Source organism: Eschrichtius robustus, chromosome 12, assembly GCF_028021215.1.
Source record: "Eschrichtius robustus isolate mEscRob2 chromosome 12, mEscRob2.pri, whole genome shotgun sequence".
Taxonomy (NCBI): domain Eukaryota; kingdom Metazoa; phylum Chordata; class Mammalia; order Artiodactyla; family Eschrichtiidae; genus Eschrichtius; species Eschrichtius robustus.
The window spans coordinates 58,582,541-58,654,629 of NC_090835.1; positions in this window are offsets into that span (position 1 = coordinate 58,582,541).

Consider the following 72,089-nt stretch of genomic DNA (forward strand, 5'->3'; position numbering starts at 1 on the left):
CCCTTTTGAAAATAAGGTAACGCTTGAAGGGAAACTTTATTTTCCTCATTGGGGTTTAGAGAGCTTTGGGCCCAGTTCTACCTGAGAAACACTGTACTTACACATGTTCCCTTAAGAGCACCACTGCCTTTGTGATGACAAGTGAGTTTCTAGGAAAGAGGCTTGGAGGTTGCTCTTCCTTGGCAGATGATCATCCTTCGGTAATCATCAGTGAATTGGCGAACCCGTTTGAGCTCTAGCCTCAAGTTAACGTTCCTCTTGTATCCTCCCACAGATTGGCATACAGCAGAATCCATGTAGCGTTATTCAGTGTGGTTCTTGAACTCTTGGAAGCATTCCAGGTCTCTTAGGACTGGCGGATCTGCACTAGGATGAGACACGTACAAGAAGGATGGCCTGTGTGTTTGGGCCTTTGTGAGCAATGCAGCGTTGGGAACAGCTAGATGCCGAGTCATGGGCAGTGAAGGGCTTTTTTGGTTAAACGTCTAGATTGTTGCAAGTCGAGACAACTCAAGTATCTCCCTTCTAAAGCACCTTGGAGGTTCAAAACAGAAAAAGAAACCACAGGGTCAATGCTCTGCAGGCCCTTTTGAAAATAAGGCTTGAAGCGAAACTATATTTTCCTCATCGGGATTTAGAGAGTTGCCGGTTCAATTCTCCATGAGAAACACTGTAATTGCACATGTTCTCTTCATAGCACAAATGGCTTTGTGATGACAAGTGAGTTTCTAGGAAGGAAACTTGGAGGTTGCCATTCTTTTGTAGGTGCTCAACCTTCAGTCATCGTCAGTGAATTGGCGATCCCATTTGACCATTAACCTCAAGCTGACATTCCTCTTGTATCATGTCACAGGTTGTTATGCAGCAGAAACCATGTGGACTTATTCAGCTGTGGGAAGCATTCCAGGTCTCCTAGGACTCGGGGGTCTTCACTAGATCTGATACGTACAAAAAGGACAGGCTGTGTCTTCGGGGCGTTGTGAGCAATGCACCGTTGGGAACAGCTAGTTGCCGAATCATGGGCAGTGAAGGGTTTCGTTGGATAAACGCCTAGATTGCGACAGCTTGAAAACACCTAGCTATCAGCGTTCTGTTCATTCCTTCGTGCCAAACGTGTCTGCTTTTCTGCCTATCCCTGAGCACACGAAAAATATAATGATCCTACCCTTCCTTCTGGGAACCCACACGTGATGGAATCTACCCCAGGCAAGCCAGTGGACTTCAAGTGCAGCCTGAAAAATTACAGGTTTTCCTTTGAAAGCTAGGTGTTCCGGAGATACATTTTACACCCAATCCTCACTAACCTATGACTCTCTAATCCTTTCAGCACACTCACCACTCCCTGTATCGCAAAGTTTACTCACTAAAAGGTCTACTTGGTCACCTGAATGTCCAATAGGTACTCAGAAACGGCAGCATAAGATGCTGTGCCCTCCCCTTGGAGATTGAGGCTTGATGGGAAGTTGATTTTCCACATTGGAATGTCGACACTTGCGGCCTCAGTGTTACCTGATAAACAGTGTAGTTGCCCATCTTCTCTTCATTGCAGAATTGCCTTTTCAGGAGAAGTGATTTTCCATGAAACAAACGTTGCCTTTCAATTCCTGCTAGGTGCTCCTCACTCAGCAATTGTTAGTGAATATGCCGAGCGCATGGGACGACTGGCCTCAAGCTAACGTCCTGCTTTTCTCGTCACAATGGTAGGCAGGCAGCAGGTTCAATGCAGCTTTTGTCAAAGCAGTGCTTTTACTCTAGGAAGCATTTTTGGTGTCTTAGGACACGCGGGTGTGCACTAGGATCCAAGATGTACACGAGGGACTGCCAGTCTCTTCTGGGACTTGTGAGCAACATTCAGTTGGGGACAACTATATGCCAAAAAAGGGCAGTGAAAGGCTTCTTTTGTTAAACCTCTAGAATGTGGTGAGTTGAAACAACTCAAGTGTCTCCCTTCTAACGCACCATGGAGGTACAAAATAGAGAAAGAAAGAGCAGGTCAATGCTCGGTGGTCCCTTTGGAACATAAGGCATGAAGGGACACCTTCTTTCCCTCCTTGGGATTTAGAGAGTTGCAGGCTCAATTCTCCCTGAGACACAGTGTACTTGCACATCTTCCCTTCATAGCACATTTGCCATTGTGATGACGAGAGTTTCTAGGAAAGAAACTTGGAGGTTGCCATTCCTTGGTAGTGGCTCATCCCTCGGGAATCTTCAGGGAATGGGCCAACCACATGGGACATCTAGCCTCAAGTTAACGTTCAGCTTTTCTCATGACAGAGGTAGGCATTCAACAGATTCCCTGCAACCTCAGTGCCTGTGGTTCTTGAACTCTAGGAAGCATATCCGGTCTCTTTTGGCTCGCGGGTCTGCACTAGGTTTTGAAACGTACTAAAAGGACTGCCTGTGTCTTTGGGCAGTTGTGAGCAGTCTACCGTTGGGAAGAACTAGATGCCAAGTGATGGGCAGTGAAGGGCTTCGTTGGTTACACACCCAGATTGCGATAGCTTGAAAGCAACACCGTTATCAACGTTGCATGCCTTCCTTCATGCGAAGCGTGTCTGCATTCTTGAGGAAACCTGAGCTGCACTGAAAAGCACAATTAGCCTACCATTGCTTCTGGGAACAAATGCGTGCACTCTGTCCACCTCAATCAGCAACTACACTTCACGTCCAGCTTCAAAATTTACAGGGTTTCCCTTAACTCAGAGGTATTCCAGAGAAACATTGCCACCTAGGCCCCACTAAGCCATCAGCTTGATATCCTTACACCACAATCACGACTCCCAGCATGGCAATGGTTACCAATGTCATGGTCCATTGTGTCCACTGGATGTGCAATAAGAGAGTCAGAAACGCCAGGGGAATATTCTGCTTCGTCCCCATGCATACTGAGGCTTCCTGGGAAAGTTTATTTTCCTCATTGCCTAGCGGAGAGTTGCGGCCTCAGTGTTACCTGGTAAACACTGTTGTTGCCCATCTTCTCTTAATTGCACAATGGTCTATGTGAGGACAAGTGATTTTCCAAGAAAGAAACTTGGAGGCTGCCATTCCTTGGTAGGTGCTCATCCTTCGGTAATCTACAGTGAATTGGAGAACCCTTTTGACCACTAGCTTCAAGCTACCGTGCCTCTTGTATCATGCCACAGGTTGGCATGCAGCAGAATCCATGTAGCCTTATTCAGTGTGGTTCTTGAGCTCTAGGAAGGATTCCAGATCTCTCAGTACTAGCGGGTCTGCACCAGGAAGAGAAACGTACAAGAAGGACGGCCTGTGTGTTTGGGCCTTTGTGAGCAATGCAGCGTTGGGAACAGCTAGATGCCGAGTCATGGGCAGTGCAGGGCTTCTTTGGTTAAACCTGTAGACTGTGGCAAGTTGAAACAAGTCAAGTGTCTCCCTTCTAAAGCACCTTGGAGGTACAAAATAGGGAAAGAAACAGCAGGGTCAATGCTCATTGGGCCCTTTTGAAAATAAGGCTTGAAGGGAAACTTTATTTTCCTCATTGGGATTTAGAGAGTTGCGTGCTCAATTCTCCCTGAAAAACACTGTAGTTGCACATGTTCCATTCATAGCACAATTGCCTTTGTGATGACAAGTGAGTTTCTAGGAAAGAAACTTGGAGGTTACCATTCCTTGGTAGGTGCTCATCCTTCGGTAATCTTCAGTGAATTGGCGAACCCGTTTGACCACTAGCCTCAAGCTAACGTTCCTCTTGTATCCTCCCACAGATTGGCATACAGCAGAATCCATGTAGCGTTATTCAGTGTGGTTCTTGAACTCTTGGAAGCATTCCAGGTCTCTTAGGACTGGCGGGTCTGCACTAGGATGAGACACGTACAAGAAGGATGGCCTGTGTGTTTGGGCCTTTGTGAGCAATGCAGCGTTGGGAACAGCTAGATGCCGAGTCATGGGCAGTGAAGGGCTTTTTTGGTTAAACGTCTAGATAGTTGCAAGTCGAGACAACTCAAGTATCTCCCTTCTAAAACACCTTGGAGGTTCAAAACAGAGAAAGAAACCACAGGGTCAATGCTCTGCAGGCCCTTTTGAAAATAAGGCTTGAAGCGAAACTATATTTTCCTCATCGGGATTTAGAGAGTTGCCGGCTCAATTCTCCATGAGAAACACTGTAATTGCACATGTTCTCTTCATAGCACAAATGGCTTTGTGATGACAAGTGAGTTTCTAGGAAGGAAACTTGGAGGTTGCCATTCTTTTGTAGGTGCTCAACCTTCAGTCATCGTCAGTGAATTGGCGATCCCATTTGACCATTAACCTCAAGCTGACATTCCTCTTGTATCATGTCACAGGTTGTTATGCAGCAGAAACCATGTGGACTTATTCAGCTGTGGGAAGCATTCCAGGTCTCCTAGGACTCGGGGGTCTTCACTAGATCTGATACGTACAAAAAGGACAGGCTGTGTCTTCGGGGCGTTGTGAGCAATGCACCGTTGGGAACAGCTAGTTGCCGAATCATGGGCAGTGAAGGGTTTCGTTGGATAAACGCCTAGATTGCGACAGCTTGAAAACACCTAGCTATCAGCGTTCTGTTCATTCCTTCGTGCCAAACGTGTCTGCTTTTCTGCCTATCCCTGAGCACACGAAAAATATAATGATCCTACCCTTCCTTCTGGGAACCCACACGTGATGGAATCTACCCCAGGCAAGCCAGTGGACTTCAAGTGCAGCCTGAAAAATTACAGGTTTTCCTTTGAAAGCTAGGTGTTCCGGAGATACATTTTACACCCAATCCTCACTAACCTATGACTCTCTAATCCTTTCAGCACACTCACCACTCCCTGTATCGCAAAGTTTACTCACTAAAAGGTCTACTTGGTCACCTGAATGTCCAATAGGTACTCAGAAACGGCAGCATAAGATGCTGTGCCCTCCCCTTGGAGATTGAGGCTTGATGGGAAGTTGATTTTCCACATTGGAATGTCGACACTTGCGGCCTCAGTGTTACCTGATAAACAGTGTAGTTGCCCATCTTCTCTTCATTGCAGAATTGCCTTTTCAGGAGAAGTGATTTTCCATGAAACAAACGTTGCCTTTCAATTCCTGCTAGGTGCTCCTCACTCAGCAATTGTTAGTGAATATGCCGAGCGCATGGGAGGACTGGCCTCAAGCTAACGTCCTGCTTTTCTCGTCACAATGGTAGGCAGGCAGCAGGTTCAATGCAGCTTTTGTCAAAGCAGTGCTTTTACTCTAGGAAGCATTTTTGGTGTCTTAGGACACGCGGGTGTGCACTAGGATCCAAGATGTACACGAGGGACTGCCAGTCTCTTCTGGGACTTGTGAGCAACGTTCAGTTGGGGACAACTATATGCCAAAAAAGGGCAGTGAAAGGCTTCTTTTGTTAAACCTCTAGAATGTGGTGAGTAGAAACAACTCAAGTGTCTCCCTTCTAACGCACCATGGAGGTACAAAATAGAGAAAGAAAGAGCAGGTCAATGCTCGGTGGTCCCTTTGGAACATAAGGCATGAAGGGACACCTTCTTTCCCTCCTTGGGATTTAGAGAGTTGCAGGCTCAATTCTCCCTGAGACACAGTGTACTTGCACATCTTCCCTTCATAGCACATTTGCCATTGTGATGACGAGAGTTTCTAGGAAAGAAACTTGGAGGTTGCCATTCCTTGGTAGTGGCTCATCCCTCGGGAATCTTCAGGGAATGGGCCAATCACATGGGACATCTAGCCTCAAGTTAACGTTCAGCTTTTCTCATGACAGAGGTAGGCATTCAACAGATTCCCTGCAACCTCAGTGCCTGTGGTTCTTGAACTCTAGGAAGCATATCCGGTCTCTTTTGGCTCGCGGGTCTGCACTAGGTTTTGAAACGTACTAAAAGGACTGCCTGTGTCTTTGGGCAGTTGTGAGCAGTCTACCGTTGGGAACAACTAGATGCCAAGTGATGGGCAGTGAAGGGCTTCGTTGGTTACACACCCAGATTGCGATAGCTTGAAAGCAACACCGTTATCAACGTTGCATGCCTTCCTTCATGCGAAGCGTGTCTGCATTCTTGAGGAAACCTGAGCTGCACTGAAAAGCACAATTAGCCTACCATTGCTTCTGGGAACTAATGCGTGCACTCTGTCCACCTCAATCAGCAACTACACTTCACGTCCAGCTTCAAAATTTACAGGGTTTCCCTTAACTCAGAGGTATTCCAGAGAAACATTGCCACCTAGGCCCCACTAAGCCATCAGCTTGATATCCTTACACCACAATCACGACTCCCAGCATGGCAATGGTTACCAATGTCATGGTCCATTGTGTCCACTGGATGTGCAATAAGAGAGTCAGAAACGCCAGGGGAATATTCTGCTTCGTCCCCTTGCATACTGAGGCTTCCTGGGAAAGTTTATTTTCCTCATTGCCTAGCGGAGAGTTGCGGCCTCAGTGTTACCTGGTAAACACTGTTGTTGCCCATCTTCTCTTAATTGCACAATGGTCTATGTGAGGACAAGTGATTTTCTAAGAAAGAAACTTGGAGGCTGCCATTCCTTGGTAGGTGCTCATCCTTCGGTAATCTACAGTGAATTGGAGAACCCTTTTGACCACTAGCTTCAAGCTACCGTGCCTCTTGTATCATGCCACAGGTTGGCATGCAGCAGAATCCATGTAGCCTTATTCAGTGTGGTTCTTGAGCTCTAGGAAGGATTCCAGATCTCTCAGTACTAGCGGGTCTGCACCAGGAAGAGAAACGTACAAGAAGGACGGCCTGTGTGTTTGGGCCTTTGTGAGCAATGCAGCGTTGGGAACAGCTAGATGCCGAGTCATGGGCAGTGCAGGGCTTCTTTGGTTAAACCTGTAGACTGTGGCAAGTTGAAACAAGTCAAGTGTCTCCCTTCTAAAGCACCTTGGAGGTACAAAATAGGGAAAGAAACAGCAGGGTCAATGCTCATTGGGCCCTTTTGAAAATAAGGCTTGAAGGGAAACTTTATTTTCCTCATTGGGATTTAGAGAGTTGCGTGCTCAATTCTCCCTGAAAAACACTGTAGTTGCACATGTTCCATTCATAGCACAATTGCCTTTGTGATGACAAGTGAGTTTCTAGGAAAGAAACTTGGAGGTTACCATTCCTTGGTAGGTGCTCATCCTTCGGTAATCTTCAGTGAATTGGTGAACCCGTTTGACCACTAGCCTCAAGCTAACGTTCCTCTGCTATCATGCAACAGGTTGGCATGCAGCAGAAAACATGTAGCCTCATCCAGGTTGGTTCCTGAGCTCTGGGAAGCATTCCAGCTCTCTTAGTCCTGGCAGGTCTGCACTAGGATGAGAAATGTACCAGACGGGTGGCCTGTGTCTTTGGGGTGTTGTGAGCAGTGCAGCGTTGGGAACAGGAAGATGCCGAGTCCTGGGAGGTGCAGGGCTTCTTTCTTACACTCTAGAACGTAGTAAGCTGAAACAACTCAAGTATCTCCCTTCTAAAGCACCTTGGAAGTACAAAATAGAGAAAGAAACAGCAGGGTCAATGCTCTGTGGGCGCTTTTGAATATAAGGCTTGAAGGGAAACTTTATTTTCCTCATTGGTATTTAGAGAGTTGCGGGATCAATTCTCACTGAGAAACAATCTAGTTGCACATGGTCCCTTCATGGCACAATTCCCTTTTTGATGACAAGAGAATTTCTAAGAAAGAAATTTGGAGGTTGCCATTCTTTGGTAGGTGCTCATCCTTTAGTAATCTTTACTGAATTGGCGACCCCATTGAACACTAACCACAGCTAACGTTCCTCTTGTATCATGACACAGATTGGCATGCAGCAGAATCTTATTCAGTGTGGTTCTTGAGCTCTAGGAAGGATTGCAGGTCTCTTAGTACTGGCGGGTATTCACTAGGATGAGAAACGTACGAGAATGACGGCCTGTGTGTTTGGGCCATTGTGAGCAATGTAGCGTTGGGAACAGCTAGATGACGAGTCATGGGCAGTGAAGGGCTTCTTTCGTTAAACCTCTAGACTGTGGCAAGTTGAAACAACTGAAGTATAGCCCTTCTAAAGCACCCTTGTGGTACAAAAGAAGGAAAGAAATAGTAGGGTCAAGGCTCTGCGGACCCTTTTGAAAATAAGGTAACGCTTGAAGGGAAACTTTATTTTCCTCATTGGGGTTTAGAGAGCTTTGGGCCCAGTTCTACCTGAGAAACACTGTACTTACACATGTTCCCTTCAGAGCACCACTGCCTTTGTGATGACAAGTGAGTTTCTAGGAAAGAGGCTTGGAGGTTGCTCTTCCTTGGCAGATGATCATCCTTCGGTAATCATCAGTGAATTGGCGAACCCGTTTGAGCTCTAGCCTCAAGTTAACGTTCCTCTTGTATCCTCCCACAGATTGGCATACAGCAGAATCCATGTAGCGTTATTCAGTGTGGTTCTTGAACTCTTGGAAGCATTCCAGGTCTCTTAGGACTGGCGGATCTGCACTAGGATGAGACACGTACAAGAAGGATGGCCTGTGTGTTTGGGCCTTTGTGAGCAATGCAGCGTTGGGAACAGCTAGATGCCGAGTCATGGGCAGTGAAGGGCTTTTTTGGTTAAACGTCTAGATTGTTGCAAGTCGAGACAACTCAAGTATCTCCCTTCTAAAGCACCTTGGAGGTTCAAAACAGAGAAAGAAACCACAGGGTCAATGCTCTGCAGGCCCTTTTGAAAATAAGGCTTGAAGCGAAACTATATTTTCCTCATCGGGATTTAGAGAGTTGCCGGTTCAATTCTCCATGAGAAACACTGTAATTGCACATGTTCTCTTCATAGCACAAATGGCTTTGTGATGACAAGTGAGTTTCTAGGAAGGAAACTTGGAGGTTGCCATTCTTTTGTAGGTGCTCAACCTTCAGTCATCGTCAGTGAATTGGCGATCCCATTTGACCATTAACCTCAAGCTGACATTCCTCTTGTATCATGTCACAGGTTGTTATGCAGCAGAAACCATGTGGACTTATTCAGCTGTGGGAAGCATTCCAGGTCTCCTAGGACTCGGGGGTCTTCACTAGATCTGATACGTACAAAAAGGACAGGCTGTGTCTTCGGGGCGTTGTGAGCAATGCACCGTTGGGAACAGCTAGTTGCCGAATCATGGGCAGTGAAGGGTTTCGTTGGATAAACGCCTAGATTGCGACAGCTTGAAAACACCTAGCTATCAGCGTTCTGTTCATTCTTTCGTGCCAAACGTGTCTGCTTTTCTGCCTATCCCTGAGCACACGAAAAATATAATGATCCTACCCTTCCTTCTGGGAACCCACACGTGATGGAATCTACCCCAGGCAAGCCAGTGGAATTCAAGTGCAGCCTGAAAAATTACAGGTTTTCCTTTGAAAGCTAGGTGTTCCGGAGATACATTTTACACCCAATCCTCACTAACCTATGACTCTCTAATCCTTTCAGCACACTCACCACTCCCTGTATCGCAAAGTTTACTCACTAAAAGGTCTACTTGGTCACCTGAATGTCCAATAGGTACTCAGAAACGGCAGCATAAGATGCTGTGCCCTCCCCTTGGAGATTGAGGCTTGATGGGAAGTTGATTTTCCACATTGGAATGTCGACACTTGCGGCCTCAGTGTTACCTGATAAACAGTGTAGTTGCCCATCTTCTCTTCATTGCAGAATTGCCTTTTCAGGAGAAGTGATTTTCCATGAAACAAACGTTGCCTTTCAATTCCTGCTAGGTGCTCCTCACTCAGCAATTGTTAGTGAATATGCCGAGCGCATGGGACGACTGGCCTCAAGCTAACGTCCTGCTTTTCTCGTCACAATGGTAGGCAGGCAGCAGGTTCAATGCAGCTTTTGTCAAAGCAGTGCTTTTACTCTAGGAAGCATTTTTGGTGTCTTAGGACACGCGGGTGTGCACTAGGATCCAAGATGTACACGAGGGACTGCCAGTCTCTTCTGGGACTTGTGAGCAACATTCAGTTGGGGACAACTATATGCCAAAAAAGGGCAGTGAAAGGCTTCTTTTGTTAAACCTCTAGAATGTGGTGAGTTGAAACAACTCAAGTGTCTCCCTTCTAACGCACCATGGAGGTACAAAATAGAGAAAGAAAGAGCAGGTCAATGCTCGGTGGTCCCTTTGGAACATAAGGCATGAAGGGACACCTTCTTTCCCTCCTTGGGATTTAGAGAGTTGCAGGCTCAATTCTCCCTGAGACACAGTGTACTTGCACATCTTCCCTTCATAGCACATTTGCCATTGTGATGACGAGAGTTTCTAGGAAAGAAACTTGGAGGTTGCCATTCCTTGGTAGTGGCTCATCCCTCGGGAATCTTCAGGGAATGGGCCAACCACATGGGACATCTAGCCTCAAGTTAACGTTCAGCTTTTCTCATGACAGAGGTAGGCATTCAACAGATTCCCTGCAACCTCAGTGCCTGTGGTTCTTGAACTCTAGGAAGCATATCCGGTCTCTTTTGGCTCGCGGGTCTGCACTAGGTTTTGAAACGTACTAAAAGGACTGCCTGTGTCTTTGGGCAGTTGTGAGCAGTCTACCGTTGGGAAGAACTAGATGCCAAGTGATGGGCAGTGAAGGGCTTCGTTGGTTACACACCCAGATTGCGATAGCTTGAAAGCAACACCGTTATCAACGTTGCATGCCTTCCTTCATGTGAAGCGTGTCTGCATTCTTGAGGAAACGTGAGCTGCACTGAAAAGCACAATTAGCCTACCATTGCTTCTGGGAACTAATGCGTGCAGTCTGTCCACCTCAATCAGCAACTACACTTCACGTCCAGCTTCAAAATTTACAGGGTTTCCCTTAACTCAGAGGTATTCCAGAGAAACATTGCCACCTAGGCCCCACTAAGCCATCAGCTTGATATCCTTACACCACAATCACGACTCCCAGCATGGCAATGGTTACCAATGTCATGGTCCATTGTGTCCACTGGATGTGCAATAAGAGAGTCAGAAACGCCAGGGGAATATTCTGCTTCGTCCCCTTGCATACTGAGGCTTCCTGGGAAAGTTTATTTTCCTCATTGCCTAGCGGAGAGTTGCGGCCTCAGTGTTACCTGGTAAACACTGTTGTTGCCCATCTTCTCTTAATTGCACAATGGTCTATGTGAGGACAAGTGATTTTCCAAGAAAGAAACTTGGAGGCTGCCATTCCTTGGTAGGTGCTCATCCTTCGGTAATCTACAGTGAATTGGAGAACCCTTTTGACCACTAGCTTCAAGCTACCGTGCCTCTTGTATCATGCCACAGGTTGGCATGCAGCAGAATCCATGTAGCCTTATTCAGTGTGGTTCTTGAGCTCTAGGAAGGATTCCAGATCTCTCAGTACTAGCGGGTCTGCACCAGGAAGATAAACGTACAAGAAGGACGGCCTGTGTGTTTGGGCCTTTGTGAGCAATGCAGCGTTGGGAACAGCTAGATGCCGAGTCATGGGCAGTGCAGGGCTTCTTTGGTTAAACCTGTAGACTGTGGCAAGTTGAAACAAGTCAAGTGTCTCCCTTCTAAAGCACCTTGGAGGTACAAAATAGGGAAAGAAACAGCAGGGTCAATGCTCATTGGGCCCTTTTGAAAATAAGGCTTGAAGGGAAACTTTATTTTCCTCATTGGGATTTAGAGAGTTGCGTGCTCAATTCTCCCTGAGAAACACTGTAGTTGCACATGTTCCATTCATAGCACAATTGCCTTTGTGATGACAAGTGAGTTTCTAGGAAAGAAACTTGGAGGTTACCATTCCTTGGTAGGTGCTCATCCTTCGGTAATCTTCAGTGAATTGGCGAACCCGTTTGACCACTAGCCTCAAGCTAACGTTCCTCTGCTATCATGCAACAGGTTGGCATGCAGCAGAATACATGTAGCCTCATCCAGGTTGGTTCCTGAGCTCTGGGAAGCATTCCAGCTCTCTTAGTCCGGGCAGGTCTGCACTAGGATGAGAAATGTACCAGACGGGTGGCCTGTGTCTTTGGGGTGTTGTGAGCAGTGCAGCGTTGGGAACAGGAAGATGCCGAGTCCTGGGAGGTGCAGGGCTTCTTTCTTACACTCTAGAACGTAGTAAGCTGAAACAACTCAAGTATCTCCCTTCTAAAGCACCTTGGAAGTACAAAATAGAGAAAGAAACAGCAGGGTCAATGCTCTGTGGGCGCTTTTGAATATAAGGCTTGAAGGGAAACTTTATTTTCCTCATTGGGATTTAGAGAGTTGCGGGATCAATTCTCACTGAGAAAGAATCTAGTTGCACATGGTCCCTTCATGGCACAATTCCCTTTTTGATGACAAGAGAATTTCTAAGAAAGAAATTTGGAGGTTGCCATTCTTTGGTAGGTGCTCATCCTTTAGTAATCTTTACTGAATTGGCGACCCCATTGAACACTAACCACAGCTAACGTTCCTCTTGTATCATGACACAGATTGGCATGCAGCAGAATCTTATTCAGTGTGGTTCTTGAGCTCTAGGAAGGATTGCAGGTCTCTTAGTACTGGCGGGTATTCACTAGGATGAGAAACGTACGAGAATGACGGCCTGTGTGTTTGGGCCATTGTGAGCAATGTAGCGTTGGGAACAGCTAGATGACGAGTCATGGGCAGTGAAGGGCTTCTTTCGTTAAACCTCTAGACTGTGGCAAGTTGAAACAACTGAAGTATAGCCCTTCTAAAGCACCCTTGTGGTACAAAAGAAGGAAAGAAATAGGAGGGTCAAGGCTCTGCGGACCCTTTTGAAAATAAGGTAAGGCTTGAAGGGAAACTTTATTTTCCTCATTGGGGTTTAGAGAGCTTTGGGCCCAGTTCTACCTGAGAAACACTGTACTTACACATGTTCCCTTCAGAGCACCACTGCCTTTGTGATGACAAGTGAGTTTCTAGGAAAGAGGCTTGGAGGTTGCTCTTCCTTGGCAGATGATCATCCTTCGGTAATCATCAGTGAATTGGCGAACCCGTTTGAGCTCTAGCCTCAAGTTAACGTTCCTCTTGTATCCTCCCACAGATTGGCATACAGCAGAATCCATGTAGCGTTATTCAGTGTGGTTCTTGAACCCTTGGAAGCATTCCAGGTCTCTTAGGACTGGCGGATCTGCACTAGGATGAGACACGTACAAGAAGGATGGCCTGTGTGTTTGGGCCTTTGTGAGCAATGCAGCGTTGGGAACAGCTAGATGCCGAGTCATGGGCAGTGAAGGGCTTTTTTGGTTAAACGTCTAGATTGTTGCAAGTCGAGACAACTCAAGTATCTCCCTTCTAAAGCACCTTGGAGGTTCAAAACAGAGAAAGAAACCACAGGGTCAATGCTCTGCAGGCCCTTTTGAAAATAAGGCTTGAAGCGAAACTATATTTTCCTCATCGGGATTTAGAGAGTTGCCGGTTCAATTCTCCATGAGAAACACTGTAATTGCACATGTTCTCTTCATAGCACAAATGGCTTTGTGATGACAAGTGAGTTTCTAGGAAGGATACTTGGAGGTTGCCATTCTTTTGTAGGTGCTCAACCTTCAGTCATCGTCAGTGAATTGGCGATCCCATTTGACCATTAACCTCAAGCTGACATTCCTCTTGTATCATGTCACAGGTTGTTATGCAGCAGAAACCATGTGGACTTATTCAGCTGTGGGAAGCATTCCAGGTCTCCTAGGACTCGGGGGTCTTCACTAGATCTGATACGTACAAAAAGGACAGGCTGTGTCTTCGGGGCGTTGTGAGCAATGCACCGTTGGGAACAGCTAGTTGCCGAATCATGGGCAGTGAAGGGTTTCGTTGGATAAACGCCTAGATTGCGACAGCTTGAAAACACCTAGCTATCAGCGTTCTGTTCATTCCTTCGTGCCAAACGTGTCTGCTTTTCTGCCTATCCCTGAGCACACGAAAAATATAATGATCCTACCCTTCCTTCTGGGAACCCACACGTGATGGAATCTACCCCAGGCAAGCCAGTGGACTTCAAGTGCAGCCTGAAAAATTACAGGTTTTCCTTTGAAAGCTAGGTGTTCCGGAGATACATTTTACACCCAATCCTCACTAACCTATGACTCTCTAATCCTTTCAGCACACTCACCACTCCCTGTATCGCAAAGTTTACTCACTAAAAGGTCTACTTGGTCACCTGAATGTCCAATAGGTACTCAGAAACGGCAGCATAAGATGCTGTGCCCTCCCCTTGGAGATTGAGGCTTGATGGGAAGTTGATTTTCCACATTGGAATGTCGACACTTGCGGCCTCAGTGTTACCTGATAAACAGTGTAGTTGCCCATCTTCTCTTCATTGCAGAATTGCCTTTTCAGGAGAAGTGATTTTCCATGAAACAAACGTTGCCTTTCAATTCCTGCTAGGTGCTCCTCACTCAGCAATTGTTAGTGAATATGCCGAGCGCATGGGACGACTGGCCTCAAGCTAACGTCCTGCTTTTCTCGTCACAATGGTAGGCAGGCAGCAGGTTCAATGCAGCTTTTGTCAAAGCAGTGCTTTTACTCTAGGAAGCATTTTTGGTGTCTTAGGACACGCGGGTGTGCACTAGGATCCAAGATGTACACGAGGGACTGCCAGTCTCTTCTGGGACTTGTGAGCAACATTCAGTTGGGGACAACTATATGCCAAAAAAGGGCAGTGAAAGGCTTCTTTTGTTAAACCTCTAGAATGTGGTGAGTTGAAACAACTCAAGTGTCGCCCTTCTAACGCACCATGGAGGTACAAAATAGAGAAAGAAAGAGCAGGTCAATGCTCGGTGGTCCCTTTGGAACATAAGGCATGAAGGGACACCTTCTTTCCCTCCTTGGGATTTAGAGAGTTGCAGGCTCAATTCTCCCTGAGACACAGTGTACTTGCACATCTTCCCTTCATAGCACATTTGCCATTGTGATGACGAGAGTTTCTAGGAAAGAAACTTGGAGGTTGCCATTCCTTGGTAGTGGCTCATCCCTCGGGAATCTTCAGGGAATGGGCCAACCACATGGGACATCTAGCCTCAAGTTAACGTTCAGCTTTTCTCATGACAGAGCTAGGCATTCAACAGATTCCCTGCAACCTCAGTGCCTGTGGTTCTTGAACTCTAGGAAGCATATCCGGTCTCTTTTGGCTCGCGGGTCTGCACTAGGTTTTGAAACGTACTAAAAGGACTGCCTGTGTCTTTGGGCAGTTGTGAGCAGTCTACCGTTGGGAAGAACTAGATGCCAAGTGATGGGCAGTGAAGGGCTTCGTTGGTTACACACCCAGATTGCGATAGCTTGAAAGCAACACCGTTATCAACGTTGCATGCCTTCCTTCATGCGAAGCGTGTCTGCATTCTTGAGGAAACCTGAGCTGCACTGAAAAGCACAATTAGCCTACCATTGCTTCTGGGAACAAATGCGTGCACTCTGTCCACCTCAATCAGCAACTACACTTCACGTCCAGCTTCAAAATTTACAGGGTTTCCCTTAACTCAGAGGTATTCCAGAGAAACATTGCCACCTAGGCCCCACTAAGCCATCAGCTTGATATCCTTACACCACAATCACGACTCCCAGCATGGCAATGGTTACCAATGTCATGGTCCATTGTGTCCACTGGATGTGCAATAAGAGAGTCAGAAACGCCAGGGGAATATTCTGCTTCGTCCCCATGCATACTGAGGCTTCCTGGGAAAGTTTATTTTCCTCATTGCCTAGCGGAGAGTTGCGGCCTCAGTGTTACCTGGTAAACACTGTTGTTGCCCATCTTCTCTTAATTGCACAATGGTCTATGTGAGGACAAGTGATTTTCCAAGAAAGAAACTTAGAGGCTGCCATTCCTTGGTAGGTGCTCATCCTTCGGTAATCTACAGTGAATTGGAGAACCCTTTTGACCACTAGCTTCAAGCTACCGTGCCTCTTGTATCATGCCACAGGTTGGCATGCAGCAGAATCCATGTAGCCTTATTCAGTGTGGTTCTTGAGCTCTAGGAAGGATTCCAGATCTCTCAGTACTAGCGGGTCTGCACCAGGAAGAGAAACGTACAAGAAGGACGGCCTGTGTGTTTGGGCCTTTGTGAGCAATGCAGCGTTGGGAACAGCTAGATGCCGAGTCATGGGCAGTGCAGGGCTTCTTTGGTTAAACCTGTAGACTGTGGCCAGTTGAAACAAGTCAAGTGTCTCCCTTCTAAAGCACCTTGGAGGTACAAAATAGGGAAAGAAACAGCAGGGTCAATGCTCATTGGGCCCTTTTGAAAATAAGGCTTGAAGGGAAACTTTATTTTCCTCATTGGGATTTAGAGAGTTGCGTGCTCAATTCTCCCTGAAAAACACTGTAGTTGCACATGTTCCATTCATAGCACAATTGCCTTTGTGATGACAAGTGAGTTTCTAGGAAAGAAACTTGGAGGTTACCATTCCTTGGTAGGTGCTCATCCTTCGGTAATCTTCAGTGAATTGGCGAACCCGTTTGACCACTAGCCTCAAGCTAACGTTCCTCTGCTATCATGCAACAGGTTGGCATGCAGCAGAATACATGTAGCCTCATCCAGGTTGGTTCCTGAGCTCTGGGAAGCATTCCAGCTCTCTTAGTCCTGGCAGGTCTGCACTAGGATGAGAAATGTACCAGATGGGTGGCCTGTGTCTTTGGGGTGTTGTGAGCAGTGCAGCGTTGGGAACAGGAAGATGCCGAGTCCTGGGAGGTGCAGGGCTTCTTTCTTACACTCTAGAACGTAGTAAGCTGAAACAACTCAAGTATCTCCCTTCTAAAGCACCTTGGAAGTACAAAATAGAGAAAGAAACAGCAGGGTCAATGCTCTGTGGGCGCTTTTGAATATAAGGCTTGAAGGGAAACTTTATTTTCCTCATTGGGATTTAGAGAGTTGCGTGCTCAATTCTCCCTGAAAAACACTGTAGTTGCACATGTTCCATTCATAGCACAATTGCCTTTGTGATGACAAGTGAGTTTCTAGGAAAGAAACTTGGAGGTTACCATTCCTTGGTAGGTGCTCATCCTTCGGTAATCTTCAGTGAATTGGCGAACCCGTTTGACCACTAGCCTCAAGCTAACGTTCCTCTTGTATCCTCCCACAGATTGGCATACAGCAGAATCCATGTAGCGTTATTCAGTGTGGATCTTGAACTCTTGGAAGCATTCCAGGTCTCTTAGGACTGGCGGGTCTGCACTAGGATGAGACACGTACAAGAAGGATGGCCTGTGTGTTTGGGCCTTTGTGAGCAATGCAGCGTTGGGAACAGCTAGATGCCGAGTCATGGGCAGTGAAGGGCTTTTTTGGTTAAACGTCTAGATAGTTGCAAGTCGAGACAACTCAAGTATCTCCCTTCTAAAGCACCTTGGAGGTTCAAAACAGAGAAAGAAACCACAGGGTCAATGCTCTGCAGGCCCTTTTGAAAATAAGGCTTGAAGCGAAACTATATTTTCCTCATCGGGATTTAGAGAGTTGCCGGCTCAATTCTCCATGAGAAACACTGTAATTGCACATGTTCTCTTCATAGCACAAATGGCTTTGTGATGACAAGTGAGTTTCTAGGAAGGAAACTTGGAGGTTGCCATTCTTTTGTAGGTGCTCAACCTTCACTCATCGTCAGTGAATTGGCGATCCCATTTGACCATTAACCTCAAGCTGACATTCCTCTTGTATCATGTCACAGGTTGTTATACAGCAGAAACCATGTGGACTTATTCAGCTGTGGGAAGCATTCCTGGTCTCCTAGGACTCGGGGGTCTTCACTAGATCTGATACGTACAAAAAGGACAGGCTGTGTCTTCGGGGCGTTGTGAGCAATGCACAGTTGGGAACAGCTAGTTGCCGAATCATGGGCAGTGAAGGGTTTCGTTGGATAAACGCCTAGATTGCGACAGCTTGAAAACACCTAGCTATCAGCGTTCTGTTCATTCCTTCGTGCCAAACGTGTCTGCTTTTCTGCCTATCCCTGAGCACACGAAAAATATAATGATCCTACCCTTCCTTCTGGGAACCCACACGTGATGGAATCTACCCCAGGCAAGCCAGTGGACTTCAAGTGCAGCCTGAAAAATTACAGGTTTTCCCTTGAAAGCTAGGTGTTCCGGAGATACATTTTACACCCAATCCTCACTAACCTATGACTCTCTAATCCTTTCAGCACACTCACCACTCCCTGTATCGCAAAGTTTATTCACTAAAAGGTCTACTTGGTCACCTGAATATCCAATAGGTACTCAGAAACGGCAGCATAAGATGCTGTGCCCTCCCCTTGGAGATTGAGGCTTGATGGGAAGTTGATTTTCCACATTGGAATGTCGACACTTGCGGCCTCAGTGTTACCTGATAAACAGTGTAGTTGCCCATCTTCTCTTCATTGCAGAATTGCCTTTTCAGGAGAAGTGATTTTCCATGAAACAAACGTTGCCTTTCAATTCCTGCTAGGTGCTCCTCACTCAGCAATTGTTAGTGAATATGCCGAGCGCATGGGACGACTGGCCTCAAGCTAACGTCCTGCTTTTCTCGTCACAATGGTAGGCAGGCAGCAGGTTCAATGCAGCTTTTGTCAAAGCAGTGCTTTTACTCTAGGAAGCATTTTTGGTGTCTTAGGACACGCGGGTGTGCACTAGGATCCAAGATGTACACGAGGGACTGCCAGTCTCTTCTGGGACTTGTGAGCAACGTTCAGTTGGGGACAACTATATGCCAAAAAAGGGCAGTGAAAGGCTTCTTTTGTTAAACCTCTAGAATGTGGTGAGTTGAAACAACTCAAGTGTCTCCCTTCTAACGCACCATGGAGGTACAAAATAGAGAAAGAAAGAGCAGGTCAATGCTCGGTGGTCCCTTTGGAACATAAGGCATGAAGGGACACCTTCTTTCCCTCCTTGGGATTTAGAGAGTTGCAGGCTCAATTCTCCCTGAGACACAGTGTACTTGCACATCTTCCCTTCATAGCACATTTGCCATTGTGATGACGAGAGTTTCTAGGAAAGAAACTTGGAGGTTGCCATTCCTTGGTAGTGGCTCATCCCTCGGGAATCTTCAGGGAATGGGCCAACCACATGGGACATCTAGCCTCAAGTTAACGTTCAGCTTTTCTCATGACAGAGGTAGGCATTCAACAGATTCCCTGCAACCTCAGTGCCTGTGGTTCTTGAACTCTAGGAAGCATATCCGGTCTCTTTTGGCTCGTGGGTCTGCACTAGGTTTTGAAACGTACTAAAAGGACTGCCTGTGTCTTTGGGCAGTTGTGAGCAGTCTACCGTTGGGAAGAACTAGATGCCAAGTGATGGGCAGTGAAGGGCTTCGTTGGTTACACACCCAGATTGCGATAGCTTGAAAGTAACACCGTTATCAACGTTGCATGCCTTCCTTCATGCGAAGCGTGTCTGCATTCTTGAGGAAACCTGAGCTGCACTGAAAAGCACAATTAGCCTACCATTGCTTCTGGGAACTAATGCGTGCAGTCTGTCCACCTCAATCAGCAACTACACTTCACGTCCAGCTTCAAAATTTACAGGGTTTCCCTTAACTCAGAGGTATTCCAGAGAAACATTGCCACCTAGGCCCCACTAAGCCATCAGCTTGATATCCTTACACCACAATCACGACTCCCAGCATGGCAATGGTTACCAATGTCATGGTCCATTGTGTCCACTGGATGTGCAATAAGAGAGTTAGAAACGCCAGGGGAATATTCTGCTTCGTCCCCATGCATACTGAGGCTTCCTGGGAAAGTTTATTTTCCTCATTGCCTAGCGGAGAGTTGCGGCCTCAGTGTTACCTGGTAAACACTGTTGTTGCCCATCTTCTCTTAATTGCACAATGGTCTATGTGAGGACAAGTGATTTTCCAAGAAAGAAAATTGGAGGCTGCCATTCCTTGGTAGGTGCTCATCCTTCGGTAATCTACAGTGAATTGGAGAACCCTTTTGACCACTAGCTTCAAGCTACCGTGCCTCTTGTATCATGCCACAGGTTGGCATGCAGCAGAATCCATGTAGCCTTATTCAGTGTGGTTCTTGAGCTCTAGGAAGGATTCCAGATCTCTCAGTACTAGCGGGTCTGCACCAGGAAGAGAAACGTACAAGAAGGACGGCCTGTGTGTTTGGGCCTTTGTGAGCAATGCAGCGTTGGGAACAGCTAGATGCCGAGTCATGGGCAGTGCAGGGCTTCTTTGGTTAAACCTGTAGACTGTGGCAAGTTGAAACAAGTCAAGTGTCTCCCTTCTAAAGCACCTTGGAGGTACAAAATAGGGAAAGAAACAGCAGGGTCAATGCTCATTGGGCCCTTTTGAAAATAAGGCTTGAAGGGAAACTTTATTTTCCTCATTGGGATTTAGAGAGTTGCGTGCTCAATTCTCCCTGAAAAACACTGTAGTTGCACATGTTCCATTCATAGCACAATTGCCTTTGTGATGACAAGTGAGTTTCTAGGAAAGAAACTTGGAGGTTACCATTCCTTGGTAGGTGCTCATCCTTCGGTAATCTTCAGTGAATTGGTGAACCCGTTTGACCACTAGCCTCAAGCTAACGTTCCTCTGCTATCATGCAACAGGTTGGCATGCAGCAGAAAACATGTAGCCTCATCCAGGTTGGTTCCTGAGCTCTGGGAAGCATTCCAGCTCTCTTAGTCCTGGCAGGTCTGCACTAGGATGAGAAATGTACCAGACGGGTGGCCTGTGTCTTTGGGGTGTTGTGAGCAGTGCAGCGTTGGGAACAGGAAGATGCCGAGTCCTGGGAGGTGCAGGGCTTCTTTCTTACACTCTAGAACGTAGTAAGCTGAAACAACTCAAGTATCTCCCTTCTAAAGCACCTTGGAAGTACAAAATAGAGAAAGAAATAGCAGGGTCAATGCTCTGTGGGCGCTTTTGAATATAAGGCTTGAAGGGAAACTTTATTTTCCTCATTGGGATTTAGAGAGTTGCGGGATCAATTCTCACTGAGAAACAATCTAGTTGCACATGGTCCCTTCATGGCACAATTCCCTTTTTGATGACAAGAGAATTTCTAAGAAAGAAATTTGGAGGTTGCCATTCTTTGGTAGGTGCTCATCCTTTAGTAATCTTTACTGAATTGGCGACCCCATTGAACACTAACCACAGCTAACGTTCCTCTTGTATCATGACACAGATTGGCATGCAGCAGAATCTTATTCAGTGTGGTTCTTGAGCTCTAGGAAGGATTGCAGGTCTCTTAGTACTGGCGGGTATTCACTAGGATGAGAAACGTACGAGAATGACGGCCTGTGTGTTTGGGCCATTGTGAGCAATGTAGCGTTGGGAACAGCTAGATGACGAGTCATGGGCAGTGAAGGGCTTCTTTCGTTAAACCTCTAGACTGTGGCAAGTTGAAACAACTGAAGTATAGCCCTTCTAAAGCACCCTTGTGGTACAAAAGAAGGAAAGAAATAGGAGGGTCAAGGCTCTGCGGACCCTTTTGAAAATAAGGTAACGCTTGAAGGGAAACTTTATTTTCCTCATTGGGGTTTAGAGAGCTTTGGGCCCAGTTCTACCTGAGAAACACTGTACTTACACATGTTCCCTTCAGAGCACCACTGCCTTTGTGATGACAATGAGTTTCTAGGAAAGAGGCTTGGAGGTTGCTCTTCCTTGGCAGATGATCATCCTTCGGTAATCATCAGTGAATTGGCGAACCCGTTTGAGCTCTAGCCTCAAGTTAACGTTCCTCTTGTATCCTCCCACAGATTGGCATACAGCAGAATCCATGTAGCGTTATTCAGTGTGGTTCTTGAACTCTTGGAAGCATTCCAGGTCTCTTAGGACTGGCGGATCTGCACTAGGATGAGACACGTACAAGAAGGATGGCCTGTGTGTTTGGGCCTTTGTGAGCAATGCAGCGTTGGGAACAGCTAGATGCCGAGTCATGGGCAGTGAAGGGCTTTTTTGGTTAAACGTCTAGATTGTTGCAAGTCGAGACAACTCAAGTATCTCCCTTCTAAAGCACCTTGGAGGTTCAAAACAGAGAAAGAAACCACAGGGTCAATGCTCTGCAGGCCCTTTTGAAAATAAGGCTTGAAGCGAAACTATATTTTCCTCATCGGGATTTAGAGAGTTGCCGGTTCAATTCTCCATGAGAAACACTGTAATTGCACATGTTCTCTTCATAGCACAAATGGCTTTGTGATGACAAGTGAGTTTCTAGGAAGGAAACTTGGAGGTTGCCATTCTTTTGTAGGTGCTCAACCTTCAGTCATCGTCAGTGAATTGGCAATCCCATTTGACCATTAACCTCAAGCTGACATTCCTTTTGTATCATGTCACAGGTTGTTATGCAGCAGAAACCATGTGGACTTATTCAGCTGTGGGAAGCATTCCAGGTCTCCTAGGACTCGGGGGTCTTCACTAGATCTGATACGTACAAAAAGGACAGGCTGTGTCTTCGGGGCGTTGTGAGCAATGCACCGTTGGGAACAGCTAGTTGCCGAATCATGGGCAGTGAAGGGTTTCGTTGGATAAACGCCTAGATTGCGACAGCTTGAAAACACCTAGCTATCAGCGTTCTGTTCATTCCTTCGTGCCAAACGTGTCTGCTTTTCTGCCTATCCCTGAGCACACGAAAAATATAATGATCCTACCCTTCCTTCTGGGAACCCACACGTGATGGAATCTACCCCAGGCAAGCCAGTGGACTTCAAGTGCAGCCTGAAAAATTACAGGTTTTCCTTTGAAAGCTAGGTGTTCCGGAGATACATTTTACACCCAATCCTCACTAACCTATGACTCTCTAATCCTTTCAGCACACTCACCACTCCCTGTATCGCAAAGTTTACTCACTAAAAGGTCTACTTGGTCACCTGAATGTCCAATAGGTACTCAGAAACGGCAGCATAAGATGCTGTGCCCTCCCCTTGGAGATTGAGGCTTGATGGGAAGTTGATTTTCCACATTGGAATGTCGACACTTGCGGCCTCAGTGTTACCTGATAAACAGTGTAGTTGCCCATCTTCTCTTCATTGCAGAATTGCCTTTTCAGGAGAAGTGATTTTCCATGAAACAAACGTTGCCTTTCAATTCCTGCTAGGTGCTCCTCACTCAGCAATTGTTAGTGAATATGCCGAGCGCATGGGACGACTGGCCTCAAGCTAACGTCCTGCTTTTCTCGTCACAATGGTAGGCAGGCAGCAGGTTCAATGCAGCTTTTGTCAAAGCAGTGCTTTTACTCTAGGAAGCATTTTTGGTGTCTTAGGACACGCGGGTGTGCACTAGGATCCAAGATGTACACGAGGGACTGCCAGTCTCTTCTGGGACTTGTGAGCAACATTCAGTTGGGGACAACTATATGCCAAAAAAGGGCAGTGAAAGGCTTCTTTTGTTAAACCTCTAGAATGTGGTGAGTTGAAACAACTCAAGTGTCTCCCTTCTAACGCACCATGGAGGTACAAAATAGAGAAAGAAAGAGCAGGTCAATGCTCGGTGGTCCCTTTGGAACATAAGGCATGAAGGGACACCTTCTTTCCCTCCTTGGGATTTAGAGAGTTGCAGGCTCAATTCTCCCTGAGACACAGTGTACTTGCACATGTTCCCTTCATAGCACATTTGCCATTGTGATGACGAGAGTTTCTAGGAAAGAAACTTGGAGGTTGCCATTCCTTGGTAGTGGCTCATCCCTCGGGAATCTTCAGGGAATGGGCCAACCACATGGGACATCTAGCCTCAAGTTAACGTTCAGCTTTTCTCATGACAGAGCTAGGCATTCAACAGATTCCCTGCAACCTCAGTGCCTGTGGTTCTTGAACTCTAGGAAGCATATCCGGTCTCTTTTGGCTCGCGGGTCTGCACTAGGTTTTGAAACGTACTAAAAGGACTGCCTGTGTCTTTGGGCAGTTGTGAGCAGTCTACCGTTGGGAAGAACTAGATGCCAAGTGATGGGCAGTGAAGGGCTTCGTTGGTTACACACCCAGATTGCGATAGCTTGAAAGCAACACCGTTATCAACGTTGCATGCCTTCCTTCATGCGAAGCGTGTCTGCATTCTTGAGGAAACCTGAGCTGCACTGAAAAGCACAATTAGCCTACCATTGCTTCTGGGAACTAATGCGTGCACTCTGTCCACCTCAATCAGCAACTACACTTCACGTCCAGCTTCAAAATTTACAGGGTTTCCCTTAACTCAGAGGTATTCCAGAGAAACATTGCCACCTAGGCCCCACTAAGCCATCAGCTTGATATCCTTACACCACAATCACGACTCCCAGCATGGCAATGGTTACCAATGTCATGGTCCATTGTGTCCACTGGATGTGCAATAAGAGAGTCAGAAACGCCAGGGGAATATTCTGCTTCGTCCCCATGCATACTGAGGCTTCCTGGGAAAGTTTATTTTCCTCATTGCCTAGCGGAGAGTTGCGGCCTCAGTGTTACCTGGTAAACACTGTTGTTGCCCATCTTCTCTTAATTGCACAATGGTCTATGTGAGGACAAGTGATTTTCCAAGAAAGAAACTTGGAGGCTGCCATTCCTTGGTAGGTGCTCATCCTTCGGTAATCTACAGTGAATTGGAGAACCCTTTTGACCACTAGCTTCAAGCTACCGTGCCTCTTGTATCATGCCACAGGTTGGCATGCAGCAGAATCCATGTAGCCTTATTCAGTGTGGTTCTTGAGCTCTAGGAAGGATTCCAGATCTCTCAGTACTAGCGGGTCTGCACCAGGAAGAGAAACGTACAAGAAGGACGGCCTGTGTGTTTGGGCCTTTGTGAGCAATGCAGCGTTGGGAACAGCTAGATGCCGAGTCATTGGCAGTGCAGGGCTTCTTTGGTTAAACCTGTAGACTGTGGCAAGTTGAAACAAGTCAAGTGTCTCCCTTCTAAAGCACCTTGGAGGTACAAAATAGGGAAAGAAACAGCAGGGTCAGTGCTCATTGGGCCCTTTTGAAAATAAGGCTTGAAGGGAAACTTTATTTTCCTCATTGGGATTTAGAGAGTTGCGTGCTCAATTCTCCCTGAGAAACACTGTAGTTGCACATGTTCCATTCATAGCACAATTGCCTTTGTGATGACAAGTGAGTTTCTAGGAAAGAAACTTGGAGGTTACCATTCCTTGGTAGGTGCTCATCCTTCGGTAATCTTCAGTGAATTGGCGAACCCGTTTGACCACTAGCCTCAAGCTAACGTTCCTCTGCTATCATGCAACAGGTTGGCATGCAGCAGAATACATGTAGCCTCATCCAGGTTGGTTCCTGAGCTCTGGGAAGCATTCCAGCTCTCTTAGTCCGGGCAGGTCTGCACTAGGATGAGAAATGTACCAGACGGGTGGCCTGTGTCTTTGGGGTGTTGTGAGCAGTGCAGCGTTGGGAACAGGAAGATGCCGAGTCCTGGGAGGTGCAGGGCTTCTTTCTTACACTCTAGAACGTAGTAAGCTGAAACAACTCAAGTATCTCCATTCTAAAGCACCTTGGAAGTACAAAATAGAGAAAGAAACAGCAGGGTCAATGCTCTGTGGGCGCTTTTGAATATAAGGCTTGAAGGGAAACTTTATTTTCCTCATTGGGATTTAGAGAGTTGCGGGATCAATTCTCACTGAGAAACAATCTAGTTGCACATGGCACAATTCCCTTTTTGATGACAAGAGAATTTCTAAGAAAGAAATTTGGAGGTTGCCATTCTTTGGTAGGTGTTCATCCTTTAGTAATCTTTACTGAATTGGCGACCCCATTGAACACTAACCACAGCTAACGTTCCTCTTGTATCATGACACAGATTGGCATGCAGCAGAATCTTATTCAGTGTGGTTCTTGAGCTCTAGGAAGGATTGCAGGTCTCTTAGTACTGGCGGGTATTCACTAGGATGAGAAACGTACGAGAATGACGGCCTGTGTGTTTGGGCCATTGTGAGCAATGTAGCGTTGGGAACAGCTAGATGACGAGTCATGGGCAGTGAAGGGCTTCTTTCGTTAAACCTCTAGACTGTGGCAAGTTGAAACAACTGAAGTATAGCCCTTCTAAAGCACCCTTGTGGTACAAAAGAAGGAAAGAAATAGGAGGGTCAAGGCTCTGCGGACCCTTTTGAAAATAAGGTAAGGCTTGAAGGGAAACTTTATTTTCCTCATTGGGGTTTAGAGAGCTTTGGGCCCAATTCTACCTGAGAAACACTGTACTTACACATGTTCCCTTCAGAGCACCACTGCCTTTGTGATGACAAGTGAGTTTCTAGGAAACAGGCTTGGAGGTTGCTCTTCCTTGGCAGATGATCATCCTTCGGTAATCATCAGTGAATTGGCGAACCTGTTTGAGCTCTAGCCTCAAGCTAACGTTCCTCTTGTATCCTCCCACAGATTGGCATACAGCAGAATCCATGTAGCGTTATTCAGTGTGGTTCTTGAACTCTTGGAAGCATTCCAGGTCTCTTAGGACTGGCGGGTCTGCACTAGGATGAGAAACGTACAAGAAGGATGGCCTGTGTGTTTGGGCCTTTGTGAGCAATGCAGCGTTGGGAACAGCTAGATGCCGTTTCATGGGCAGTGAAGGGCTTTTTTGGTTAAACGTCTAGATTGTTGCAAGTTGAGACAACTCAAGTATCTCCCTTCTAAAGCACCTTGGAGGTTCAAAACAGAGAAAGAAACCACAGGGTCAATGCTCTGCAGGCCCTTTTGAAAATAAGGCTTGAAGCGAAACTATATTTTCCTCATCGGGATTTAGAGGGTTGCCGGCTCAATTCTCCCTGAGAAACACTGTAATTGCACATGTTCTCTTCATAGCACAAATGGCTTTGTGATGACAAGTGAGTTTCTAGGAAGGATACTTGGAGGTTGCCATTCTTTTGTAGGTGCTCAACCTTCAGTCATCGTCAGTGAATTGGCGATCCCATTTGACCATTAACCTCAAGCTGACATTCCTCTTGTATCATGTCACAGGTTGTTATGCAGCAGAAACCATGTGGACTTATTCAGCTGTGGGAAGCATTCCAGGTCTCCTAGGACTCGGGGGTCTTCACTAGATCTGATACGTACAAAAAGGACAGGCTGTGTCTTCGGGGCGTTGTGAGCAATGCACCGTTGGGAACAGCTAGTTGCCGAATCATGGGCAGTGAAGGGTTTCGTTGGATAAACGCCTAGATTGCGACAGCTTGAAAACACCTAGCTATCAGCGTTCTGTTCATTCCTTCGTGCCAAACGTGTCTGCTTTTCTGCCTATCCCTGAGCACACAGAAAATATAATGATCCTACCCTTCCTTCTGGGAACCCACACGTGATGGAATCTACCCCAGGCAAGCCAGTGGACTTCAAGTGCAGCCTGAAAAATTACAGGTTTTCCCTTGAAAGCTAGGTGTTCCGGAGATACATTTTACACCCAATCCTCACTAACCTATGACTCTCTAATCCTTTCAGCACACTCACCACTCCCTGTATCGCAAAGTTTACTCACTAAAAGGTCTACTTGGTCACCTGAATGTCCAATAGGTACTCAGAAACGGCAGCATAAGATGCTGTGCCCTCCCCTTGGGGATTGAGGTTTGATGGGAAGTTGATTTTCCACATTGGATTGTCGACACTTGCGGCCTCAGTGTTACCTGATAAACAGTGTAGTTGCCCATCTTCTCTTCATTGCAGAATTGCCTTTTCAGGAGAAGTGATTTTCCATGAAACAAACGTTGCCTTTCAATTCCTGCTAGGTGCTCCTCACTCAGCGATTGTTAGTGAATATGCCGAGCGCATGGGACGACTGGCCTCAAGCTAACGTCCTGCTTTTCTCGTCACAATGGTAGGCAGGCAGCAGGTTCAATGCAGCTTTTGTCAAAGCAGTGCTTTTACTCTAGGAAGCATTTTTGGTGTCTTAGGACACGCGGGTGTGCACTAGGATCCAAGATGTACACGAGGGACTGCCAGTCTCTTCTGGGACTTGTGAGCAACGTTCAGTTGGGGACAACTATATGGCAAAAAAGGGCAGTGAAAGGCTTCTTTTGTTAAACCTCTAGAATGTGGTGAGTTGAAACAACTCAAGTGTCTCCCTTCTAACGCACCATGGAGGTACAAAATAGAGAAAGAAAGAGCAGGTCAATGCTCGGTGGTCCCTTTGGAACATAAGGCATGAAGGGACACCTTATTTCCCTCCTTGGGATTTAGAGAGTTGCAGGCTCAATTCTCCCTGAGACACAGTGTACTTGCACATCTTCCCTTCATAGCACATTTGCCATTGTGATGACGAGAGTTTCTAGGAAAGAAACTTGGAGGTTGCCATTCCTTGGTAGTGGCTCATCCCTCGGGAATCTTCAGGGAATGGGCCAACCACATGGGACATCTAGCCTCAAGTTAACGTTCAGCTTTTCTCATGACAGAGGTAGGCATTCAACAGATTCCCTGCAACCTCAGTGCCTGTGGTTCTTGAACTCTAGGAAGCATATCCGGTCTCTTTTGGCTCGCGGGTCTGCACTAGGTTTTGAAACGTACTAAAAGGACTGCCCGTGTCTTTGGGCAGTTGTGAGCAGTCTACCGTTGGGAAGAACTAGATGCCAAGTGATGGGCAGTGAAGGGCTTCGTTGGTTACACACCCAGATTGCGATAGCTTGAAAGCAACACCGTTATCAACGTTGCATGCCTTCCTTCATGCGAAGCGTGTCTGCATTCTTGAGGAAACCTGAGCTGCACTGAAAAGCACAATTAGCCTACCATTGCTTCTGGGAACTAATGCGTGCACTCTGTCCACCTCAATCAGCAACTACACTTCACGTCCAGCTTCAAAATTTACAGGGTTTCCCTTAACTCAGAGGTATTCCAGAGAAACATTGCCACCTAGGCCCCACTAAGCCATCAGCTTGATATCCTTACACCACAATCACGACTCCCAGCATGGCAATGGTTACCAATGTCATGGTCCATTGTGTCCACTGGATGTGCAATAAGAGAGTCAGAAACGCCAGGGGAATATTCTGCTTCGTCCCCATGCATACTGAGGCTTCCTGGGAAAGTTTATTTTCCTCATTGCCTAGCGGAGAGTTGCGGCCTCAGTGTTACCTGGTAAACACTGTTGTTGCCCATCTTCTCTTAATTGCACAATGGTCTATGTGAGGACAAGTGATTTTCCAAGAAAGAAACTTGGAGGCTGCCATTCCTTGGTAGGTGCTCATCCTTCGGTAATCTACAGTGAATTGGAGAACCCTTTTGACCACTAGCTTCAAGCTACCGTGCCTCTTGTATCATGCCACAGGTTGGCATGCAGCAGAATCCATGTAGCCTTATTCAGTGTGGTTCTTGAGCTCTAGGAAGGATTCCAGATCTCTCAGTACTAGCGGGTCTGCACCAGGAAGAGAAACGTACAAGAAGGACGGCCTGTGTGTTTGGGCCTTTGTGAGCAATGCAGCGTTGGGAACAGCTAGATGCCGAGTCATGGGCAGTGCAGGGCTTCTTTGGTTAAACCTGTAGACTGTGGCAAGTTGAAACAAGTCAAGTGTCTCCCTTCTAAAGCACCTTGGAGGTACAAAATAGGGAAAGAAACAGCAGGGTCAATGCTCATTGGGCCCTTTTGAAAATAAGGCTTGAAGGGAAACTTTATTTTCCTCATTGGGATTTAGAGAGTTGCGTGCTCAATTCTCCCTGAGAAACACTGTAGTTGCACATGTTCCATTCATAGCACAATTGCCTTTGTGATGACAAGTGAGTTTCTAGGAAAGAAACTTGGAGGTTACCATTCCTTGGTAGGTGCTCATCCTTCGGTAATCTTCAGTGAATTGGCGAACCCGTTTGACCACTAGCCTCAAGCTAACGTTCCTCTGCTATCATGCAACAGGTTGGCATGCAGCAGAATACATGTAGCCTCATCCAGGTTGGTTCCTGAGCTCTGGGAAGCATTCCAGCTCTCTTCGTCCGGGCAGGTCTGCACTAGGATGAGAAATGTACCAGACGGGTGGCCTGTGTCTTTGGGGTGTTGTGAGCAGTGCAGCGTTGGGAACAGGAAGATGCCGAGTCCTGGGAGGTGCAGGGCTTCTTTCTTACACTCTAGAACGTAGTAAGCTGAAACAACTCAAGTATCTCCCTTCTAAAGCACCTTGGAAGTACAAAATAGAGAAAGAAACAGCAGGGTCAATGCTCTGTGGGCGCTTTTGAATATAAGGCTTGAAGGGAAACTTTATTTTCCTCATTGGGATTTAGAGAGTTGCGGGATCAATTCTCACTGAGAAACAATCTAGTTGCACATGGTCCCTTCATGGCACAATTCCCTTTTTGATGACAAGAGAATTTCTAAGAAAGAAATTTGGAGGTTGCCATTCTTTGGTAGGTGCTCATCCTTTAGTAATCTTTACTGAATTGGCGACCCCATTGAACACTAACCACAGCTAACGTTCCTCTTGTATCATGACACAGATTGGCATGCAGCAGAATCTTATTCAGTGTGGTTCTTGAGCTCTAGGAAGGATTGCAGGTCTCTTAGTACTGGCGGGTATTCACTAGGATGAGAAACGTACGAGAATGACGGCCTGTGTGTTTGGGCCATTGTGAGCAATGTAGCGTTGGGAACAGCTAGATGACGAGTCATGGGCAGTGAAGGGCTTCTTTGGTTAAACCTCTAGACTGTGGCAAGTTGAAACAACTGAAGTATAGCCCTTCTAAAGCACCCTTGTGGTACAAAAGAAGGAAAGAAATAGGAGGGTCAAGGCTCTGCGGACCCTTTTGAAAATAAGGTAAGGCTTGAAGGGAAACTTTATTTTCCTCATTGGGGTTTAGAGAGCTTTGGGCCCAATTCTACCTGAGAAACACTGTACTTACACATGTTCCCTTCAGAGCACCACTGCCTTTGTGATGACAAGTGAGTTTCTAGGAAAGAGACTTGCAGGTTGCTCTTCCTTGGCAGATGATCATCCTTCGGTAATCATCAGTGAATTGGTGAACCCGTTTGAGCTCTAGCCTCAAGCTAACGTTCCTCTTGTATCCTCCCACAGATTGGCATACAGCAGAATCCATGTAGCGTTATTCAGTGTGGATCTTGAACTCTTGGAAGCATTCCAGGTCTCTTAGGACTGGCGGGTCTGCACTAGGATGAGACACGTACAAGAAGGATGGCCTGTGTGTTTGGGCCTTTGTGAGCAATGCAGCGTTGGGAACAGCTAGATGCCGAGTCATGGGCAGTGAAGGGCTTTTTTGGTTAAACGTCTAGATAGTTGCAAGTCGAGACAACTCAAGTATCTCCCTTCTAAAGCACCTTGGAGGTTCAAAACAGAGAAAGAAACCACAGGGTCAATGCTCTGCAGGCCCTTTTGAAAATAAGGCTTGAAGCGAAACTATATTTTCCTCATCGGGATTTAGAGAGTTGCCGGCTCAATTCTCCATGAGAAACACTGTAATTGCACATGTTCTCTTCATAGCACAAATGGCTTTGTGATGACAAGTGAGTTTCTAGGAAGGAAACTTGGAGGTTGCCATTCTTTTGTAGGTGCTCAACCTTCACTCATCGTCAGTGAATTGGCGATCCCATTTGACCATTAACCTCAAGCTGACATTCCTCTTGTATCATGTCACAGGTTGTTATGCAGCAGAAACCATGTGGACTTATTCAGCTGTGGGAAGCATTCCTGGTCTCCTAGGACTCGGGGGTCTTCACTAGATCTGATACGTACAAAAAGGACAGGCTGTGTCTTCGGGGCGTTGTGAGCAATGCACAGTTGGGAACAGCTAGTTGCCGAATCATGGGCAGTGAAGGGTTTCGTTGGATAAACGCCTAGATTGCGACAGCTTGAAAACACCTAGCTATCAGCGTTCTGTTCATTCCTTCGTGCCAAACGTGTCTGCTTTTCTGCCTATCCCTGAGCACACGAAAAATATAATGATCCTACCCTTCCTTCTGGGAACCCACACGTGATGGAATCTACCCCAGGCAAGCCAGTGGACTTCAAGTGCAGCCTGAAAAATTACAGGTTTTCCCTTGAAAGCTAGGTGTTCCGGAGATACATTTTACACCCAATCCTCACTAACCTATGACTCTCTAATCCTTTCAGCACACTCACCACTCCCTGTATCGCAAAGTTTATTCACTAAAAGGTCTACTTGGTCACCTGAATATCCAATAGGTACTCAGAAACGGCAGCATAAGATGCTGTGCCCTCCCCTTGGAGATTGAGGCTTGATGGGAAGTTGATTTTCCACATTGGAATGTCGACACTTGCGGCCTCAGTGTTACCTGATAAACAGTGTAGTTGCCCATCTTCTCTTCATTGCAGAATTGCCTTTTCAGGAGAAGTGATTTTCCATGAAACAAACGTTGCCTTTCAATTCCTGCTAGGTGCTCCTCACTCAGCAATTGTTAGTGAATATGCCGAGCGCATGGGACGACTGGCCTCAAGCTAACGTCCTGCTTTTCTCGTCACAATGGTAGGCAGGCAGCAGGTTCAATGCAGCTTTTGTCAAAGCAGTGCTTTTACTCTAGGAAGCATTTTTGGTGTCTTAGGACACGCGGGTGTGCACTAGGATCCAAGATGTACACGAGGGACTGCCAGTCTCTTCTGGGACTTGTGAGCAACGTTCAGTTGGGGACAACTATATGCCAAAAAAGGGCAGTGAAAGGCTTCTTTTGTTAAACCTCTAGAATGTGGTGAGTTGAAACAACTCAAGTGTCTCCCTTCTAACGCACCATGGAGGTACAAAATAGAGAAAGAAAGAGCAGGTCAATGCTCGGTGGTCCCTTTGGAACATAAGGCATGAAGGGACACCTTCTTTCCCTCCTTGGGATTTAGAGAGTTGCAGGCTCAATTCTCCCTGAGACACAGTGTACTTGCACATCTTCCCTTCATAGCACATTTGCCATTGTGATGACGAGAGTTTCTAGGAAAGAAACTTGGAGGTTGCCATTCCTTGGTAGTGGCTCATCCCTCGGGAATCTTCAGGGAATGGGCCAACCACATGGGACATCTAGCCTCAAGTTAACGTTCAGCTTTTCTCATGACAGAGGTAGGCATTCAACAGATTCCCTGCAACCTCAGTGCCTGTGGTTCTTGAACTCTAGGAAGCATATCCGGTCTCTTTTGGCTCGTGGGTCTGCACTAGGTTTTGAAACGTACTAAAAGGACTGCCTGTGTCTTTGGGCAGTTGTGAGCAGTCTACCGTTGGGAAGAACTAGATGCCAAGTGATGGGCAGTGAAGGGCTTCGTTGGTTACACACCCAGATTGCGATAGCTTGAAAGCAACACCGTTATCAACGTTGCATGCCTTCCTTCATGCGAAGCGTGTCTGCATTCTTGAGGAAACCTGAGCTGCACTGAAAAGCACAATTAGCCTACCATTGCTTCTGGGAACTAATGCGTGCACTCTGTCCACCTCAATCAGCAACTACACTTCACGTCCAGCTTCAAAATTTACAGGGTTTCCCTTAACTCAGAGGTATTCCAGAGAAACATTGCCACCTAGGCCCCACTAAGCCATCAGCTTGATATCCTTACACCACAATCACGACTCCCAGCATGGCAATGGTTACCAATGTCATGGTCCATTGTGTCCACTGGATGTGCAATAAGAGAGTCAGAAACGCCAGGGGAATATTCTGCTTCGTCCCCATGCATACTGAGGCTTCCTGGGAAAGTTTATTTTCCTCATTGCCTAGCGGAGAGTTGCGGCCTCAGTGTTACCTGGTAAACACTGTTGTTGCCCATCTTCTCTTAATTGCACAATGGTCTATGTGAGGACAAGTGATTTTCCAAGAAAGAAACTTGGAGGCTGCCATTCCTTGGTAGGTGCTCATCCTTCGGTAATCTACAGTGAATTGGAGAACCCTTTTGACCACTAGCTTCAAGCTACCGTGCCTCTTGTATCATGCCACAGGTTGGCATGCAGCAGAATCCATGTAGCCTTATTCAGTGTGGTTCTTGAGCTCTAGGAAGGATTCCAGATCTCTCAGTACTAGCGGGTCTGCACCAGGAAGAGAAACGTACAAGAAGGACGGCCTGTGTGTTTGGGCCTTTGTGAGCAATGCAGCGTTGGGAACAGCTAGATGCCGAGTCATGGGCAGTGCAGGGCTTCTTTGGTTAAACCTGTAGACTGTGGCAAGTTGAAACAAGTCAAGTGTCTCCCTTCTAAAGCACCTTGGAGGTACAAAATAGGGAAAGAAACAGCAGGGTCAATGCTCATTGGGCCCTTTTGAAAATAAGGCTTGAAGGGAAACTTTATTTTCCTCATTGGGATTTAGAGAGTTGCGTGCTCAATTCTCCCTGAGAAACACTGTAGTTGCACATGTTCCATTCATAGCACAATTGCCTTTGTGATGACAAGTGAGTTTCTAGGAAAGAAACTTGGAGGTTACCATTCCTTGGTAGGTGCTCATCCTTCGGTAATCTTCAGTGAATTGGCGAACCCGTTTGACCACTAGCCTCAAGCTAACGTTCCTCTGCTATCATGCAACAGGTTGGCATGCAGCAGAATACATGTAGCCTCATCCAGGTTGGTTCCTGAGCTCTGGGAAGCATTCCAGCTCTCTTAGTCCGGGCAGGTCTGCACTAGGATGAGAAATGTACCAGACGGGTGGCCTGTGTCTTTGGGGTGTTGTGAGCAGTGCAGCGTTGGGAACAGGAAGATGCCGAGTCCTGGGAGGTGCAGGGCTTCTTTCTTACACTCTAGAACGTAGTAAGCTGAAACAACTCAAGTATCTCCCTTCTAAAGCACCTTGGAAGTACAAAATAGAGAAAGAAACAGCAGGGTCAATGCTCTGTGGGCGCTTTTGAATATAAGGCTTGAAGGGAAACTTTATTTTCCTCATTGGGATTTAGAGAGTTGCGGGATCAATTCTCACTGAGAAACAATCTAGTTGCACATGGTCCCTTCATGGCACAATTCCCTTTTTGATGACAAGAGAATTTCTAAGAAAGAAATTTGGAGGTTGCCATTCTTTGGTAGGTGCTCATCCTTTAGTAATCTTTACTGAATTGGCGACCCCATTGAACACTAACCACAGCTAACGTTCCTCTTGTATCATGACACAGATTGGCATGCAGCAGAATCTTATTCAGTGTGGTTCTTGAGCTCTAGGAAGGATTGCAGGTCTCTTAGTACTGGCGGGTATTCACTAGGATGAGAAACGTACGAGAATGACGGCCTGTGTGTTTGGGCCATTGTGAGCAATGTAGCGTTGGGAACAGCTAGATGACGAGTCATGGGCAGTGAAGGGCTTCTTTGGTTAAACCTCTAGACTGTGGCAAGTTGAAACAACTGAAGTATAGCCCTTCTAAAGCACCCTTGTGGTACAAAAGAAGGAAAGAAATAGGAGGGTCAAGGCTCTGCGGACCCTTTTGAAAATAAGGTAAGGCTTGAAGGGAAACTTTATTTTCCTCATTGGGGTTTAGAGAGCTTTGGGCCCAATTCTACCTGAGAAACACTGTACTTACACATGTTCCCTTCAGAGCACCACTGCCTTTGTGATGACAAGTGAGTTTCTAGGAAAGAGACTTGCAGGTTGCTCTTCCTTGGCAGATGATCATCCTTCGGTAATCATCAGTGAATTGGTGAACCCGTTTGAGCTCTAGCCTCAAGCTAACGTTCCTCTTGTATCCTCCCACAGATTGGCATACAGCAGAATCCATGTAGCGTTATTCAGTGTGGATCTTGAACTCTTGGAAGCATTCCAGGTCTCTTAGGACTGGCGGGTCTGCACTAGGATGAGACACGTACAAGAAGGATGGCCTGTGTGTTTGGGCCTTTGTGAGCAATGCAGCGTTGGGAACAGCTAGATGCCGAGTCATGGGCAGTGAAGGGCTTTTTTGGTTAAACGTCTAGATAGTTGCAAGTCGAGACAACTCAAGTATCTCCCTTCTAAAGCACCTTGGAGGTTCAAAACAGAGAAAGAAACCACAGGGTCAATGCTCTGCAGGCCCTTTTGAAAATAAGGCTTGAAGCGAAACTATATTTTCCTCATCGGGATTTAGAGAGTTGCCGGCTCAATTCTCCATGAGAAACACTGTAATTGCACATGTTCTCTTCATAGCACAAATGGCTTTGTGATGACAAGTGAGTTTCTAGGAAGGAAACTTGGAGGTTGCCATTCTTTTGTAGGTGCTCAACCTTCACTCATCGTCAGTGAATTGGCGATCCCATTTGACCATTAACCTCAAGCTGACATTCCTCTTGTATCATGTCACAGGTTGTTATGCAGCAGAAACCATGTGGACTTATTCAGCTGTGGGAAGCATTCCTGGTCTCCTAGGACTCGGGGGTCTTCACTAGATCTGATACGTACAAAAAGGACAGGCTGTGTCTTCGGGGCGTTGTGAGCAATGCACAGTTGGGAACAGCTAGTTGCCGAATCATGGGCAGTGAAGGGTTTCGTTGGATAAACGCCTAGATTGCGACAGCTTGAAAACACCTAGCTATCAGCGTTCTGTTCATTCCTTCGTGCCAAACGTGTCTGCTTTTCTGCCTATCCCTGAGCACACGAAAAATATAATGATCCTACCCTTCCTTCTGGGAACCCACACGTGATGGAATCTACCCCAGGCAAGCCAGTGGACTTCAAGTGCAGCCTGAAAAATTACAGGTTTTCCCTTGAAAGCTAGGTGTTCCGGAGATACATTTTACACCCAATCCTCACTAACCTATGACTCTCTAATCCTTTCAGCACACTCACCACTCCCTGTATCGCAAAGTTTATTCACTAAAAGGTCTACTTGGTCACCTGAATATCCAATAGGTACTCAGAAACGGCAGCATAAGATGCTGTGCCCTCCCCTTGGAGATTGAGGCTTGATGGGAAGTTGATTTTCCACATTGGAATGTCGACACTTGCGGCCTCAGTGTTACCTGATAAACAGTGTAGTTGCCCATCTTCTCTTCATTGCAGAATTGCCTTTTCAGGAGAAGTGATTTTCCATGAAACAAACGTTGCCTTTCAATTCCTGCTAGGTGCTCCTCACTCAGCAATTGTTAGTGAATATGCCGAGCGCATGGGACGACTGGCCTCAAGCTAACGTCCTGCTTTTCTCGTCACAATGGTAGGCAGGCAGCAGGTTCAATGCAGCTTTTGTCAAAGCAGTGCTTTTACTCTAGGAAGCATTTTTGGTGTCTTAGGACACGCGGGTGTGCACTAGGATCCAAGATGTACACGAGGGACTGCCAGTCTCTTCTGGGACTTGTGAGCAACGTTCAGTTGGGGACAACTATATGCCAAAAAAGGGCAGTGAAAGGCTTCTTTTGTTAAACCTCTAGAATGTGGTGAGTTGAAACAACTCAAGTGTCTCCCTTCTAACGCACCATGGAGGTACAAAATAGAGAAAGAAAGAGCAGGTCAATGCTCGGTGGTCCCTTTGGAACATAAGGCATGAAGGGACACCTTCTTTCCCTCCTTGGGATTTAGAGAGTTGCAGGCTCAATTCTCCCTGAGACACAGTGTACTTGCACATCTTCCCTTCATAGCACATTTGCCATTGTGATGACGAGAGTTTCTAGGAAAGAAACTTGGAGGTTGCCATTCCTTGGTAGTGGCTCATCCCTCGGGAATCTTCAGGGAATGGGCCAACCACATGGGACATCTAGCCTCAAGTTAACGTTCAGCTTTTCTCATGACAGAGGTAGGCATTCAACAGATTCCCTGCAACCTCAGTGCCTGTGGTTCTTGAACTCTAGGAAGCATATCCGGTCTCTTTTGGCTCGCGGGTCTGCACTAGGTTTTGAAACGTACTAAAAGGACTGCCCGTGTCTTTGGGCAGTTGTGAGCAGTCTACCGTTGGGAAGAACTAGATGCCAAGTGATGGGCAGTGAAGGGCTTCGTTGGTTACACACCCAGATTGCGATAGCTTGAAAGTAACACCGTTATCAACGTTGCATGCCTTCCTTCATGCGAAGCGTGTCTGCATTCTTGAGGAAACCTGAGCTGCACTGAAAAGCACAATTAGCCTACCATTGCTTCTGGGAACTAATGCGTGCAGTCTGTCCACCTCAATCAGCAACTACACTTCACGTCCAGCTTCAAAATTTACAGGGTTTCCCTTAACTCAGAGGTATTCCAGAGAAACATTGCCACCTAGGCCCCACTAAGCCATCAGCTTGATATCCTTACACCACAATCACGACTCCCAGCATGGCAATGGTTACCAATGTCATGGTCCATTGTGTCCACTGGATGTGCAATAAGAGAGTTAGAAACGCCAGGGGAATATTCTGCTTCGTCCCCATGCATACTGAGGCTTCCTGGGAAAGTTTATTTTCCTCATTGCCTAGCGGAGAGTTGCGGCCTCAGTGTTACCTGGTAAACACTGTTGTTGCCCATCTTCTCTTAATTGCACAATGGTCTATGTGAGGACAAGTGATTTTCCAAGAAAGAAACTTGGAGGCTGCCATTCCTTGGTAGGTGCTCATCCTTCGGTAATCTACAGTGAATTGGAGAACCCTTTTGACCACTAGCTTCAAGCTACCGTGCCTCTTGTATCATGCCACAGGTTGGCATGCAGCAGAATCCATGTAGCCTTATTCAGTGTGGTTCTTGAGCTCTAGGAAGGATTCCAGATCTCTCAGTACTAGCGGGTCTGCACCAGGAAGAGAAACGTACAAGAAGGACGGCCTGTGTGTTTGGGCCTTTGTGAGCAATGCAGCGTTGGGAACAGCTAGATGCCGAGTCATGGGCAGTGCAGGGCTTCTTTGGTTAAACCTGTAGACTGTGGCAAGTTGAAACAAGTCAAGTGTCTCCCTTCTAAAGCACCTTGGAGGTACAAAATAGGGAAAGAAACAGCAGGGTCAATGCTCATTGGGCCCTTTTGAAAATAAGGCTTGAAGGGAAACTTTATTTTCCTCATTGGGATTTAGAGAGTTGCGTGCTCAATTCTCCCTGAAAAACACTGTAGTTGCACATGTTCCATTCATAGCACAATTGCCTTTGTGATGACAAGTGAGTTTCTAGGAAAGAAACTTGGAGGTTACCATTCCTTGGTAGGTGCTCATCCTTCGGTAATCTTCAGTGAATTGGTGAACCCGTTTGACCACTAGCCTCAAGCTAACGTTCCTCTGCTATCATGCAACAGGTTGGCATGCAGCAGAAAACATGTAGCCTCATCCAGGTTGGTTCCTGAGCTCTGGGAAGCATTCCAGCTCTCTTAGTCCTGGCAGGTCTGCACTAGGATGAGAAATGTACCAGACGGGTGGCCTGTGTCTTTGGGGTGTTGTGAGCAGTGCAGCGTTGGGAACAGGAAGATGCCGAGTCCTGGGAGGTGCAGGGCTTCTTTCTTACACTCTAGAACGTAGTAAGCTGAAACAACTCAAGTATCTCCCTTCTAAAGCACCTTGGAAGTACAAAATAGAGAAAGAAATAGCAGGGTCAATGCTCTGTGGGCGCTTTTGAATATAAGGCTTGAAGGGAAACTTTATTTTCCTCATTGGGATTTAGAGAGTTGCGGGATCAATTCTCACTGAGAAACAATCTAGTTGCACATGGTCCCTTCATGGCACAATTCCCTTTTTGATGACAAGAGAATTTCTAAGAAAGAAATTTGGAGGTTGCCATTCTTTGGTAGGTGCTCATCCTTTAGTAATCTTTACTGAATTGGCGACCCCATTGAACACTAACCACAGCTAACGTTCCTCTTGTATCATGACACAGATTGGCATGCAGCAGAATCTTATTCAGTGTGGTTCTTGAGCTCTAGGAAGGATTGCAGGTCTCTTAGTACTGGCGGGTATTCACTAGGATGAGAAACGTACGAGAATGACGGCCTGTGTGTTTGGGCCATTGTGAGCAATGTAGCGTTGGGAACAGCTAGATGACGAGTCATGGGCAGTGAAGGGCTTCTTTCGTTAAACCTCTAGACTGTGGCAAGTTGAAACAACTGAAGTATAGCCCTTCTAAAGCACCCTTGTGGTACAAAAGAAGGAAAGAAATAGGAGGGTCAAGGCTCTGCGGACCCTTTTGAAAATAAGGTAACGCTTGAAGGGAAACTTTATTTTCCTCATTGGGGTTTAGAGGGCTTTGGGCCCAGTTCTACCTGAGAAACACTGTACTTACACATGTTCCCTTCAGAGCACCACTGCCTTTGTGATGACAAGTGAGTTTCTAGGAAAGAGGCTTGGAGGTTGCTCTTCCTTGGCAGATGATCATCCTTCGGTAATCATCAGTGAATTGGCGAACCCGTTTGAGCTCTAGCCTCAAGTTAACGTTCCTCTTGTATCCTCCCACAGATTGGCATACAGCAGAATCCATGTAGCGTTATTCAGTGTGGTTCTTGAACTCTTGGAAGCATTCCAGGTCTCTTAGGACTGGCGGATCTGCACTAGGATGAGACACGTACAAGAAGGATGGCCTGTGTGTTTGGGCCTTTGTGAGCAATGCAGCGTTGGGAACAGCTAGATGCCGAGTCATGGGCAGTGAAGGGCTTTTTTGGTTAAACGTCTAGATTGTTGCAAGTCGAGACAACTCAAGTATCTCCCTTCTAAAGCACCTTGGAGGTTCAAAACAGAGAAAGAAACCACAGGGTCAATGCTCTGCAGGCCCTTTTGAAAATAAGGCTTGAAGCGAAACTATATTATCCTCATCGGGATTTAGAGAGTTGCCGGTTCAATTCTCCATGAGAAACACTGTAATTGCACATGTTCTCTTCATAGCACAAATGGCTTTGTGATGACAAGTGAGTTTCTAGGAAGGAAACTTGGAGGTTGCCATTCTTTTGTAGGTGCTCAACCTTCAGTCATCGTCAGTGAATTGGCGATCCCATTTGACCATTAACCTCAAGCTGACATTCCTCTTGTATCATGTCACAGGTTGTTATGCAGCAGAAACCATGTGGACTTATTCAGCTGTGGGAAGCATTCCAGGTCTCCTAGGACTCGGGGGTCTTCACTAGATCTGATACGTACAAAAAGGACAGGCTGTGTCTTCGGGGCGTTGTGAGCAATGCACCGTTGGGAACAGCTAGTTGCCGAATCATGGGCAGTGAAGGGTTTCGTTGGATAAACGCCTAGATTGCGACAGCTTGAAAACACCTAGCTATCAGCGTTCTGTTCATTCCTTCGTGCCAAACGTGTCTGCTTTTCTGCCTATCCCTGAGCACACGAAAAATATAATGATCCTACCCTTCCTTCTGGGAACCCACACGTGATGGAATCTACCCCAGGCAAGCCAGTGGACTTCAAGTGCAGCCTGAAAAATTACAGGTTTTCCTTTGAAAGCTAGGTGTTCCGGAGATACATTTTACACCCAATCCTCACTAACCTATGACTCTCTAATCCTTTCAGCACACTCACCACTCCCTGTATCGCAAAGTTTACTCACTAAAAGGTCTACTTGGTCACCTGAATGTCCAATAGGTACTCAGAAACGGCAGCATAAGATGCTGTGCCCTCCCCTTGGAGATTGAGGCTTGATGGGAAGTTGATTTTCCACATTGGAATGTCGACACTTGCGGCCTCAGTGTTACCTGATAAACAGTGTAGTTGCCCATCTTCTCTTCATTGCAGAATTGCCTTTTCAGGAGAAGTGATTTTCCATGAAACAAACGTTGCCTTTCAATTCCTGCTAGGTGCTCCTCACTCAGCAATTGTTAGTGAATATGCCGAGCGCATGGGACGACTGGCCTCAAGCTAACGTCCTGCTTTTCTCGTCACAATGGTAGGCAGGCAGCAGGTTCAATGCAGCTTTTGTCAAAGCAGTGCTTTTACTCTAGGAAGCATTTTTGGTGTCTTAGGACACGCGGGTGTGCACTAGGATCCAAGATGTACACGAGGGACTGCCAGTCTCTTCTGGGACTTGTGAGCAACATTCAGTTGGGGACAACTATATGCCAAAAAAGGGCAGTGAAAGGCTTCTTTTGTTAAACCTCTAGAATGTGGTGAGTTGAAACAACTCAAGTGTCTCCCTTCTAACGCACCATGGAGGTACAAAATAGAGAAAGAAAGAGCAGGTCAATGCTCGGTGGTCCCTTTGGAACATAAGGCATGAAGGGACACCTTCTTTCCCTCCTTGGGATTTAGAGAGTTGCAGGCTCAATTCTCCCTGAGACACAGTGTACTTGCACATCTTCCCTTCATAGCACATTTGCCATTGTGATGACGAGAGTTTCTAGGAAAGAAACTTGGAGGTTGCCATTCCTTGGTAGTGGCTCATCCCTCGGGAATCTTCAGGGAATGGGCCAACCACATGGGACATCTAGCCTCAAGTTAACGTTCAGCTTTTCTCATGACAGAGCTAGGCATTCAACAGATTCCCTGCAACCTCAGTGCCTGTGGTTCTTGAACTCTAGGAAGCATATCCGGTCTCTTTTGGCTCGCGGGTCTGCACTAGGTTTTGAAACGTACTAAAAGGACTGCCTGTGTCTTTGGGCAGTTGTGAGCAGTCTACCGTTGGGAAGAACTAGATGCCAAGTGATGGGCAGTGAAGGGCTTCGTTGGTTACACACCCAGATTGCGATAGCTTGAAAGCAACACCGTTATCAACGTTGCATGCCTTCCTTCATGCGAAGCGTGTCTGCATTCTTGAGGAAACCTGAGCTGCACTGAAAAGCACAATTAGCCTACCATTGCTTCTGGGAACTAATGCGTGCACTCTGTCCACCTCAATCAGCAACTACACTTCACGTCCAGCTTCAAAATTTACAGGGTTTCCCTTAACTCAGAGGTATTCCAGAGAAACATTGCCACCTAGGCCCCACTAAGCCATCAGCTTGATATCCTTACACCACAATCACGACTCCCAGCATGGCAATGGTTACCAATGTCATGGTCCATTGTGTCCACTGGATGTGCAATAAGAGAGTCAGAAACGCCAGGGGAATATTCTGCTTCGTCCCCATGCATACTGAGGCTTCCTGGGAAAGTTTATTTTCCTCATTGCCTAGCGGAGAGTTGCGGCCTCAGTGTTACCTGGTAAACACTGTTGTTGCCCATCTTCTCTTAATTGCACAATGGTCTATGTGAGGACAAGTGATTTTCCAAGAAAGAAACTTGGAGGCTGCCATTCCTTGGTAGGTGCTCATCCTTCGGTAATCTACAGTGAATTGGAGAACCCTTTTGACCACTAGCTTCAAGCTACCGTGCCTCTTGTATCATGCCACAGGTTGGCATGCAGCAGAATCCATGTAGCCTTATTCAGTGTGGTTCTTGAGCTCTAGGAAGGATTCCAGATCTCTCAGTACTAGCGGGTCTGCACCAGGAAGAGAAACGTACAAGAAGGACGGCCTGTGTGTTTGGGCCTTTGTGAGCAATGCAGCGTTGGGAACAGCTAGATGCCGAGTCATGGGCAGTGCAGGGCTTCTTTGGTTAAACCTGTAGACTGTGGCAAGTTGAAACAAGTCAAGTGTCTCCCTTCTAAAGCACCTTGGAGGTACAAAATAGGGAAAGAAACAGCAGGGTCAATGCTCATTGGGCCCTTTTGAAAATAAGGCTTGAAGGGAAACTTTATTTTCCTCATTGGGATTTAGAGAGTTGCGTGCTCAATTCTCCCTGAGAAACACTGTAGTTGCACATGTTCCATTCATAGCACAATTGCCTTTGTGATGACAAGTGAGTTTCTAGGAAAGAAACTTGGAGGTTACCATTCCTTGGTAGGTGCTCATCCTTCGGTAATCTTCAGTGAATTGGCGAACCCGTTTGACCACTAGCCTCAAGCTAACGTTCCTCTGCTATCATGCAACAGGTTGGCATGCAGCAGAATACATGTAGCCTCATCCAGGTTGGTTCCTGAGCTCTGGGAAGCATTCCAGCTCTCTTCGTCCGGGCAGGTCTGCACTAGGATGAGAAATGTACCAGACGGGTGGCCTGTGTCTTTGGGGTGTTGTGAGCAGTGCAGCGTTGGGAACAGGAAGATGCCGAGTCCTGGGAGGTGCAGGGCTTCTTTCTTACACTCTAGAACGTAGTAAGCTGAAACAACTCAAGTATCTCCCTTCTAAAGCACCTTGGAAGTACAAAATAGAGAAAGAAACAGCAGGGTCAATGCTCTGTGGGCGCTTTTGAATATAAGGCTTGAAGGGAAACTTTATTTTCCTCATTGGGATTTAGAGAGTTGCGGGATCAATTCTCACTGAGAAACAATCTAGTTGCACATGGTCCCTTCATGGCACAATTCCCTTTTTGATGACAAGAGAATTTCTAAGAAAGAAATTTGGAGGTTGCCATTCTTTGGTAGGTGCTCATCCTTTAGTAATCTTTACTGAATTGGCGACCCCATTGAACACTAACCACAGCTAACGTTCCTCTTGTATCATGACACAGATTGGCATGCAGCAGAATCTTATTCAGTGTGGTTCTTGAGCTCTAGGAAGGATTGCAGGTCTCTTAGTACTGGCGGGTATTCACTAGGATGAGAAACGTACGAGAATGACGGCCTGTGTGTTTGGGCCATTGTGAGCAATGTAGCGTTGGGAACAGCTAGATGACGAGTCATGGGCAGTGAAGGGCTTCTTTGGTTAAACCTCTAGACTGTGGCAAGTTGAAACAACTGAAGTATAGCCCTTCTAAAGCACCCTTGTGGTACAAAAGAAGGAAAGAAATAGGAGGGTCAAGGCTCTGCGGACCCTTTTGAAAATAAGGTAAGGCTTGAAGGGAAACTTTATTTTCCTCATTGGGGTTTAGAGAGCTTTGGGCCCAATTCTACCTGAGAAACACTGTACTTACACATGTTCCCTTCAGAGCACCACTGCCTTTGTGATGACAAGTGAGTTTCTAGGAAAGAGACTTGCAGGTTGCTCTTCCTTGGCAGATGATCATCCTTCGGTAATCATCAGTGAATTGGTGAACCCGTTTGAGCTCTAGCCTCAAGCTAACGTTCCTCTTGTATCCTCCCACAGATTGGCATACAGCAGAATCCATGTAGCGTTATTCAGTGTGGATCTTGAACTCTTGGAAGCATTCCAGGTCTCTTAGGACTGGCGGGTCTGCACTAGGATGAGACACGTACAAGAAGGATGGCCTGTGTGTTTGGGCCTTTGTGAGCAATGCAGCGTTGGGAACAGCTAGATGCCGAGTCATGGGCAGTGAAGGGCTTTTTTGGTTAAACGTCTAGATAGTTGCAAGTCGAGACAACTCAAGTATCTCCCTTCTAAAGCACCTTGGAGGTTCAAAACAGAGAAAGAAACCACAGGGTCAATGCTCTGCAGGCCCTTTTGAAAATAAGGCTTGAAGCGAAACTATATTTTCCTCATCGGGATTTAGAGAGTTGCCGGCTCAATTCTCCATGAGAAACACTGTAATTGCACATGTTCTCTTCATAGCACAAATGGCTTTGTGATGACAAGTGAGTTTCTAGGAAGGAAACTTGGAGGTTGCCATTCTTTTGTAGGTGCTCAACCTTCACTCATCGTCAGTGAATTGGCGATCCCATTTGACCATTAACCTCAAGCTGACATTCCTCTTGTATCATGTCACAGGTTGTTATGCAGCAGAAACCATGTGGACTTATTCAGCTGTGGGAAGCATTCCTGGTCTCCTAGGACTCGGGGGTCTTCACTAGATCTGATACGTACAAAAAGGACAGGCTGTGTCTTCGGGGCGTTGTGAGCAATGCACAGTTGGGAACAGCTAGTTGCCGAATCATGGGCAGTGAAGGGTTTCGTTGGATAAACGCCTAGATTGCGACAGCTTGAAAACACCTAGCTATCAGCGTTCTGTTCATTCCTTCGTGCCAAACGTGTCTGCTTTTCTGCCTATCCCTGAGCACACGAAAAATATAATGATCCTACCCTTCCTTCTGGGAACCCACACGTGATGGAATCTACCCCAGGCAAGCCAGTGGACTTCAAGTGCAGCCTGAAAAATTACAGGTTTTCCCTTGAAAGCTAGGTGTTCCGGAGATACATTTTACACCCAATCCTCACTAACCTATGACTCTCTAATCCTTTCAGCACACTCACCACTCCCTGTATCGCAAAGTTTATTCACTAAAAGGTCTACTTGGTCACCTGAATATCCAATAGGTACTCAGAAACGGCAGCATAAGATGCTGTGCCCTCCCCTTGGAGATTGAGGCTTGATGGGAAGTTGATTTTCCACATTGGAATGTCGACACTTGCGGCCTCAGTGTTACCTGATAAACAGTGTAGTTGCCCATCTTCTCTTCATTGCAGAATTGCCTTTTCAGGAGAAGTGATTTTCCATGAAACAAACGTTGCCTTTCAATTCCTGCTAGGTGCTCCTCACTCAGCAATTGTTAGTGAATATGCCGAGCGCATGGGACGACTGGCCTCAAGCTAACGTCCTGCTTTTCTCGTCACAATGGTAGGCAGGCAGCAGGTTCAATGCAGCTTTTGTCAAAGCAGTGCTTTTACTCTAGGAAGCATTTTTGGTGTCTTAGGACACGCGGGTGTGCACTAGGATCCAAGATGTACACGAGGGACTGCCAGTCTCTTCTGGGACTTGTGAGCAACGTTCAGTTGGGGACAACTATATGCCAAAAAAGGGCAGTGAAAGGCTTCTTTTGTTAAACCTCTAGAATGTGGTGAGTTGAAACAACTCAAGTGTCTCCCTTCTAACGCACCATGGAGGTACAAAATAGAGAAAGAAAGAGCAGGTCAATGCTCGGTGGTCCCTTTGGAACATAAGGCATGAAGGGACACCTTCTTTCCCTCCTTGGGATTTAGAGAGTTGCAGGCTCAATTCTCCCTGAGACACAGTGTACTTGCACATCTTCCCTTCATAGCACATTTGCCATTGTGATGACGAGAGTTTCTAGGAAAGAAACTTGGAGGTTGCCATTCCTTGGTAGTGGCTCATCCCTCGGGAATCTTCAGGGAATGGGCCAACCACATGGGACATCTAGCCTCAAGTTAACGTTCAGCTTTTCTCATGACAGAGGTAGGCATTCAACAGATTCCCTGCAACCTCAGTGCCTGTGGTTCTTGAACTCTAGGAAGCATATCCGGTCTCTTTTGGCTCGTGGGTCTGCACTAGGTTTTGAAACGTACTAAAAGGACTGCCTGTGTCTTTGGGCAGTTGTGAGCAGTCTACCGTTGGGAAGAACTAGATGCCAAGTGATGGGCAGTGAAGGGCTTCGTTGGTTACACACCCAGATTGCGATAGCTTGAAAGCAACACCGTTATCAACGTTGCATGCCTTCCTTCATGCGAAGCGTGTCTGCATTCTTGAGGAAACCTGAGCTGCACTGAAAAGCACAATTAGCCTACCATTGCTTCTGGGAACTAATGCGTGCACTCTGTCCACCTCAATCAGCAACTACACTTCACGTCCAGCTTCAAAATTTACAGGGTTTCCCTTAACTCAGAGGTATTCCAGAGAAACATTGCCACCTAGGCCCCACTAAGCCATCAGCTTGATATCCTTACACCACAATCACGACTCCCAGCATGGCAATGGTTACCAATGTCATGGTCCATTGTGTCCACTGGATGTGCAATAAGAGAGTCAGAAACGCCAGGGGAATATTCTGCTTCGTCCCCATGCATACTGAGGCTTCCTGGGAAAGTTTATTTTCCTCATTGCCTAGCGGAGAGTTGCGGCCTCAGTGTTACCTGGTAAACACTGTTGTTGCCCATCTTCTCTTAATTGCACAATGGTCTATGTGAGGACAAGTGATTTTCCAAGAAAGAAACTTGGAGGCTGCCATTCCTTGGTAGGTGCTCATCCTTCGGTAATCTACAGTGAATTGGAGAACCCTTTTGACCACTAGCTTCAAGCTACCGTGCCTCTTGTATCATGCCACAGGTTGGCATGCAGCAGAATCCATGTAGCCTTATTCAGTGTGGTTCTTGAGCTCTAGGAAGGATTCCAGATCTCTCAGTACTAGCGGGTCTGCACCAGGAAGAGAAACGTACAAGAAGGACGGCCTGTGTGTTTGGGCCTTTGTGAGCAATGCAGCGTTGGGAACAGCTAGATGCCGAGTCATGGGCAGTGCAGGGCTTCTTTGGTTAAACCTGTAGACTGTGGCAAGTTGAAACAAGTCAAGTGTCTCCCTTCTAAAGCACCTTGGAGGTACAAAATAGGGAAAGAAACAGCAGGGTCAATGCTCATTGGGCCCTTTTGAAAATAAGGCTTGAAGGGAAACTTTATTTTCCTCATTGGGATTTAGAGAGTTGCGTGCTCAATTCTCCCTGAGAAACACTGTAGTTGCACATGTTCCATTCATAGCACAATTGCCTTTGTGATGACAAGTGAGTTTCTAGGAAAGAAACTTGGAGGTTACCATTCCTTGGTAGGTGCTCATCCTTCGGTAATCTTCAGTGAATTGGCGAACCCGTTTGACCACTAGCCTCAAGCTAACGTTCCTCTGCTATCATGCAACAGGTTGGCATGCAGCAGAATACATGTAGCCTCATCCAGGTTGGTTCCTGAGCTCTGGGAAGCATTCCAGCTCTCTTAGTCCGGGCAGGTCTGCACTAGGATGAGAAATGTACCAGACGGGTGGCCTGTGTCTTTGGGGTGTTGTGAGCAGTGCAGCGTTGGGAACAGGAAGATGCCGAGTCCTGGGAGGTGCAGGGCTTCTTTCTTACACTCTAGAACGTAGTAAGCTGAAACAACTCAAGTATCTCCCTTCTAAAGCACCTTGGAAGTACAAAATAGAGAAAGAAACAGCAGGGTCAATGCTCTGTGGGCGCTTTTGAATATAAGGCTTGAAGGGAAACTTTATTTTCCTCATTGGGATTTAGAGAGTTGCGGGATCAATTCTCACTGAGAAACAATCTAGTTGCACATGGTCCCTTCATGGCACAATTCCCTTTTTGATGACAAGAGAATTTCTAAGAAAGAAATTTGGAGGTTGCCATTCTTTGGTAGGTGCTCATCCTTTAGTAATCTTTACTGAATTGGCGACCCCATTGAACACTAACCACAGCTAACGTTCCTCTTGTATCATGACACAGATTGGCATGCAGCAGAATCTTATTCAGTGTGGTTCTTGAGCTCTAGGAAGGATTGCAGGTCTCTTAGTACTGGCGGGTATTCACTAGGATGAGAAACGTACGAGAATGACGGCCTGTGTGTTTGGGCCATTGTGAGCAATGTAGCGTTGGGAACAGCTAGATGACGAGTCATGGGCAGTGAAGGGCTTCTTTGGTTAAACCTCTAGACTGTGGCAAGTTGAAACAACTGAAGTATAGCCCTTCTAAAGCACCCTTGTGGTACAAAAGAAGGAAAGAAATAGGAGGGTCAAGGCTCTGCGGACCCTTTTGAAAATAAGGTAAGGCTTGAAGGGAAACTTTATTTTCCTCATTGGGGTTTAGAGAGCTTTGGGCCCAATTCTACCTGAGAAACACTGTACTTACACATGTTCCCTTCAGAGCACCACTGCCTTTGTGATGACAAGTGAGTTTCTAGGAAAGAGACTTGCAGGTTGCTCTTCCTTGGCAGATGATCATCCTTCGGTAATCATCAGTGAATTGGTGAACCCGTTTGAGCTCTAGCCTCAAGCTAACGTTCCTCTTGTATCCTCCCACAGATTGGCATACAGCAGAATCCATGTAGCGTTATTCAGTGTGGATCTTGAACTCTTGGAAGCATTCCAGGTCTCTTAGGACTGGCGGGTCTGCACTAGGATGAGACACGTACAAGAAGGATGGCCTGTGTGTTTGGGCCTTTGTGAGCAATGCAGCGTTGGGAACAGCTAGATGCCGAGTCATGGGCAGTGAAGGGCTTTTTTGGTTAAACGTCTAGATAGTTGCAAGTCGAGACAACTCAAGTATCTCCCTTCTAAAGCACCTTGGAGGTTCAAAACAGAGAAAGAAACCACAGGGTCAATGCTCTGCAGGCCCTTTTGAAAATAAGGCTTGAAGCGAAACTATATTTTCCTCATCGGGATTTAGAGAGTTGCCGGCTCAATTCTCCATGAGAAACACTGTAATTGCACATGTTCTCTTCATAGCACAAATGGCTTTGTGATGACAAGTGAGTTTCTAGGAAGGAAACTTGGAGGTTGCCATTCTTTTGTAGGTGCTCAACCTTCACTCATCGTCAGTGAATTGGCGATCCCATTTGACCATTAACCTCAAGCTGACATTCCTCTTGTATCATGTCACAGGTTGTTATGCAGCAGAAACCATGTGGACTTATTCAGCTGTGGGAAGCATTCCTGGTCTCCTAGGACTCGGGGGTCTTCACTAGATCTGATACGTACAAAAAGGACAGGCTGTGTCTTCGGGGCGTTGTGAGCAATGCACAGTTGGGAACAGCTAGTTGCCGAATCATGGGCAGTGAAGGGTTTCGTTGGATAAACGCCTAGATTGCGACAGCTTGAAAACACCTAGCTATCAGCGTTCTGTTCATTCCTTCGTGCCAAACGTGTCTGCTTTTCTGCCTATCCCTGAGCACACGAAAAATATAATGATCCTACCCTTCCTTCTGGGAACCCACACGTGATGGAATCTACCCCAGGCAAGCCAGTGGACTTCAAGTGCAGCCTGAAAAATTACAGGTTTTCCCTTGAAAGCTAGGTGTTCCGGAGATACATTTTACACCCAATCCTCACTAACCTATGACTCTCTAATCCTTTCAGCACACTCACCACTCCCTGTATCGCAAAGTTTATTCACTAAAAGGTCTACTTGGTCACCTGAATATCCAATAGGTACTCAGAAACGGCAGCATAAGATGCTGTGCCCTCCCCTTGGAGATTGAGGCTTGATGGGAAGTTGATTTTCCACATTGGAATGTCGACACTTGCGGCCTCAGTGTTACCTGATAAACAGTGTAGTTGCCCATCTTCTCTTCATTGCAGAATTGCCTTTTCAGGAGAAGTGATTTTCCATGAAACAAACGTTGCCTTTCAATTCCTGCTAGGTGCTCCTCACTCAGCAATTGTTAGTGAATATGCCGAGCGCATGGGACGACTGGCCTCAAGCTAACGTCCTGCTTTTCTCGTCACAATGGTAGGCAGGCAGCAGGTTCAATGCAGCTTTTGTCAAAGCAGTGCTTTTACTCTAGGAAGCATTTTTGGTGTCTTAGGACACGCGGGTGTGCACTAGGATCCAAGATGTACACGAGGGACTGCCAGTCTCTTCTGGGACTTGTGAGCAACGTTCAGTTGGGGACAACTATATGCCAAAAAAGGGCAGTGAAAGGCTTCTTTTGTTAAACCTCTAGAATGTGGTGAGTTGAAACAACTCAAGTGTCTCCCTTCTAACGCACCATGGAGGTACAAAATAGAGAAAGAAAGAGCAGGTCAATGCTCGGTGGTCCCTTTGGAACATAAGGCATGAAGGGACACCTTCTTTCCCTCCTTGGGATTTAGAGAGTTGCAGGCTCAATTCTCCCTGAGACACAGTGTACTTGCACATCTTCCCTTCATAGCACATTTGCCATTGTGATGACGAGAGTTTCTAGGAAAGAAACTTGGAGGTTGCCATTCCTTGGTAGTGGCTCATCCCTCGGGAATCTTCAGGGAATGGGCCAACCACATGGGACATCTAGCCTCAAGTTAACGTTCAGCTTTTCTCATGACAGAGGTAGGCATTCAACAGATTCCCTGCAACCTCAGTGCCTGTGGTTCTTGAACTCTAGGAAGCATATCCGGTCTCTTTTGGCTCGCGGGTCTGCACTAGGTTTTGAAACGTACTAAAAGGACTGCCCGTGTCTTTGGGCAGTTGTGAGCAGTCTACCGTTGGGAAGAACTAGATGCCAAGTGATGGGCAGTGAAGGGCTTCGTTGGTTACACACCCAGATTGCGATAGCTTGAAAGTAACACCGTTATCAACGTTGCATGCCTTCCTTCATGCGAAGCGTGTCTGCATTCTTGAGGAAACCTGAGCTGCACTGAAAAGCACAATTAGCCTACCATTGCTTCTGGGAACTAATGCGTGCAGTCTGTCCACCTCAATCAGCAACTACACTTCACGTCCAGCTTCAAAATTTACAGGGTTTCCCTTAACTCAGAGGTATTCCAGAGAAACATTGCCACCTAGGCCCCACTAAGCCATCAGCTTGATATCCTTACACCACAATCACGACTCCCAGCATGGCAATGGTTACCAATGTCATGGTCCATTGTGTCCACTGGATGTGCAATAAGAGAGTTAGAAACGCCAGGGGAATATTCTGCTTCGTCCCCATGCATACTGAGGCTTCCTGGGAAAGTTTATTTTCCTCATTGCCTAGCGGAGAGTTGCGGCCTCAGTGTTACCTGGTAAACACTGTTGTTGCCCATCTTCTCTTAATTGCACAATGGTCTATGTGAGGACAAGTGATTTTCCAAGAAAGAAACTTGGAGGCTGCCATTCCTTGGTAGGTGCTCATCCTTCGGTAATCTACAGTGAATTGGAGAACCCTTTTGACCACTAGCTTCAAGCTACCGTGCCTCTTGTATCATGCCACAGGTTGGCATGCAGCAGAATCCATGTAGCCTTATTCAGTGTGGTTCTTGAGCTCTAGGAAGGATTCCAGATCTCTCAGTACTAGCGGGTCTGCACCAGGAAGAGAAACGTACAAGAAGGACGGCCTGTGTGTTTGGGCCTTTGTGAGCAATGCAGCGTTGGGAACAGCTAGATGCCGAGTCATGGGCAGTGCAGGGCTTCTTTGGTTAAACCTGTAGACTGTGGCAAGTTGAAACAAGTCAAGTGTCTCCCTTCTAAAGCACCTTGGAGGTACAAAATAGGGAAAGAAACAGCAGGGTCAATGCTCATTGGGCCCTTTTGAAAATAAGGCTTGAAGGGAAACTTTATTTTCCTCATTGGGATTTAGAGAGTTGCGTGCTCAATTCTCCCTGAAAAACACTGTAGTTGCACATGTTCCATTCATAGCACAATTGCCTTTGTGATGACAAGTGAGTTTCTAGGAAAGAAACTTGGAGGTTACCATTCCTTGGTAGGTGCTCATCCTTCGGTAATCTTCAGTGAATTGGTGAACCCGTTTGACCACTAGCCTCAAGCTAACGTTCCTCTGCTATCATGCAACAGGTTGGCATGCAGCAGAAAACATGTAGCCTCATCCAGGTTGGTTCCTGAGCTCTGGGAAGCATTCCAGCTCTCTTAGTCCTGGCAGGTCTGCACTAGGATGAGAAATGTACCAGACGGGTGGCCTGTGTCTTTGGGGTGTTGTGAGCAGTGCAGCGTTGGGAACAGGAAGATGCCGAGTCCTGGGAGGTGCAGGGCTTCTTTCTTACACTCTAGAACGTAGTAAGCTGAAACAACTCAAGTATCTCCCTTCTAAAGCACCTTGGAAGTACAAAATAGAGAAAGAAATAGCAGGGTCAATGCTCTGTGGGCGCTTTTGAATATAAGGCTTGAAGGGAAACTTTATTTTCCTCATTGGGATTTAGAGAGTTGCGGGATCAATTCTCACTGAGAAACAATCTAGTTGCACATGGTCCCTTCATGGCACAATTCCCTTTTTGATGACAAGAGAATTTCTAAGAAAGAAATTTGGAGGTTGCCATTCTTTGGTAGGTGCTCATCCTTTAGTAATCTTTACTGAATTGGCGACCCCATTGAACACTAACCACAGCTAACGTTCCTCTTGTATCATGACACAGATTGGCATGCAGCAGAATCTTATTCAGTGTGGTTCTTGAGCTCTAGGAAGGATTGCAGGTCTCTTAGTACTGGCGGGTATTCACTAGGATGAGAAACGTACGAGAATGACGGCCTGTGTGTTTGGGCCATTGTGAGCAATGTAGCGTTGGGAACAGCTAGATGACGAGTCATGGGCAGTGAAGGGCTTCTTTCGTTAAACCTCTAGACTGTGGCAAGTTGAAACAACTGAAGTATAGCCCTTCTAAAGCACCCTTGTGGTACAAAAGAAGGAAAGAAATAGGAGGGTCAAGGCTCTGCGGACCCTTTTGAAAATAAGGTAACGCTTGAAGGGAAACTTTATTTTCCTCATTGGGGTTTAGAGGGCTTTGGGCCCAGTTCTACCTGAGAAACACTGTACTTACACATGTTCCCTTCAGAGCACCACTGCCTTTGTGATGACAAGTGAGTTTCTAGGAAAGAGGCTTGGAGGTTGCTCTTCCTTGGCAGATGATCATCCTTCGGTAATCATCAGTGAATTGGCGAACCCGTTTGAGCTCTAGCCTCAAGTTAACGTTCCTCTTGTATCCTCCCACAGATTGGCATACAGCAGAATCCATGTAGCGTTATTCAGTGTGGTTCTTGAACTCTTGGAAGCATTCCAGGTCTCTTAGGACTGGCGGATCTGCACTAGGATGAGACACGTACAAGAAGGATGGCCTGTGTGTTTGGGCCTTTGTGAGCAATGCAGCGTTGGGAACAGCTAGATGCCGAGTCATGGGCAGTGAAGGGCTTTTTTGGTTAAACGTCTAGATTGTTGCAAGTCGAGACAACTCAAGTATCTCCCTTCTAAAGCACCTTGGAGGTTCAAAACAGAGAAAGAAACCACAGGGTCAATGCTCTGCAGGCCCTTTTGAAAATAAGGCTTGAAGCGAAACTATATTATCCTCATCGGGATTTAGAGAGTTGCCGGTTCAATTCTCCATGAGAAACACTGTAATTGCACATGTTCTCTTCATAGCACAAATGGCTTTGTGATGACAAGTGAGTTTCTAGGAAGGAAACTTGGAGGTTGCCATTCTTTTGTAGGTGCTCAACCTTCAGTCATCGTCAGTGAATTGGCGATCCCATTTGACCATTAACCTCAAGCTGACATTCCTCTTGTATCATGTCACAGGTTGTTATGCAGCAGAAACCATGTGGACTTATTCAGCTGTGGGAAGCATTCCAGGTCTCCTAGGACTCGGGGGTCTTCACTAGATCTGATACGTACAAAAAGGACAGGCTGTGTCTTCGGGGCGTTGTGAGCAATGCACCGTTGGGAACAGCTAGTTGCCGAATCATGGGCAGTGAAGGGTTTCGTTGGATAAACGCCTAGATTGCGACAGCTTGAAAACACCTAGCTATCAGCGTTCTGTTCATTCCTTCGTGCCAAACGTGTCTGCTTTTCTGCCTATCCCTGAGCACACGAAAAATATAATGATCCTACCCTTCCTTCTGGGAACCCACACGTGATGGAATCTACCCCAGGCAAGCCAGTGGACTTCAAGTGCAGCCTGAAAAATTACAGGTTTTCCTTTGAAAGCTAGGTGTTCCGGAGATACATTTTACACCCAATCCTCACTAACCTATGACTCTCTAATCCTTTCAGCACACTCACCACTCCCTGTATCGCAAAGTTTACTCACTAAAAGGTCTACTTGGTCACCTGAATGTCCAATAGGTACTCAGAAACGGCAGCATAAGATGCTGTGCCCTCCCCTTGGAGATTGAGGCTTGATGGGAAGTTGATTTTCCACATTGGAATGTCGACACTTGCGGCCTCAGTGTTACCTGATAAACAGTGTAGTTGCCCATCTTCTCTTCATTGCAGAATTGCCTTTTCAGGAGAAGTGATTTTCCATGAAACAAACGTTGCCTTTCAATTCCTGCTAGGTGCTCCTCACTCAGCAATTGTTAGTGAATATGCCGAGCGCATGGGACGACTGGCCTCAAGCTAACGTCCTGCTTTTCTCGTCACAATGGTAGGCAGGCAGCAGGTTCAATGCAGCTTTTGTCAAAGCAGTGCTTTTACTCTAGGAAGCATTTTTGGTGTCTTAGGACACGCGGGTGTGCACTAGGATCCAAGATGTACACGAGGGACTGCCAGTCTCTTCTGGGACTTGTGAGCAACATTCAGTTGGGGACAACTATATGCCAAAAAAGGGCAGTGAAAGGCTTCTTTTGTTAAACCTCTAGAATGTGGTGAGTTGAAACAACTCAAGTGTCTCCCTTCTAACGCACCATGGAGGTACAAAATAGAGAAAGAAAGAGCAGGTCAATGCTCGGTGGTCCCTTTGGAACATAAGGCATGAAGGGACACCTTCTTTCCCTCCTTGGGATTTAGAGAGTTGCAGGCTCAATTCTCCCTGAGACACAGTGTACTTGCACATCTTCCCTTCATAGCACATTTGCCATTGTGATGACGAGAGTTTCTAGGAAAGAAACTTGGAGGTTGCCATTCCTTGGTAGTGGCTCATCCCTCGGGAATCTTCAGGGAATGGGCCAACCACATGGGACATCTAGCCTCAAGTTAACGTTCAGCTTTTCTCATGACAGAGCTAGGCATTCAACAGATTCCCTGCAACCTCAGTGCCTGTGGTTCTTGAACTCTAGGAAGCATATCCGGTCTCTTTTGGCTCGCGGGTCTGCACTAGGTTTTGAAACGTACTAAAAGGACTGCCTGTGTCTTTGGGCAGTTGTGAGCAGTCTACCGTTGGGAAGAACTAGATGCCAAGTGATGGGCAGTGAAGGGCTTCGTTGGTTACACACCCAGATTGCGATAGCTTGAAAGCAACACCGTTATCAACGTTGCATGCCTTCCTTCATGCGAAGCGTGTCTGCATTCTTGAGGAAACCTGAGCTGCACTGAAAAGCACAATTAGCCTACCATTGCTTCTGGGAACTAATGCGTGCACTCTGTCCACCTCAATCAGCAACTACACTTCACGTCCAGCTTCAAAATTTACAGGGTTTCCCTTAACTCAGAGGTATTCCAGAGAAACATTGCCACCTAGGCCCCACTAAGCCATCAGCTTGATATCCTTACACCACAATCACGACTCCCAGCATGGCAATGGTTACCAATGTCATGGTCCATTGTGTCCACTGGATGTGCAATAAGAGAGTCAGAAACGCCAGGGGAATATTCTGCTTCGTCCCCATGCATACTGAGGCTTCCTGGGAAAGTTTATTTTCCTCATTGCCTAGCGGAGAGTTGCGGCCTCAGTGTTACCTGGTAAACACTGTTGTTGCCCATCTTCTCTTAATTGCACAATGGTCTATGTGAGGACAAGTGATTTTCCAAGAAAGAAACTTGGAGGCTGCCATTCCTTGGTAGGTGCTCATCCTTCGGTAATCTACAGTGAATTGGAGAACCCTTTTGACCACTAGCTTCAAGCTACCGTGCCTCTTGTATCATGCCACAGGTTGGCATGCAGCAGAATCCATGTAGCCTTATTCAGTGTGGTTCTTGAGCTCTAGGAAGGATTCCAGATCTCTCAGTACTAGCGGGTCTGCACCAGGAAGAGAAACGTACAAGAAGGACGGCCTGTGTGTTTGGGCCTTTGTGAGCAATGCAGCGTTGGGAACAGCTAGATGCCGAGTCATGGGCAGTGCAGGGCTTCTTTGGTTAAACCTGTAGACTGTGGCAAGTTGAAACAAGTCAAGTGTCTCCCTTCTAAAGCACCTTGGAGGTACAAAATAGGGAAAGAAACAGCAGGGTCAATGCTCATTGGGCCCTTTTGAAAATAAGGCTTGAAGGGAAACTTTATTTTCCTCATTGGGATTTAGAGAGTTGCGTGCTCAATTCTCCCTGAAAAACACTGTAGTTGCACATGTTCCATTCATAGCACAATTGCCTTTGTGATGACAAGTGAGTTTCTAGGAAAGAAACTTGGAGGTTACCATTCCTTGGTAGGTGCTCATCCTTCGGTAATCTTCAGTGAATTGGTGAACCCGTTTGACCACTAGCCTCAAGCTAACGTTCCTCTGCTATCATGCAACAGGTTGGCATGCAGCAGAAAACATGTAGCCTCATCCAGGTTGGTTCCTGAGCTCTGGGAAGCATTCCAGCTCTCTTAGTCCTGGCAGGTCTGCACTAGGATGAGAAATGTACCAGACGGGTGGCCTGTGTCTTTGGGGTGTTGTGAGCAGTGCAGCGTTGGGAACAGGAAGATGCCGAGTCCTGGGAGGTGCAGGGCTTCTTTCTTACACTCTAGAACGTAGTAAGCTGAAACAACTCAAGTATCTCCCTTCTAAAGCACCTTGGAAGTACAAAATAGAGAAAGAAATAGCAGGGTCAATGCTCTGTGGGCGCTTTTGAATATAAGGCTTGAAGGGAAACTTTATTTTCCTCATTGGGATTTAGAGAGTTGCGGGATCAATTCTCACTGAGAAACAATCTAGTTGCACATGGTCCCTTCATGGCACAATTCCCTTTTTGATGACAAGAGAATTTCTAAGAAAGAAATTTGGAGGTTGCCATTCTTTGGTAGGTGCTCATCCTTTAGTAATCTTTACTGAATTGGCGACCCCATTGAACACTAACCACAGCTAACGTTCCTCTTGTATCATGACACAGATTGGCATGCAGCAGAATCTTATTCAGTGTGGTTCTTGAGCTCTAGGAAGGATTGCAGGTCTCTTAGTACTGGCGGGTATTCACTAGGATGAGAAACGTACGAGAATGACGGCCTGTGTGTTTGGGCCATTGTGAGCAATGTAGCGTTGGGAACAGCTAGATGACGAGTCATGGGCAGTGAAGGGCTTCTTTCGTTAAACCTCTAGACTGTGGCAAGTTGAAACAACTGAAGTATAGCCCTTCTAAAGCACCCTTGTGGTACAAAAGAAGGAAAGAAATAGGAGGGTCAAGGCTCTGCGGACCCTTTTGAAAATAAGGTAACGCTTGAAGGGAAACTTTATTTTCCTCATTGGGGTTTAGAGAGCTTTGGGCCCAGTTCTACCTGAGAAACACTGTACTTACACATGTTCCCTTCAGAGCACCACTGCCTTTGTGATGACAAGTGAGTTTCTAGGAAAGAGGCTTGGAGGTTGCTCTTCCTTGGCAGATGATCATCCTTCGGTAATCATCAGTGAATTGGCGAACCCGTTTGAGCTCTAGCCTCAAGTTAACGTTCCTCTTGTATCCTCCCACAGATTGGCATACAGCAGAATCCATGTAGCGTTATTCAGTGTGGTTCTTGAACTCTTGGAAGCATTCCAGGTCTCTTAGGACTGGCGGATCTGCACTAGGATGAGACACGTACAAGAAGGATGGCCTGTGTGTTTGGGCCTTTGTGAGCAATGCAGCGTTGGGAACAGCTAGATGCCGAGTCATGGGCAGTGAAGGGCTTTTTTGGTTAAACGTCTAGATTGTTGCAAGTCGAGACAACTCAAGTATCTCCCTTCTAAAGCACCTTGGAGGTTCAAAACAGAGAAAGAAACCACAGGGTCAATGCTCTGCAGGCCCTTTTGAAAATAAGGCTTGAAGCGAAACTATATTATCCTCATCGGGATTTAGAGAGTTGCCGGTTCAATTCTCCATGAGAAACACTGTAATTGCACATGTTCTCTTCATAGCACAAATGGCTTTGTGATGACAAGTGAGTTTCTAGGAAGGAAACTTGGAGGTTGCCATTCTTTTGTAGGTGCTCAACCTTCAGTCATCGTCAGTGAATTGGCGATCCCATTTGACCATTAACCTCAAGCTGACATTCCTCTTGTATCATGTCACAGGTTGTTATGCAGCAGAAACCATGTGGACTTATTCAGCTGTGGGAAGCATTCCAGGTCTCCTAGGACTCGGGGGTCTTCACTAGATCTGATACGTACAAAAAGGACAGGCTGTGTCTTCGGGGCGTTGTGAGCAATGCACCGTTGGGAACAGCTAGTTGCCGAATCATGGGCAGTGAAGGGTTTCGTTGGATAAACGCCTAGATTGCGACAGCTTGAAAACACCTAGCTATCAGCGTTCTGTTCATTCCTTCGTGCCAAACGTGTCTGCTTTTCTGCCTATCCCTGAGCACACGAAAAATATAATGATCCTACCCTTCCTTCTGGGAACCCACACGTGATGGAATCTACCCCAGGCAAGCCAGTGGACTTCAAGTGCAGCCTGAAAAATTACAGGTTTTCCTTTGAAAGCTAGGTGTTCCGGAGATACATTTTACACCCAATCCTCACTAACCTATGACTCTCTAATCCTTTCAGCACACTCACCACTCCCTGTATCGCAAAGTTTACTCACTAAAAGGTCTACTTGGTCACCTGAATGTCCAATAGGTACTCAGAAACGGCAGCATAAGATGCTGTGCCCTCCCCTTGGAGATTGAGGCTTGATGGGAAGTTGATTTTCCACATTGGAATGTCGACACTTGCGGCCTCAGTGTTACCTGATAAACAGTGTAGTTGCCCATCTTCTCTTCATTGCAGAATTGCCTTTTCAGGAGAAGTGATTTTCCATGAAACAAACGTTGCCTTTCAATTCCTGCTAGGTGCTCCTCACTCAGCAATTGTTAGTGAATATGCCGAGCGCATGGGACGACTGGCCTCAAGCTAACGTCCTGCTTTTCTCGTCACAATGGTAGGCAGGCAGCAGGTTCAATGCAGCTTTTGTCAAAGCAGTGCTTTTACTCTAGGAAGCATTTTTGGTGTCTTAGGACACGCGGGTGTGCACTAGGATCCAAGATGTACACGAGGGACTGCCAGTCTCTTCTGGGACTTGTGAGCAACATTCAGTTGGGGACAACTATATGCCAAAAAAGGGCAGTGAAAGGCTTCTTTTGTTAAACCTCTAGAATGTGGTGAGTTGAAACAACTCAAGTGTCTCCCTTCTAACGCACCATGGAGGTACAAAATAGAGAAAGAAAGAGCAGGTCAATGCTCGGTGGTCCCTTTGGAACATAAGGCATGAAGGGACACCTTCTTTCCCTCCTTGGGATTTAGAGAGTTGCAGGCTCAATTCTCCCTGAGACACAGTGTACTTGCACATCTTCCCTTCATAGCACATTTGCCATTGTGATGACGAGAGTTTCTAGGAAAGAAACTTGGAGGTTGCCATTCCTTGGTAGTGGCTCATCCCTCGGGAATCTTCAGGGAATGGGCCAACCACATGGGACATCTAGCCTCAAGTTAACGTTCAGCTTTTCTCATGACAGAGCTAGGCATTCAACAGATTCCCTGCAACCTCAGTGCCTGTGGTTCTTGAACTCTAGGAAGCATATCCGGTCTCTTTTGGCTCGCGGGTCTGCACTAGGTTTTGAAACGTACTAAAAGGACTGCCTGTGTCTTTGGGCAGTTGTGAGCAGTCTACCGTTGGGAAGAACTAGATGCCAAGTGATGGGCAGTGAAGGGCTTCGTTGGTTACACACCCAGATTGCGATAGCTTGAAAGCAACACCGTTATCAACGTTGCATGCCTTCCTTCATGCGAAGCGTGTCTGCATTCTTGAGGAAACCTGAGCTGCACTGAAAAGCACAATTAGCCTACCATTGCTTCTGGGAACTAATGCGTGCACTCTGTCCACCTCAATCAGCAACTACACTTCACGTCCAGCTTCAAAATTTACAGGGTTTCCCTTAACTCAGAGGTATTCCAGAGAAACATTGCCACCTAGGCCCCACTAAGCCATCAGCTTGATATCCTTACACCACAATCACGACTCCCAGCATGGCAATGGTTACCAATGTCATGGTCCATTGTGTCCACTGGATGTGCAATAAGAGAGTCAGAAACGCCAGGGGAATATTCTGCTTCGTCCCCATGCATACTGAGGCTTCCTGGGAAAGTTTATTTTCCTCATTGCCTAGCGGAGAGTTGCGGCCTCAGTGTTACCTGGTAAACACTGTTGTTGCCCATCTTCTCTTAATTGCACAATGGTCTATGTGAGGACAAGTGATTTTCCAAGAAAGAAACTTGGAGGCTGCCATTCCTTGGTAGGTGCTCATCCTTCGGTAATCTACAGTGAATTGGAGAACCCTTTTGACCACTAGCTTCAAGCTACCGTGCCTCTTGTATCATGCCACAGGTTGGCATGCAGCAGAATCCATGTAGCCTTATTCAGTGTGGTTCTTGAGCTCTAGGAAGGATTCCAGATCTCTCAGTACTAGCGGGTCTGCACCAGGAAGAGAAACGTACAAGAAGGACGGCCTGTGTGTTTGGGCCTTTGTGAGCAATGCAGCGTTGGGAACAGCTAGATGCCGAGTCATTGGCAGTGCAGGGCTTCTTTGGTTAAACCTGTAGACTGTGGCAAGTTGAAACAAGTCAAGTGTCTCCCTTCTAAAGCACCTTGGAGGTACAAAATAGGGAAAGAAACAGCAGGGTCAGTGCTCATTGGGCCCTTTTGAAAATAAGGCTTGAAGGGAAACTTTATTTTCCTCATTGGGATTTAGAGAGTTGCGTGCTCAATTCTCCCTGAGAAACACTGTAGTTGCACATGTTCCATTCATAGCACAATTGCCTTTGTGATGACAAGTGAGTTTCTAGGAAAGAAACTTGGAGGTTACCATTCCTTGGTAGGTGCTCATCCTTCGGTAATCTTCAGTGAATTGGCGAACCCGTTTGACCACTAGCCTCAAGCTAACGTTCCTCTGCTATCATGCAACAGGTTGGCATGCAGCAGAATACATGTAGCCTCATCCAGGTTGGTTCCTGAGCTCTGGGAAGCATTCCAGCTCTCTTAGTCCTGGCAGGTCTGCACTAGGATGAGAAATGTACCAGACGGGTGGCCTGTGTCTTTGGGGTGTTGTGAGCAGTGCAGCGTTGGGAACAGGAAGATGCCGAGTCCTGGGAGGTGCAGGGCTTCTTTCTTACACTCTAGAACGTAGTAAGCTGAAACAACTCAAGTATCTCCCTTCTAAAGCACCTTGGAAGTACAAAATAGAGAAAGAAACAGCAGGGTCAATGCTCTGTGGGCGCTTTTGAATATAAGGCTTGAAGGGAAACTTTATTTTCCTCATTGGGATTTAGAGAGTTGCGGGATCAATTCTCACTGAGAAACAATCTAGTTGCACATGGCACAATTCCCTTTTTGATGACAAGAGAATTTCTAAGAAAGAAATTTGGAGGTTGCCATTCTTTGGTAGGTGTTCATCCTTTAGTAATCTTTACTGAATTGGCGACCCCATTGAACACTAACCACAGCTAACGTTCCTCTTGTATCATGACACAGATTGGCATGCAGCAGAATCTTATTCAGTGTGGTTCTTGAGCTCTAGGAAGGATTGCAGGTCTCTTAGTACTGGCGGGTATTCACTAGGATGAGAAACGTACGAGAATGACGGCCTGTGTGTTTGGGCCATTGTGAGCAATGTAGCGTTGGGAACAGCTAGATGACGAGTCATGGGCAGTGAAGGGCTTCTTTCGTTAAACCTCTAGACTGTGGCAAGTTGAAACAACTGAAGTATAGCCCTTCTAAAGCACCCTTGTGGTACAAAAGAAGGAAAGAAATAGGAGGGTCAAGGCTCTGCGGACCCTTTTGAAAATAAGGTAAGGCTTGAAGGGAAACTTTATTTTCCTCATTGGGGTTTAGAGAGCTTTGGGCCCAATTCTACCTGAGAAACACTGTACTTACACATGTTCCCTTCAGAGCACCACTGCCTTTGTGATGACAAGTGAGTTTCTAGGAAACAGGCTTGGAGGTTGCTCTTCCTTGGCAGATGATCATCCTTCGGTAATCATCAGTGAATTGGCGAACCTGTTTGAGCTCTAGCCTCAAGCTAACGTTCCTCTTGTATCCTCCCACAGATTGGCATACAGCAGAATCCATGTAGCGTTATTCAGTGTGGTTCTTGAACTCTTGGAAGCATTCCAGGTCTCTTAGGACTGGCGGGTCTGCACTAGGATGAGAAACGTACAAGAAGGATGGCCTGTGTGTTTGGGCCTTTGTGAGCAATGCAGCGTTGGGAACAGCTAGATGCCGTTTCATGGGCAGTGAAGGGCTTTTTTGGTTAAACGTCTAGATTGTTGCAAGTTGAGACAACTCAAGTATCTCCCTTCTAAAGCACCTTGGAGGTTCAAAACAGAGAAAGAAACCACAGGGTCAATGCTCTGCAGGCCCTTTTGAAAATAAGGCTTGAAGCGAAACTATATTTTCCTCATCGGGATTTAGAGGGTTGCCGGCTCAATTCTCCCTGAGAAACACTGTAATTGCACATGTTCTCTTCATAGCACAAATGGCTTTGTGATGACAAGTGAGTTTCTAGGAAGGATACTTGGAGGTTGCCATTCTTTTGTAGGTGCTCAACCTTCAGTCATCGTCAGTGAATTGGCGATCCCATTTGACCATTAACCTCAAGCTGACATTCCTCTTGTATCATGTCACAGGTTGTTATGCAGCAGAAACCATGTGGACTTATTCAGCTGTGGGAAGCATTCCAGGTCTCCTAGGACTCGGGGGTCTTCACTAGATCTGATACGTACAAAAAGGACAGGCTGTGTCTTCGGGGCGTTGTGAGCAATGCACCGTTGGGAACAGCTAGTTGCCGAATCATGGGCAGTGAAGGGTTTCGTTGGATAAACGCCTAGATTGCGACAGCTTGAAAACACCTAGCTATCAGCGTTCTGTTCATTCCTTCGTGCCAAACGTGTCTGCTTTTCTGCCTATCCCTGAGCACACAGAAAATATAATGATCCTACCCTTCCTTCTGGGAACCCACACGTGATGGAATCTACCCCAGGCAAGCCAGTGGACTTCAAGTGCAGCCTGAAAAATTACAGGTTTTCCCTTGAAAGCTAGGTGTTCCGGAGATACATTTTACACCCAATCCTCACTAACCTATGACTCTCTAATCCTTTCAGCACACTCACCACTCCCTGTATCGCAAAGTTTACTCACTAAAAGGTCTACTTGGTCACCTGAATGTCCAATAGGTACTCAGAAACGGCAGCATAAGATGCTGTGCCCTCCCCTTGGGGATTGAGGTTTGATGGGAAGTTGATTTTCCACATTGGAATGTCGACACTTGCGGCCTCAGTGTTACCTGATAAACAGTGTAGTTGCCCATCTTCTCTTCATTGCAGAATTGCCTTTTCAGGAGAAGTGATTTTCCATGAAACAAACGTTGCCTTTCAATTCCTGCTAGGTGCTCCTCACTCAGCAATTGTTAGTGAATATGCCGAGCGCATGGGACGACTGGCCTCAAGCTAACGTCCTGCTTTTCTCGTCACAATGGTAGGCAGGCAGCAGGTTCAATGCAGCTTTTGTCAAAGCAGTGCTTTTACTCTAGGAAGCATTTTTGGTGTCTTAGGACACGCGGGTGTGCACTAGGATCCAAGATGTACACGAGGGACTGCCAGTCTCTTCTGGGACTTGTGAGCAACGTTCAGTTGGGGACAACTATATGGCAAAAAAGGGCAGTGAAAGGCTTCTTTTGTTAAACCTCTAGAATGTGGTGAGTTGAAACAACTCAAGTGTCTCCCTTCTAACGCACCATGGAGGTACAAAATAGAGAAAGAAAGAGCAGGTCAATGCTCGGTGGTCCCTTTGGAACATAAGGCATGAAGGGACACCTTATTTCCCTCCTTGGGATTTAGAGAGTTGCAGGCTCAATTCTCCCTGAGACACAGTGTACTTGCACATCTTCCCTTCATAGCACATTTGCCATTGTGATGACGAGAGTTTCTAGGAAAGAAACTTGGAGGTTGCCATTCCTTGGTAGTGGCTCATCCCTCGGGAATCTTCAGGGAATGGGCCAACCACATGGGACATCTAGCCTCAAGTTAACGTTCAGCTTTTCTCATGACAGAGGTAGGCATTCAACAGATTCCCTGCAACCTCAGTGCCTGTGGTTCTTGAACTCTAGGAAGCATATCCGGTCTCTTTTGGCTCGCGGGTCTGCACTAGGTTTTGAAACGTACTAAAAGGACTGCCTGTGTCTTTGGGCAGTTGTGAGCAGTCTACCGTTGGGAAGAACTAGATGCCAAGTGATGGGCAGTGAAGGGCTTCGTTGGTTACACACCCAGATTGCGATAGCTTGAAAGCAACACCGTTATCAACGTTGCATGCCTTCCTTCATGCGAAGCGTGTCTGCATTCTTGAGGAAACCTGAGCTGCACTGAAAAGCACAATTAGCCTACCATTGCTTCTGGGAACTAATGCGTGCACTCTGTCCACCTCAATCAGCAACTACACTTCACGTCCAGCTTCAAAATTTACAGGGTTTCCCTTAACTCAGAGGTATTCCAGAGAAACATTGCCACCTAGGCCCCACTAAGCCATCAGCTTGATATCCTTACACCACAATCACGACTCCCAGCATGGCAATGGTTACCAATGTCATGGTCCATTGTGTCCACTGGATGTGCAATAAGAGAGTCAGAAACGCCAGGGGAATATTCTGCTTCGTCCCCATGCATACTGAGGCTTCCTGGGAAAGTTTATTTTCCTCATTGCCTAGCGGAGAGTTGCGGCCTCAGTGTTACCTGGTAAACACTGTTGTTGCCCATCTTCTCTTAATTGCACAATGGTCTATGTGAGGACAAGTGATTTTCCAAGAAAGAAACTTGGAGGCTGCCATTCCTTGGTAGGTGCTCATCCTTCGGTAATCTACAGTGAATTGGAGAACCCTTTTGACCACTAGCTTCAAGCTACCGTGCCTCTTGTATCATGCCACAGGTTGGCATGCAGCAGAATCCATGTAGCCTTATTCAGTGTGGTTCTTGAGCTCTAGGAAGGATTCCAGATCTCTCAGTACTAGCGGGTCTGCACCAGGAAGAGAAACGTACAAGAAGGACGGCCTGTGTGTTTGGGCCTTTGTGAGCAATGCAGCGTTGGGAACAGCTAGATGCCGAGTCATGGGCAGTGCAGGGCTTCTTTGGTTAAACCTGTAGACTGTGGCAAGTTGAAACAAGTCAAGTGTCTCCCTTCTAAAGCACCTTGGAGGTACAAAATAGGGAAAGAAACAGCAGGGTCAATGCTCATTGGGCCCTTTTGAAAATAAGGCTTGAAGGGAAACTTTATTTTCCTCATTGGGATTTAGAGAGTTGCGTGCTCAATTCTCCCTGAGAAACACTGTAGTTGCACATGTTCCATTCATAGCACAATTGCCTTTGTGATGACAAGTGAGTTTCTAGGAAAGAAACTTGGAGGTTACCATTCCTTGGTAGGTGCTCATCCTTCGGTAATCTTCAGTGAATTGGCGAACCCGTTTGACCACTAGCCTCAAGCTAACGTTCCTCTGCTATCATGCAACAGGTTGGCATGCAGCAGAATACATGTAGCCTCATCCAGGTTGGTTCCTGAGCTCTGGGAAGCATTCCAGCTCTCTTAGTCCGGGCAGGTCTGCACTAGGATGAGAAATGTACCAGACGGGTGGCCTGTGTCTTTGGGGTGTTGTGAGCAGTGCAGCGTTGGGAACAGGAAGATGCCGAGTCCTGGGAGGTGCAGGGCTTCTTTCTTACACTCTAGAACGTAGTAAGCTGAAACAACTCAAGTATCTCCCTTCTAAAGCACCTTGGAAGTACAAAATAGAGAAAGAAACAGCAGGGTCAATGCTCTGTGGGCGCTTTTGAATATAAGGCTTGAAGGGAAACTTTATTTTCCTCATTGGGATTTAGAGAGTTGCGGGATCAATTCTCACTGAGAAACAATCTAGTTGCACATGGTCCCTTCATGGCACAATTCCCTTTTTGATGACAAGAGAATTTCTAAGAAAGAAATTTGGAGGTTGCCATTCTTTGGTAGGTGCTCATCCTTTAGTAATCTTTACTGAATTGGCGACCCCATTGAACACTAACCACAGCTAACGTTCCTCTTGTATCATGACACAGATTGGCATGCAGCAGAATCTTATTCAGTGTGGTTCTTGAGCTCTAGGAAGGATTGCAGGTCTCTTAGTACTGGCGGGTATTCACTAGGATGAGAAACGTACGAGAATGACGGCCTGTGTGTTTGGGCCATTGTGAGCAATGTAGCGTTGGGAACAGCTAGATGACGAGTCATGGGCAGTGAAGGGCTTCTTTGGTTAAACCTCTAGACTGTGGCAAGTTGAAACAACTGAAGTATAGCCCTTCTAAAGCACCCTTGTGGTACAAAAGAAGGAAAGAAATAGGAGGGTCAAGGCTCTGCGGACCCTTTTGAAAATAAGGTAAGGCTTGAAGGGAAACTTTATTTTCCTCATTGGGGTTTAGAGAGCTTTGGGCCCAATTCTACCTGAGAAACACTGTACTTACACATGTTCCCTTCAGAGCACCACTGCCTTTGTGATGACAAGTGAGTTTCTAGGAAAGAGACTTGCAGGTTGCTCTTCCTTGGCAGATGATCATCCTTCGGTAATCATCAGTGAATTGGTGAACCCGTTTGAGCTCTAGCCTCAAGCTAACGTTCCTCTTGTATCCTCCCACAGATTGGCATACAGCAGAATCCATGTAGCGTTATTCAGTGTGGTTCTTGAACTCTTGGAAGCATTCCAGATCTCTTAGGACTGGCGGGTCTGCACTAGGATGAGACACGTACAAGAAGGATGGCCTGTGTGTTTGGGCCTTTGTGAGCAATGCAGCGTTGGGAACAGCTAGATGCCGAGTTAGGGCAGTGAAGGGCTTTTTTGGTTAAACGTCTAGATTGTTGCAAGTTGAGACAACTCAAGTATCTCCCCTCTAAAGCACCGTGGAGGTTCAAAACAGAGAAAGAAACCACAGGGTCAATGCTCTGCAGGCCCTTTTGAAAATAAGGCTTGAAGCGAAACTATATTATCCTCATCGGGATTTAGAGAGTTGCCGGTTCAATTCTCCATGAGAAACACTGTAATTGCACATGTTCTCTTCATAGCACAAATGGCTTTGTGATGACAAGTGAGTTTCTAGGAAGGAAACTTGGAGGTTGCCATTCTTTTGTAGGTGCTCAACCTTCAGTCATCGTCAGTGAATTGGCGATCCCATTTGACCATTAACCTCAAGCTGACATTCCTCTTGTATCATGTCACAGGTTGTTATGCAGCAGAAACCATGTGGACTTATTCAGCTGTGGGAAGCATTCCAGGTCTCCTAGGACTCGGGGGTCTTCACTAGATCTGATACGTACAAAAAGGACAGGCTGTGTCTTCGGGGCGTTGTGAGCAATGCACCGTTGGGAACAGCTAGTTGCCGAATCATGGGCAGTGAAGGGTTTCGTTGGATAAACGCCTAGATTGCGACAGCTTGAAAACACCTAGCTATCAGCGTTCTGTTCATTCCTTCGTGCCAAACGTGTCTGCTTTTCTGCCTATCCCTGAGCACACGAAAAATATAATGATCCTACCCTTCCTTCTGGGAACCCACACGTGATGGAATCTACCCCAGGCAAGCCAGTGGACTTCAAGTGCAGCCTGAAAAATTACAGGTTTTCCTTTGAAAGCTAGGTGTTCCGGAGATACATTTTACACCCAATCCTCACTAACCTATGACTCTCTAATCCTTTCAGCACACTCACCACTCCCTGTATCGCAAAGTTTACTCACTAAAAGGTCTACTTGGTCACCTGAATGTCCAATAGGTACTCAGAAACGGCAGCATAAGATGCTGTGCCCTCCCCTTGGAGATTGAGGCTTGATGGGAAGTTGATTTTCCACATTGGAATGTCGACACTTGCGGCCTCAGTGTTACCTGATAAACAGTGTAGTTGCCCATCTTCTCTTCATTGCAGAATTGCCTTTTCAGGAGAAGTGATTTTCCATGAAACAAACGTTGCCTTTCAATTCCTGCTAGGTGCTCCTCACTCAGCAATTGTTAGTGAATATGCCGAGCGCATGGGACGACTGGCCTCAAGCTAACGTCCTGCTTTTCTCGTCACAATGGTAGGCAGGCAGCAGGTTCAATGCAGCTTTTGTCAAAGCAGTGCTTTTACTCTAGGAAGCATTTTTGGTGTCTTAGGACACGCGGGTGTGCACTAGGATCCAAGATGTACACGAGGGACTGCCAGTCTCTTCTGGGACTTGTGAGCAACATTCAGTTGGGGACAACTATATGCCAAAAAAGGGCAGTGAAAGGCTTCTTTTGTTAAACCTCTAGAATGTGGTGAGTTGAAACAACTCAAGTGTCTCCCTTCTAACGCACCATGGAGGTACAAAATAGAGAAAGAAAGAGCAGGTCAATGCTCGGTGGTCCCTTTGGAACATAAGGCATGAAGGGACACCTTCTTTCCCTCCTTGGGATTTAGAGAGTTGCAGGCTCAATTCTCCCTGAGACACAGTGTACTTGCACATCTTCCCTTCATAGCACATTTGCCATTGTGATGACGAGAGTTTCTAGGAAAGAAACTTGGAGGTTGCCATTCCTTGGTAGTGGCTCATCCCTCGGGAATCTTCAGGGAATGGGCCAACCACATGGGACATCTAGCCTCAAGTTAACGTTCAGCTTTTCTCATGACAGAGGTAGGCATTCAACAGATTCCCTGCAACCTCAGTGCCTGTGGTTCTTGAACTCTAGGAAGCATATCCGGTCTCTTTTGGCTCGTGGGTCTGCACTAGGTTTTGAAACGTACTAAAAGGACTGCCTGTGTCTTTGGGCAGTTGTGAGCAGTCTACCGTTGGGAAGAACTAGATGCCAAGTGATGGGCAGTGAAGGGCTTCGTTGGTTACACACCCAGATTGCGATAGCTTGAAAGCAACACCGTTATCAACGTTGCATGCCTTCCTTCATGCGAAGCGTGTCTGCATTCTTGAGGAAACCTGAGCTGCACTGAAAAGCACAATTAGCCTACCATTGCTTCTGGGAACTAATGCGTGCACTCTGTCCACCTCAATCAGCAACTACACTTCACGTCCAGCTTCAAAATTTACAGGGTTTCCCTTAACTCAGAGGTATTCCAGAGAAACATTGCCACCTAGGCCCCACTAAGCCATCAGCTTGATATCCTTACACCACAATCACGACTCCCAGCATGGCAATGGTTACCAATGTCATGGTCCATTGTGTCCACTGGATGTGCAATAAGAGAGTCAGAAACGCCAGGGGAATATTCTGCTTCGTCCCCATGCATACTGAGGCTTCCTGGGAAAGTTTATTTTCCTCATTGCCTAGCGGAGAGTTGCGGCCTCAGTGTTACCTGGTAAACACTGTTGTTGCCCATCTTCTCTTAATTGCACAATGGTCTATGTGAGGACAAGTGATTTTCCAAGAAAGAAACTTGGAGGCTGCCATTCCTTGGTAGGTGCTCATCCTTCGGTAATCTACAGTGAATTGGAGAACCCTTTTGACCACTAGCTTCAAGCTACCGTGCCTCTTGTATCATGCCACAGGTTGGCATGCAGCAGAATCCATGTAGCCTTATTCAGTGTGGTTCTTGAGCTCTAGGAAGGATTCCAGATCTCTCAGTACTAGCGGGTCTGCACCAGGAAGAGAAACGTACAAGAAGGACGGCCTGTGTGTTTGGGCCTTTGTGAGCAATGCAGCGTTGGGAACAGCTAGATGCCGAGTCATGGGCAGTGCAGGGCTTCTTTGGTTAAACCTGTAGACTGTGGCAAGTTGAAACAAGTCAAGTGTCTCCCTTCTAAAGCACCTTGGAGGTACAAAATAGGGAAAGAAACAGCAGGGTCAATGCTCATTGGGCCCTTTTGAAAATAAGGCTTGAAGGGAAACTTTATTTTCCTCATTGGGATTTAGAGAGTTGCGTGCTCAATTCTCCCTGAAAAACACTGTAGTTGCACATGTTCCATTCATAGCACAATTGCCTTTGTGATGACAAGTGAGTTTCTAGGAAAGAAACTTGGAGGTTACCATTCCTTGGTAGGTGCTCATCCTTCGGTAATCTTCAGTGAATTGGTGAACCCGTTTGACCACTAGCCTCAAGCTAACGTTCCTCTGCTATCATGCAACAGGTTGGCATGCAGCAGAAAACATGTAGCCTCATCCAGGTTGGTTCCTGAGCTCTGGGAAGCATTCCAGCTCTCTTAGTCCTGGCAGGTCTGCACTAGGATGAGAAATGTACCAGACGGGTGGCCTGTGTCTTTGGGGTGTTGTGAGCAGTGCAGCGTTGGGAACAGGAAGATGCCGAGTCCTGGGAGGTGCAGGGCTTCTTTCTTACACTCTAGAACGTAGTAAGCTGAAACAACTCAAGTATCTCCCTTCTAAAGCACCTTGGAAGTACAAAATAGAGAAAGAAACAGCAGGGTCAATGCTCTGTGGGCGCTTTTGAATACAAGGCTTGAAGGGAAACTTTATTTTCCTCATTGGGATTTAGAGAGTTGCGGGATCAATTCTCACTGAGAAACAATCTAGTTGCACATGGTCCCTTCATGGCACAATTCCCTTTTTGATGACAAGAGAATTTCTAAGAAAGAAATTTGGAGGTTGCCATTCTTTGGTAGGTGCTCATCCTTTAGTAATCTTTACTGAATTGGCGACCCCATTGAACACTAACCACAGCTAACGTTCCTCTTGTATCATGACACAGATTGGCATGCAGCAGAATCTTATTCAGTGTGGTTCTTGAGCTCTAGGAAGGATTGCAGGTCTCTTAGTACTGGCGGGTATTCACTAGGATGAGAAACGTACGAGAATGACGGCCTGTGTGTTTGGGCCATTGTGAGCAATGTAGCGTTGGGAACAGCTAGATGACGAGTCATGGGCAGTGAAGGGCTTCTTTCGTTAAACCTCTAGACTGTGGCAAGTTGAAACAACTGAAGTATAGCCCTTCTAAAGCACCCTTGTGGTACAAAAGAAGGAAAGAAATAGGAGGGTCAAGGCTCTGCGGACCCTTTTGAAAATAAGGTAAGGCTTGAAGGGAAACTTTATTTTCCTCATTGGGGTTTAGAGAGCTTTGGGCCCAGTTCTACCTGAGAAACACTGTACTTACACATGTTCCCTTCAGAGCACCACTGCCTTTGTGATGACAAGTGAGTTTCTAGGAAAGAGGCTTGGAGGTTGCTCTTCCTTGGCAGATGATCATCCTTCGGTAATCATCAGTGAATTGGCGAACCCGTTTGAGCTCTAGCCTCAAGTTAACGTTCCTCTTGTATCCTC